Source organism: Stegodyphus dumicola, chromosome 4, assembly GCF_044657685.1.
Source record: "Stegodyphus dumicola isolate Sdum_Otavi_A_Nest chromosome 4, ASM4465768v1".
NCBI classification, from domain to species: Eukaryota; Metazoa; Arthropoda; class Arachnida; order Araneae; family Eresidae; genus Stegodyphus; species Stegodyphus dumicola.
In genome coordinates, this window is record NC_140771.1 from 47,521,785 (window position 1) to 47,593,873 (window position 72,089).

Here is a 72,089-nt window from a genome sequence, read left to right on the forward strand (position 1 = left end):
TAATGTATGTTTTAAAATGCGTAAAATTAACGGCATGTTAATATGTTCTTATATACAATGTGAACTGTTATTTTAAACGTTAAGAAATACTGTGATATGTTAAAAGTGAAAGTAATGCCAAAAATTTTAAACTTATTCGTGTGACTGTAAAAAGAGAAATTTATTCTGAATATGTGTTAAAGGTTGAATGAATGTAGTTAGGCTCTCTGACGCTACACTTCAAAGTTAGCCACTTTCAGAATAGTACCTCAGGGTTTAGAGATGAATATAAGGTGTGTTATGAGGTCTTGTTATGTTGAATTTTAGCACGTCAGTGTTTTGATTGCAGGCGGTAGTGTTGAACACTTGTACATAAACACATTCGTGTTTGGTGTTTTCTTTTACAACACATGTCAGAGAGCACGGGGAGAGATAATTAAATAAAGTCATGAATGAAATAAGAATGTTAAGAGAAATATAAATATTCATGTTACTTGCCATTTCATTGTGTAACATTTCATTACACTAGTTTTCCTTCCAGATCTCTGGAAGGAACCAGATTTGAACTAGAAACTCCTGTTTAGATGCTGTACAGATGAAAAGTAATTGTCCATGGAATTGATAATGTAAAAACGAATTTTTTTTTAAATTTCTAGTTTCTAGTGAGAAATGTTTGTAAAAGATTAGCCTCGCGTTAGATTCTAGAGCTAAAAGTTTTCAACAAGTTCGTTTTAGACCTCAGTTTCAAACTAATTAATTCTGGCGGGAAGTATGTAAGGATCTTAAGTTTTACTAACGTTTATTTTATTTTAAATCTTTACTATCACTTCTTATTTTCTACTTCCGGCCAGAATTAAAAGCTTTAACTTATTTATGCAAATTTTTCTTGCGAACGCCAAGTACTTAAGTTGTGGCTTTTTGCGAAGCAAGAGAGAGAGGAAGGAGTGATTAGGAGCGGGCCGCTTGCCATTGCAGTTTTACTCGGTTTCTGGTTGCCTTCAAGGCCAGAGGTTTAATCCTCTTGATAATTTTAAACGTATCGTAGTGTTAACACTTCTCTGTACTACATACGGCCTTTCTGTTAATATACGGCCAATCTTCAGGTAGACACTTGTTTATTAATCCAAAGCTAGTTTAGTTAGAATTTAGTTAATATTTTTATATTCTTACGTTCAGAACACAAGTGGTTGGTCTCTGTATTCCGAAGTCCGGAAATCATTGTAAAGAGAGAAAAATAAAGGGTTTCGTATACCCTTCCTGTGTATCTTGTCTACTTCCCATATTTATTGAACATAGCTTTAGTAAGCTCCCTGTTCCGAGTCAGGTCATTTAATGCTCCCAAAGCAAGTAAGGAGGAGAACTGAACCTGATAACATAATCACATTCACGAATTCGTCGTAGAAGAATAAAACATCGAAGAAAGTGAAATCGAGATACATTGTTAAAGTCAGTAATAATATTTCAACTTAATGCTTGCAGAATGCTATAAACCTTAAGAAAAGGTTGAACTAATGTTTTACGAAATGTCTGCTTGGTATATTTACTTCACCGGTATGAAAATAAATTATTATAGGAAGAAGAATGAGAACTTGTTACAAAAACTGTAGCGTCGAATCGGCGTGGGACGAAAAGTTGCCAGCAATGTTTCACACCCTTCATTCACACGTGCGAGCATAATACTGAAGATGGGAAAGAGCGCGAAGGAACTTCAAAAATGGCCTATTTACGGTTATTTTAGCCAATAGCAGTTACCACGTTGCAATGGAGACTTCATATCACGCATTACCCGCCAGTTTCAGTTGAAGGTAATAGTATGATAAAGTTTCTTTAAGGTGACCATCCATGGTTTCAAACGATTTTGAACTTTTGCGAATGGAGTTTGCCTCAAAATGTCTATTAGTGATAGTGATCATTGATTTGCGTAAACTTAGCTGAAATACAATATAACGATTTAGTAACGAAGCTACAAATTAACTATTTTGGTAAGTAATGAATAGAGTAGCAACAAAAAAATCAGAAATGAAACTTACATTTCTTTACTTACAAAACAGCATAATTTGATTCCATTCCTAATTGCAAATAATTTTTTAATGTTACATTTCTGGACAAATTCTGGATTCTAGTCTTGCCATTGCAAAAATGTTCCCCAGTATATAAAATGAAAGTAAAAGAGAAAATCTGAAGGAAGTAAAAAGAATTTTTTGTCTCATTAGATTTGAAAACATTGTTTAAATGTTTGACATATTGCAGTCCTCTCTTTTTGAACATTTAATACACCGTTTCGAATTGCAAAGAAATGCTCCTTAAAAATAATGGGAAAAGAAAAAGTTCTCCAAACATGCTTATTGCCATCCCTCTCTTTTAAAAGCATACATGTCTCTAATTTATCTCAATAAAAGCACTACTTGATGGATCTTGGAGGCAGGAAAGATAGCTGCGGGGTTGGGGAAGAATCAATGCCAGACATTTCTCGCCTTTTTTTTTTTTCACTCGAAAATAAATGGCAGATGGGAAGAAAACTTTCATCGATTCTGCGAAGGTTGAGATGAGAATGCTGCTCACGTAATCGTCAGCGCGATTCTGAAGCCGAGGCAGACGACCATTACATAGCCGATAGAGTTCCTTCTGACCCCCCCCCCCCTTTACAGACTCCAGAGAATTGCAGTGAAGCACACGTGTTTCATTTTCTATGATTCGGAATGAGGAATAAATGATTGCGATTTGAAGCTTTGTTTTATTTATCTTTATTAAACATTTGCTATTGTAATGATTAATAGCTCTAAAATATTAAAGGATCATTTTGTGCCGCTTTTCATATCTATCTGGAGAAAACTTTACATTCATCAATATTTTTAATGACAAAGTTTAGCAGAATATGAATCTGGAATGGTATTTTTATTTCTCTTGCACTCTTATTTTGCATGTTGTGCGTAATTAAAAGCAATAATACATTAAAAATAGACGGTGACGATTGCTTCATCACTCAGATGCGGCGCATTGGTGAGAGAAGTAATTTTACTCATTAAGGTGCTTCCTTATGTTTACCTACCTGGTTTAATAATAAAAGCAAGAAAATCATTTGGAAGAACTTCTATTTTACTGGCTGGGGCAGTATATCACACAGGACTATAAAAACGAATTCAGATATTAAGCCCCAGTACTACTAACGACACTAAGATATAGCGACGTATGTAGCCTTTCGTTTCGTTACAGTAATTAGCCCAAAAGGGGCTTTAGCCCAAATGGGCTTTTAGTCTCAAAACGGGATTTTGCCTTGAATCACTATAAAGGCTATATGACGTTTTGCTGTTGCCACCAAATATTATCACCCAGTATTATTTTTAAAGAAATTAATTAATGGAACATCTGTGTGAATGTATGTACATTTCTCGCATTGTGAAGATACCTACAGTCTTCAATTTTGAATAACGTAGTCTTCCACCCGAATATGTGCACAGAAAAGCCCGAATTTTGGATTTAGAACTTGTTTTATTATCTGTTTCATGTTTCGTAAAACTTTTTTGAATTTTTGATTAACCAACTCAGAGATTCGAAAGTGAGCAATTGCAATACTGCACGGAATAAAACATTTTTATCTCCAACACGGGAGACTGTCGGTCGGAAATTCTAAACGATATAAAATTTTTTAATGTTTTGCGAATTTTCTGTTGAATCAAATTTTATGTCGCGTAAATGTGAAGAACGGGATGTTTAATAAAGAATGTTAACGTACAAAACGTTAACAATAAAAACAGGAAAAAAGTTCTGCAAGCCATCTTACTCAGGAAATTAAACATTGATACGATAAACTGAGATAAGACTTAAAAAAATAAAAAATGCCCGTGCCGTTTTATTATTTATCTCTAAATAAGATTATTCGATTAAACACGAATTCAGTCATAGTAAAAGAATTAAATTCTTGAAATTTTTAACATTTAAGGTAGGTTAAGAACTAATGCGTTGTAGTAGCGTGAATCTTCGATTAATTTTGTATTCACTTTAACTGAAATACGAAGAAACATGGAAAGATTTTATCCATTCCAGTATTTTACTTCTAACTAACTGCGCATAGTACTATCCTTCTGTCTATAACTAAAACTACAGGCCATATTTTCCAGCTCTGCACAAAACTTCAGTAGAAGAGTTAATCTTATTTTCGCATAGCATTGCTAGTTTTCGAATTGAACACTGGTGATTCCACGTATCTGTCTAAATAATCTTTATGTAAAACTTACCAGCAAATATTATTCTCGAGAGTCCACCTGAGCGCTATGTGGGTTGAATTTTCACCGAGAAGGGGAACATCTGTCCGCAGTTGCCAGAAATAGCAAATCTTGTCAATCCTTCCAAGTCAGACACCTAAAGACACAGTAATACTACACAATCTAAACTAATTATCTACTTAATTAAGGACGTATGTATTTCACTGAGCTGTATTTTGGTTTGAAACAAAACGAAATTTATTTTCCACATTAGCAAATCTAATCTGAATTTCTTTATTTTTTAAATGGAGGTTTGCTTATTTTTTAAATACAACTTCAACCATCTAGAGGCTGGATGAGTTTCATTCATAAGTAACAAGTAAAGATGAGCATAGCTATTGATTAATATTTTTAAAAGCATGTAAATACTCATAAAATATATCTTGTCATATGGTAGAATGCCATATGACAAGATATCAGAAAGCTCGAACAAAGATATCATAGTTTGAAAAAGGGATATCAGAAACCACTATGGCATTCTGTCTTAGCAGTTTCTGATATCTTTTTCTGGAACAGATGCTTCTTTCTGTAGTAAATATTGTTTTGTGCTAGAGAATCATAAAGGCATCCAATAATGATTGGACTAAATATTCAAAGAAAACTTAAACCCCTATAACACTTCTTGTAGGGAAGAAAAACAGCTGAAGTAGTTCAAGTAAAATGCAGATATAAGCCTCAGTTCTCCGTAATAGAGAATATTATTGTAAACCGAAATCGGTCATAAACAAAGTCTAAAGTAATAAATCACAAAGAAGAACGCTCTACACTGTAAAAAAATATTTTAAGGATCTCAACATCACAAATTGAACAACTCATAGCTCAGAGCGCTGAAAGCTCGTACTTCTGAATTGCATTCCTGTTTCAAGTGATAAGTCCGATGTATTTACGTACCTTATCTGAAGGAAAGACTTAAAGCACATCTGAAACCTTCTAGAATTTTTCCAAGCTAGTAAGAAATCCAATGTCTCCAGTTTGGATGCTAAAATTGTTTTTAGAACCCTGTTAGAAATATTTCTGCTCATATCTGCGGTTACGATGATGGCTCCTGATTTACCGGGATAAGACAGAAAAGTGGTAGATCTGTTTAGTATGGAAAGGTAGAAAAATTACTGCCGCAAGTCGAAGAAAACAAACTTATAAACGATTTTTTACATCAGTCTGATGTGCTGTGTAAATATAGTTTTATAATACCGTTTATAACTTAGATTCTCCGTTTCTAATGAATTTTATATACTATTATTGCCATCATCTATGCTATTAATTCTATGATACGAACGCTATGTTTCATACTATTAATATAATTCTGTACTATTCATGATATGCTTCAAGCTATTATTGCATGTTATTAATTCTATACTTCTATCCTATCGATTCCATCTGCTATGCTATTTTTGAGTTCTTTTCGTTTTTAATAATGAAGTTAAATAATTTATAAACTCATTCTCTAGACTAAACTGCTTGAAAGTATAGGTAAATTATTTACAATATTTTTCTGTTAATTACAATATGGACTTTTCCTCTTTCTTGAGGTTTTAACTGGCATCGAATTTTGAATTAACCATGGACGTCAACTTTGATATTATACTGGTAAATACAGAAATGCGCATATTTTGAGTTATCCTAGAAGTTCTTATGTAGGTCGACTCGTAATGAAAAGCTTCACTAAATAATGAAAAAAATAAACACATGCACACAAATAAAGCAGTCAAATATTCAAAATTAAATAAAATACTTAAGAAACAAGCATAAAATTGCCATCCAAAGCGCAGTAAAATAAACAAATAGAAAGTATTACATAACAGTACAAAAATATATTGAAACTAAATTAAAATTCCATAACCACAGGTATTTGCGTAATTGCGTAGCTTACAATAGTATTCATTCTGAATCAGTTGTTTGTAATAGTCTCAGAAGAAGCCATAGCTTGGCAAGACGGGTTCTATTTACCATCTAGACCCGCAAAACGCTCTCTTTTACCTCTCAGGCCGATACGGCGGTGCGGTCTCGTATTTTAGGGTGCTCCCAAAATTCTTAATAATCTTGTTTTCTCTCTCAACAATAGGAAACTACGAATGGAAGGCTTTGAAGCTTATCCTAATGCCTCAAATCATATAAAGGTACTAAAACAGACTCAATCGAACTTGCCTTTATATTATCTAATTCGAATAAGTAGTATATCAGGTAATTTGACAAAGAATGTGAAATTATTAACAATTGCCATTATGTAATTTAATTTCAGGGGGAATAATATTTGTTCTTTCCACCTATTAAAAGTATATAATATTTTTAAATAAAAATTGGGAATTAATTATTTTTTCCACTCTCAGTGTAAAAAACTTTCAACTACTTTTTTAAAATATTATCTTTTTCATGCGATCGTATCAAAAACCTCTATTAAGTACAGAAAATGAATTGGATCAAAGTCTTATAGAGTTTTAACTAATTCTTTGTAGCTTTTAAACATATTTAAAGGTTTAAATTTACGATCTAAGAGCAATATTGCAACAATAAGTTTCATTTTATATGGCTTCTATATCATCTTCAGCAAAAGATATGATACCTTCATCATCTATAGTAATTAGAGCACTCAAAAGTAGTATGAGAGCATGAAAAATAAATATTCACATTTAACAATAGGTTTCGAGAGATGAGATTTCACATAGATTTAATTATATATGAAAGCTTGTGAACGCAAAAAATAAATGTACCTTATTTTACCCTCTCAGATTTCGATTTCACATCTCACGACAGACTCCGTAAACTTTTCAAAAATTCGATAAAAACGCTGTCCGCTGACTTTACCAATTTACCGTACCTTGATGGAATGTTGCAAAAATTGGATTATATCCCAGACGCCTTCATGGATCCTTTTCGCATTATAGTAAAAGGTAGCTGTCTTCCAAATCCGCGACCTTCAGTGCAATGCTGAGAAGCGCAAGCGTAAATAATTCGTTTTCGAAAATTCGATTAGAAACAGCGTGAGGCCGGAGCGCATTCATCTGGCAAAAGTCATTTAAAAGATAATTCTCATTACAGTATACGTTCGACTTTAAATGAGGTAGCGGATATTTTTTCCAGAGGCTCTAAATCAGCTTACATGGTATTGGAATTGGTTACTATGAATGTTTTTGCTTCGAAACATAAGATAGTATACTATTACCTAGAGAAAGAAATTTAGTAAAAAACCAGAAATGTATCCAAATAAGCCTCCTTTTTATTCAAAAACATAACTGTATGCATTTTTAAGAAGAGTATTTTTCACAAATATTCTTCATATAAAAATAAATATATTTACATTTTTATAAAACTCTAGTATTTTGTTTAATCGTTTTCAATCATTATACAAAACACTGTTAATTTTTAGGCCGTTTATAATTTTTTTCCAATGTTTATATGCGCAGTCTGTTATAAAACTTCTTCCACAAACATATAAGAAACCTATTGTTCAAGTAGCTTTTCTCTCACCTATTTCTATATCTCCATAGTTGAGCCAAATTTCTTCCGTTCGCTACGCTCTTGCAGTTTCTTTTATTTATCGAGTTTTAATTTATAGTTTAAGTGGTTATTCCTGCCAAAATATATTTATATAAAATTGACGCTAATATAGAATTTTGTTTTCTTTGGGTTTTGTAGTATCTGTCCTTTGTTTGCTTCTTCGCTTCGTCATCTGTTATCATGGCGGGCTGTCAAAATGAAGTAAAAAGCAGAAGATATAAGAGGTACAGAAAAAGACATAAAAATGATTTTGTATTTATTTAAGTAAATGAGAAGTACAACAATTGCGGTTAAAGCTGGGACATTCCAACTTCCAGAGAGTTCGTAAACAGTACTTTCAAAAGTTAGGAAATGTGAAAAGTCAATTTGCTGTCGCCGAGATTCGAGCCACTCTTCATCAACTGTTTATCACTTTGCTAATCACCCTGCATGAGGAATGCAATAATTCCTTACATTCTGATGAAATACATGTAGCGAAGAGTAACCGTTCACCAATTTTTTGTTTGAGCATTGCTACCGACGTTTAGGATTTTCAGCAATAAATCAACTATGTCTTCTATAGAATTTGAACATGAAATTTCCATTTGCTGTATGTAAACCATTTATGCATGGTAGAAAGCGATAATTTTCTAAACATTTATTTTCTGACTTGTAAGTGAGAACTTAGCATTGCTTATGAGAAAAAATGGCTGCAGCCAAAAATGCAAACGAAAGCAGAGGAACGTAAATGTAACTTTAAAGTCTTTTCCTTTAAAACAAGAATGTATTTTACAAACTTTGTAATTGGGCTATAATTAGTTTTTACCATAAAAAAATATTAAATGAAGTTAAAATTAAATTTAAGACATAGAGATAAGATAAATTCTCCCTGATTTTGATAGTGAAAGGTAGGCCACCATAATCTGAAGTTAAGATGCATTGATTCCATCTCAGCAGCAATGCTTAAATATTAATAAAATTTAACATCTTTTCCTAAAACTACGAAACACAAAGATTCAAACGATCTCATTTCACAAAGGAATTATCGATATAACGATAACCCATACGTTAATATGAATTCTAAATATTGTTAAATACACTGGTGTCTGAAATTATGAGAATTTCCACATTTCTTCAATTATTTCCAAAACCGTCGGACATATTTTAATGAAATTGTGTGTAGACATAGGTTATGTAATATAATAAAATATACCATGTCAAATGCCGTGGTTTACACGGCTGGATCATACATAGGGTTCGCACTGCGAAACCTAAAACAAAAGTTTTAAGATTGAATAAGAAAGGAAGGTTAATATTAGGTGGGTATACTACTCTCTAGCTGTCACAGAGCTCTCACAGCGTGCCCTCATACGAAAAATAGAGCAGCCAGTCTAACTCTTGCACCAACCGTAGGCGCAGATATATTCTTGCTATTTACGGTGTATATTTTCGGGATCTAAGGAGAAGGAATTGAAAGAAATGAGATTTTAAAACCCAGGCCCAAGAACTTGTTATTGATCATTATCAAGCTCTTCCAGTCGCCGAAGATTGCTTGCGGCTTGGCGAAAATTCGTACAAAAATATATGTATATAAAGTAAGGTTTCTCATATTTTTTACAAAATCTTCATCCCATTATTTATGTTGGGTAGAAAGTTTCGTTTTGTCTTAAACATGCCATGTAGTCTATATAAATATTTATTTATACGAATCCACTCATATAAATGCTTATTCGGACAGCTGTCATTCTTATAAGTACTTTCTCGATCAGGCAATAAAAATAATGAAACTGAAGGTAAATACATAGAATGATATTTAATCATATATCTAATGTGAATGGGTTAGAGTTCCGCAAGTCAACTTGACAAAGAAATATCTAATGTATTGTTTGGGGACATGAACAGTGAGTACTTTAGCTTTCTTGGGAAAATGGTGGGGTCTTTACGCGCCAAAGGTTCTAATAGGACAGCTATCATGCTGATATCTATTAACTGTAAAAGAAAATGACATGGAAAAAGCAGGATAGAAATAACACTTTTTAACTGATCTGTGCCTTACGAAGCTTGTGAAGTTTCTAATACTACTGCTTACAGCCATCGAACCAATGCTTGTACTTTTGGGGTACTAATTGACTGTGGACATTTTTACACAGCAAAAAGCAGATATATTTGCCACATTTATATTTCATATGTCCAGAAACATTTTTTATTTTATTAAATTTCCCAATTATGCTTGGATTTCTAAGGGTTTTATTTGGTTCTTCTTTATTTCATGATTTCTAGATTTTGAGAGTTATATAATCCTAAATGAGAGTATGTCCTTCCTTCTTTAATGAAGGTACCCCATGTGTGTCTTATAGCCGGTATTTTTTATTGCTAAGTGAATTGAAACTTCCTTGTATAACCCTAAAAATCTTTCGGCTGGATCGACTAGTACATTCGCCGAGAAACATTGTAGAGACATTAGGTATTTTTTGGAGGCCGGGGAGATGAACAATTAGCAACGCTTTCGCCGGGAATCGAACCACGGACCTCTGGAATACCGGCCCAATGTGCAGAACCACTATACAACGAAGGCACGCCAGGAAAGTGGGAGAAATACCTTCTAACATCACTATTTAAAATTCCTGGGATGTTTGAAAACCTTAGGTGTAGCATGCAATCTTCCTCTTGAGAATCGCCAGGAGTTTAGATTTACTCCTCATATAAAAATTTGAATGCTATTGGATTTACTTTGCACTGTTAGTTAATGCCCTAATGCATACATAGCCAGTTTATCATATCCCATATTAAATTATCTTTCCTGAAAAATTTGCTTCACAAAATTCTACTGTGCAGCAATTCGGCCTTAAATATATGTATATGTAAAACCAGAGCATTGGACTTACACACATCACAAGTTACATCAAAATTTCGAAGTTATTCTTCAATATTACATATCAATATACATTTTTATTTTTATACTAAGCTTTCTGACTGACAGCGCTAAAGAGAAAGAAATAAATTTTCGGTAAAACTGTAAGGATCTTAAGTTTTACTAACGTTTATTTTTATTTTAAATCTTTACTATCACTTCTTATTTTCTACTTCCGGCCAGAATTAAAAGCTTTAACTTATTTATGCAAATTTGTCTCGCGAACGCCAAGTACTTAAGTTGTGGCTTTTTGCCAAGCAAGAAAGAGAGGAAGGAGATAGTAGAAGCAGGCCGCTTGCCTTAGCAGTTTTACTCGGTTGCTGGTTGCCTTCGAGGCCAGAGGTTTAATCCCCTTGATAATTTTAAACGTATCGTAGTATTAACAGTTCTCTGCACTACATACGGCCTTTCTGTTAATATACGGCCAATCTTGGAGTAGACACTTGTTTATTAATCCAAAGTTAGTTTAGTTAGAATTTAGTTAATATTTTTTATATTCTTACGTTCAGACCACAAGTGGTTCGTCTCTGTATTCCGAAGTTCGGAAATCATTGTAAAGAGAGAAAAATAAAGGGTTTCGTATACCCTTCCTGTGTATCTTGTCTACTTCCCACATTTATTGAACATAGCTTTAGTAAGCTCCCTGTTCCGAGTCAAGTCATTTAAATGTTCCCCAAGCAAGTAAGGAGGAACACTGAACCTGATAAAACGAATATTTAAACAGTATAATCTCAGATAAAAGCATATTTTTTTATATATTGAATAAATTTATCTTCGCATGTTTTCTTAAATCGAACCTTTATCATAAGAAGATCTTAAGGCTATTTGCATATGAAACATAAGCACAAAATAAGATTTCCGTGTGCCAAAGTAAATATCTTTCTACTTTCACAAATAAAATTGTTTCAAAATTTTCCTTTTCTTTATTTTCCATATGATGATAGTGTTCTCATTGCTCTTCGTCAATAATTCTTAAAACCTTGATAACAAGAAATAAGCAAAAAGAGAGAAAAAACATCTTACTCGACTCACTTATGAGCATTACTTTTGAATTTTATCCCATAAAACAAGCATTTTTAAAACCCTTACTTCAATAATATTTCTCCTCAAAGTAAGATTGGAAGTAATGGTTGTGAAATTTTTCATCCGTTTTGTATCTAAAAGTAAAGAATATAGCTACTTAAATATATTTTCTGAAAACTGTACCAGACCACAGACATCAAGCAATTAGGCCTACATTTGTCATCAAGATTATTATTTTTTTTTAAAGCATCTCATTGCACTAACTCCGTAAAAAGAATTACAAAGCAAAATATGGCAAAAAGAGAAGAAAGGGTTGATCAAATGGATGGGGAAAAAATTCTTCCATTATGCATTAAACTAATAAAAGTTTGAAGACATAAAAACTTTCTCCGTTTATTCGCCATTTGCCTAACAACCCGTGCAAATGTTGTCTGAGGGAAGACAGTTTCTTCTTCACCCGATGATTTATATCGTGCTGATTTTCTTAATGTAACTAAGATCTAAAGAATCTTCTTTCTGTTGATGGTATGAGTCGAGCACGGGGGAACTACTAATGGTTTGGGGAGCAAGTTAAGCTGCCGAAATATCAAAGAATTCAACAAAACGGTTAAAGTCAATAAAACGTTTTTTAATGCTCTTTTTTCATAAAAGAGAGGAGAATAAGAAATGAGCGCAGTTTAATTAGAAGTCGATTTGTTGACTGTTAACAAATACAGAATATTGATGAAGATAGCTGGATATATTACACCAAAGTCTATTACAATTATAGAGATTAATTACCCTTCATAAATAATGACTGTAGCATCTTGGCGGCTTGCGGCTTCTCTATCTACTGCTCAGTCTTCATTGTGCTGTTTGGTGAGATATATTTCATATGAATAGTATAATTAACTTCTTTGCGCCCCAGACTCTTTTTAAAGATGCGTAACTATTAACTACAAAGTATTTTTATCACGACCTTTAAAGCTCGTAAGAAGTAGGCTCTTTCGGAAAGAGTCTGAATTTCTGCATTTTGGTATCGGGATTTTAAGTATTTTTCGCATCCGGAAATACGAAAAGTCAACTATGTTCTTGCTGGGATTTAAACCACTTCTTAGCACCAGGTCTAATAAGAGGCGAGATGATGAAAAAATTAAACACTGATTATTTGAACATGGAAAATCATACAAGAGCTTTTACTTTATTTTGCTTCACTGACAGAGCAGCTGGTCCTGTAACAGCTTTAAATAATATTAAAATCTTGTAGTTTAAATAATTTAACATTAAGGTATTTGTGAATGGCAATATATGAAACCAGACTCGAGTGCCTCGTGCGACTCTCGCACGAAGAATGTAATTTATTTTTAAATGTTAGAATATGTTTTCTCTTCTTGTTTGTATGTCGCCATTTTTTTAGTGTTAAATAAAAGTTATTGCTGTGTTCTATCATTGGAGTTGCTTCATACTGCCAAAGAAGTATCACAGTCATAATTATTTTGGAGGCACCGACCGAGATCGAATAATCGTGCGTATTTTTATTTTATTTGTTCATCACTGAACGTAACTTCCTGTTGATATCGAATTGTCTTATTTTATTAGTTCATCACTGAACATAATATTAGTGATACCAGGTTATTACTTCCTGTTAATATAGAATTGCCTTATTTTATTAGTTCATCACTGAACGTAATATTAGTGATATCAGGTTATTACTTCCCGTTAACACTGAACTGCCTTATTTTATTAGTTTATCACTTGAACTTAGTGATACCATTTTAATGCCGTTTCTACTAGAACTCAAAGGAAAAGAAAAATAGCTGAAGAGCAGATCCTGGAACCGATGAAAGAAGAAAATAAAGCACCCAGAGATGTCTTTGAAGAAGAAGTTAAATCATCAGAATTAAACGTGGAGGATGTTCACGAAAATTTGAAAAACGATAAAGAAATTAATATTGAGAATCATTTTGCAATGCAGCGTTATCATCTTTCGGCTTTTGATTTAATATCAAAGCCGCTACTAATAGACGAAGAAAACAATTGTCGAAAGCAAATGACAAATGAATATTATCCGAAAGGCACAGATGAACTGAGGAAAGGCTTTGCTGTGAATTATAGCCGAGGAACTGGTCCACCATGGAAGAGATCTAGGCGCCGTCAAGAAAAAAAGAAGACTAATTTGAACACTGTCCATTTTTTTCTATTTAAATGTGGTGTAAAAATATTTGTTTAAAATTTAAAATTTTCGGCCTGAAAATTTGGAAAATTATGAGAGAAAATATCTTTTCTCTTTAAGCAATTGAGCAAGCCGAGCTTATAAACTTTCGAAATTTACAGAACTTTTCCTTTCGGTAAAAGTCTCTCCGTTGGGCGAGAGGTTGTTACAGCTTTAAATAATATTAAAATCTTGTAGTTTAAATAATTTAACATTAAGGTATTTGTGAATGGCAATATATGAGACCAGACTCGAGTGCCTCGTGCGACTCTCGCACGAAGAATGTAATTTATTTTTAAATGTTAGAATATGTTTTCTCTTCTTGTTTGTATGTCGCCATTTTTTTTTTTTTTTTTTTTTTTGAGTGTTAAATAAAAGTTATTGCTGTGTTCTATCATTGGAGTTGCTTCATACTGCCAAAGAAGTATCACAGTCCGGCACAGCTTTAGTATAGCCCACCTGGAATTTTAAACAAAAAAATATCACCAAGAGCGGCGATAAATGATATGATCTGGTAACCCATACTATTCACCAAACGCAATGTAAACAAGAGGATGGAATTACGGTTACAGCTAATTTAGTAGTCAGTTACATTTATTCAGTTTCAATACAAATTACCGACATATCCGTTTACTCAAAGTTTAATGCACGTGCCTTGTATTCTTACTTTTCCGGTATAGATTTCTCTTAAAATTTGTCTCACGCTGCGTTGCAGGAGGAAATACAACATTTTAAATTAGAATTCTACTAAAATTAATATCTAAATACACAATTCGTAACACTGTTATTGGCGATTGTTTAACGCTCAGATACCGTGAATATTATTTTGTATATATATTTTTGGCTACTTGAGGTGATATTTTTGCGTTTAGTTATTGCTTGCTCTAAAACTGCTGTTAGTGATAATGTAATTAAATATCAGGAGATTATAAAGGAAAATTTAAGGTGGGAGTTTTCAAACAAGCGTAAAATTTTGGAAACAGATATTTTATGTATGAATTAACAATAGAGTATGAACGTTTTAGAGGATTTTTGATGGATTATCGATTATTGAAGGATAACGTTTTCTGTGAAAAATGTAAGATACCATGCTGGTTAGTTAGTCAGGAAAAGTCATCGAATGGTAGTATTTGCAAGAAATGTACGGCTGAAAAATCAATTAGGCTAGGATCTTGATTCGCCTGTAGTAAACTCAATTTTTCTAGAAACTTTTTTTTTTTTTTTTTTTTTTTTTTTTTTCCCCAACGCGAATCAATGGAGTTGCTTATGCGCGAATTTCTGCAATTCTCCGATTTCTTTTAAGTGAAAGCAGATTTCTTAGTATATGAGCAATGCAGAGTCTATTCAATTTCTGATTTTTAAGTAAAAAGAGATCGTTATATACATGGGCAGAGCACTACAGACCAGGCTTCCGGCCTCAGGTATAACCAATCGGAATAGTGCCTGACCTGTAGAAATTATCTACTATCTACTTCCGCCACTGCCAGGGCGAGTCCCGCAAACCAGCGGCATTTATTGAGTCTAAGTCAGAAGTTACCGATTCACAGTAATGGTTGTTACAATGGCACCTTTGCAGACGTTGTCTGCTACATGAAAAGATGTAATTTCTGTACTGACCTGAGTATTATTCATACGCGCGTGTAATTACAATTGCTCTGATTGTGTAATGTTCCATCGGCAGTAATGGGTTAAGAGCACTGCATGAAATTTAGTACATTGAGTTAGTAAGGTGTCCGGACTTCACTAGAAATTGTTATTGGTGAACTTGGCTAAATCTAAGCTGCATATCTGTCCGTGTCACATACTAAAGACATACTGTACATACATACATACATAGCATGATGATATACATAGCATGAAGGTTACATACATAGCATGAAGATTATACATAGCACTAAAAATTACACATAGCATTAAATAAATATACATAGCATCAAACATTATTACTGTTTTGCTCAAGCCAATGCAGTGCGCAATGCCGAGGTTGTGCGCGGTACCTAGTTTGTGCAATTCTAGGATGTTTTTTAAGTGGAAATAGATCGATGTGTACATGGGCAGAGCCAATGTAGTGCGCTATCCTGATGTTGTGCGCGGTGCCTAGTTTGTGCAGTTCTAGGATGTTTTCTAAGTGAAAATAGATCAATGTGTACATGGGCAGAGCCAATGTAGTGCGCAATGCCGAGGTTGTGGTGCCTAGTTTGTGCAATTCTAGGATGTTTTTTTAAGTGAAAATAGATCGATGTCTACATGGGCAGAGCACTACAGACCAGGCTTCCGGCCTCAGGTATAACCAATCGGAATAGTGACTGACCTGTAGAAATTATCTACTATCTACTTCCGCCACTGCCAGGGCGAGCCCCGCAAACCAGCGGCATTTATTGAGTCTATGTCAGAAGTTACCGATTCACAGTGATGGTTGTTACAATGGCACCTTTGCAGACGTTGTCTGCTACATGAAAAGATGTAAGTGCTGTACTGAGCTGAGTATTATTCATACGCGCGTGTAATTACAATTGCTCTAATTGTGTAATGTTCCATCGGCAGTAATGGGTTAAGAGCACTGCATGAGATTTAGTACATTGAGTTAGTAAGGTGTCCGGACTTCACTACAAATCGTTATTGGTGAACTTGGCTTAATTTATGCTGCGTATCTGTCCGTGTCACATACTAAAGACGTACTGTACATACATACATAGCATGATGATATACATAGCATGAAGATTACATACATAGCATGAAGATTATACATAGCACTAAAAATTACACATAGCACTAAAAATTACACATAGCATTAAAAAAAAAATTATACATAGCATCAAACATTATTACTGTTTTGCTCAATTAACAAATTATATAACTTACTATCCGCACAAATATTGTACTGATTAGTAGCTGTGCACACAGAATATTATAAACATTAAATAGGTCCTAGCAGCCACACGTTATTTACATATTACATAATATATGCGTTTCATAATATGCGCTTACATAATATATAGGATTATAAGATAAATAATTAAATACTCGAATGAAGAACATTGCAAATTTGAATAGGTAAGTAAATGAATGATACTGAGATACATTAATAACGATTAATAGTGAGTAACTAAAGAATAGTATTTAATACTAAAGCTCATAAGTGCATAACAAAGTTCGCAAATAGTACTATAACTTTCAAAATTTCTTAATTTAATGCAAAACATACAGCTGTGTTTCAGGAATTTTGTGCGGAAATCGAAATGATGCAACTATCTTATAACTATTAATACTAAGTAAGCGCATGATAAATTCTAGATTAGATATGCTTGCTTAGTAGTTTACACGATTTGCAATAAGGCATAATTACATAGCAGTAAAATAATAAAGAATATAGGGAAGTGACTTAAGAGATAAAAATGGCAACATACTGAGATGAATGAGTACTAAGAATGAAGTTTCTGAGTACAGTAAGCAAAGCACAGAATACCATGGTACAATGATTAAACAAGCATGAAATTTTGTACAACTGGCAACACATATTGTTGATACGCATACAGGATCTTGCTTACATTACTTATGGCAATGCTTATATATACATAATATAATACATTCTTAAGATAATTTGCTTATGATTCATACTTATAAGAGTGTCAGTTCATTACTTAATGCTGATGGGAATCCACTTACATATATATACGTTGGATTATGTATTTACTACATTGAATTTAAGTGAAAGGCATAAGATTACGATTATAATGATTAAATTAATATATTAGACACGTTAATGTGTTGACAACATATACTGTAGTTACAAAATTCAGATTAAAATGAAAGCATATGATATCAATTATAATAATTAGCTAATACTATAAACACATCGAGGATCATTATTACAGTCAAGTAAAAGTCACATAAAGTGTAGTATTTAAGGTAATACGTTAAATGCATCTAACGAATAGGATAAGAGTATGATGAAAATAATATGGACATAACAGTAGCAAACAGATATTACTTATCTGGTAGCAGGGTTATGCGCTGGGAGGTATTAGGTGACAAATGAAAAGTGTACCCTGCAGAACTTGATGATCTTGTGAAGCTTAAAGCACGCACCCCTCCGTTCTAGTAGCACTTTTGTCCATTCCCTCCAATATCTATCTGAAGGAGGACGCATGTGGTGCGCCTCTGTCAATCTGCATGTAAATGCATAATGGTCTGGCGTTCCGATTAGTCCACATTCACAGAGATCACAGTCTCTAAGTCCAAATCTGTGTAGGTAATCAGGAAACGGGCCGTGCCCAGAGAGGAACGTAGTCAATGAAGATGAGTTGGAGAAGACAAGGTCTGTAACTTTTGGGATAAATTTATACGTCCTTCGACCTGTCCGGGAAGTATCCCATCTCTGCTGCCATTCTGCGTAAAGGTCGCCGCGTGTAATCTTTTTGAGATAAGAGGAAGGCAGAGGTAGAGCATGTTCTGGCAGGAAGATACCCGAAGCCGCTTGTTTTGCCTGTTCATCCGCCAGCTCGTTGCCGACTACACCTGTGTGCGCTGGTACCCAGCTAATGATGGGACGATAATTGAGTGGGAGGTTGACTAATGCCCTTTGTATGTTGAGTACGAAGGGGTCTCGGCTGGCTGGTCTTTCTATGGCGGCTATGCTCGACAGTGAGTCACTATAGATATAGACAGTTTCTTGGTGACCATATGAGAGATCGATTGCTTTTTTAATAGCTAGCAATTCAGCTTGGTAGACTGTGTTGTTCGGATTGAGTCTACGTTTCCAGCGGTATTTGATTTCTCCATCGATCATTGTGCATAAGCCGCATCCAGTGCCATCCTTTGTTTTGGAACCATCCGTGTAGATGGCTATTGAGTTCTGCCGACAGATAAGTGTCTGCGTGTATATATTTTCCGCGAGGTTATGCTGGGCTGGGTGGCAGGGATAGTCTAAGATCTTGTGCATATACTCCGAGGTATGCAAGTTCCTGTTCCAGAGTTTATAGTCTTTCCCAAGTCGGAGAGTATTGGAGATGGCCGCCTCTCGCTCTGCCACCAAGTCTAGTGGTGGTATCCCTGTTAGGACTTGCAGTGCCGCTGTTGAAGTTGTCCTGTATCCTCTGCTTATTTGCAAAAGGTGTAGGCGTTGGAGTGAGTTAAGTAGGCGCCTCTCTTGTACCGTTAGATGTTTTGCCCAAATGCCGGATCCGTATAAAACTATGGCCTGAGTAACGGTGAGATACCAATGTTTTAGCAGTTTCGATGAAATGCCCCAGGTTCGAGCCGCTGTTCTCTGCATGTAATTTTTAAGACTGTCTGTTTTTATTTTTAGATACTGAAGATACGGAAGCCAGGATAACCTTGAGTCAATGATTAAGCCCAAGTATTTGAGTTGTTTAACTATCTTGATGGGGTTGCCATAAAGTTTGATGGATGGATTCCTTTTGAGAGGTCTTTTGCCGCCTATGAGCAAAGCTTGGGATTTTGAGGCAGAGATCGTGATCTTGTGGTCCCTTGCCCAGAAGCTAAACTTGTCGAGGTAGAATTGCGCTGTCATTTCTAATTTGGATCTTCCATGGACTATAATCAAGAAGTCGTCCCCGTAGACCAGTATGTCACACTCCTGGCAATTGTCATCAAATTCCTTGAAGATTGAGTTTGCAACTATCGACCAAAGTACTGGTCCAAGGCATGAGCCCTGGGGGCATCCTTTCTGTAGGTGATGTCTGACTATACCATCGTTCGCTGTATACTGGAGTGTGCGATCGCTGAGGTAACTATGAATTATCTCTTGTAGTTCTGCCGGGCAGTTCATCTGAGATAAAGCCTGTATAACGTCTGGCCACCACAGGGAGTCAAATGCTCCCTGGATGTCCAGACTAATGATCAAGGAGTGGTGCCCCTTGTTTCTGTTGCACTCTATCAAGTTCATTAACTTGGAGATGGCGTGTTCTGTAGAAAGTCCTCCTCGGAAGCCAAATTGCCTGGGGTCTATGGAATTGTTTCTTTGTAGGAAAAAATTTAGTCTTCCAAGTACTACCCTTTCTAGCAGCTTGCCAAACGAGGGGATGAGACATATTGGCCTGTAGGATGTGGGTTGTTGTGGATCTTTGCCCGTTTTATGGAAGAGCGCTACCTCTGCATTTTTGGTCGATTTCGGAAAGTGTCTATTCTTCCAACAGGCACCGATGTACTCTTCGACTAGGTCAGGCGCAAAAGCATAAATCATGCGTATTACGGCATTGTCTAGCCCGTCCGGGCCTGGTGCCTTCTTTGTGTTTAGGTGTTTGACGATAGCCTCTATCTCATGCCTAGTAGGAGGGGGTTCCAAAGAAGTCTGATATCTGGTGAAGTTATTGAATGAAGTTCTTACCTCTGATTGCGCAAGGTTGTCATCTGTCGGTGGGTCTTCTTTGAAGAGTGACTTAAGTATGTAGCTGATTGCTTCGGTTGCACTGGTGGCTGTTGGAGCTATTGACAGGGGGATTTGTGTTGGTATAAAGACCTTGTTGGTTGCAATCTTGAAAACCTTGTCGTATTTCTCAACGGTGCGAGAGCAGTATTCGCGCCAGGAGTCTTGCTTGGCTATAGAGATCTGTCTCTTATATTGCGCTTGTTGTATTTTGTAACGGGCGAAGAGTGTCCTGCGAACCATTGGCTCCTGTGTGGATTGAGCTTGCCGTCTCAGTTTTCTGAGTTTGCTCCGTTCCTGTGACAACTGGGGTGTCCACCATGAGGCTGATGTCCGAATTTTAATTTTTTTTGTCTTGAAAGTCTTGCGGCAGGCATCAGTGCATTGGTCAATTAATTGGTCATAGGCTTTGTCTAGAGCTGCTCTGGTCGCGCTATTCTGAAGTGCTGTTTTAATAGAGGGGATGAAGGGAGAAAGGTGTTGTTCCAGTTTTTGTGTCCCACCATATGCCGTCTTAAATCTTTGTTTAATTACAATGCTGCGTGGGGATTGCAAGTTAAACATGATAGCTTGATGGTCACTAAGAGAAGGGAAGTCTGCTACTGTCCAGGCTGCAATATGTGAGGATAGCTGTGGTGTTGCCAAAGAGAGATCAGGCCAGCCTCTGGCACGTATTGTGTCAAAGGAGGGAGGGGAGTCGCTTTTATTGAGGATGACCAATCCATGAGAACTTATGAAATCTATGAGAGGAAAGGAGCGAGGACTGTCTGTTGGTGAGCCCCAAAGGCGGTTAGCAGCGTTAAAATCCCCGCAGATCAGGATGTGGGTTAGAGGAGTATGGTGTAAGAAGTCAAGTTCAGTTAGGAGGTCGTTGATACTGAGACTAGGGGGAAAGTAGCATGAAATGACCATGAGGCTTCCCTCTATTGAGTCCAGAATGATGGCAATTGTGTGGTTTGTCGTTCTCCAGACCATGGGATTCATTGCACCGTTATAGACGATCATAGCTAGCTTGTTATGGGAAAGAAAAATTTTGTTGTCTGAAGTTGAGCCAACTGGAAGACCTTCTTTAGTAATATAAACCTCTTGAAAGATACCTAAGTCCGCCTGCTGTTGGAATTGGGCATGCAGCATGTGACTTGTGGCTACTGAGGATCTTTGTAAGTTACATTGGATGACTTTGAGAACTGGAATTCTTGATCTTTGGGTGTTATCTATTGTTGTCCTGCTGTCCGCAGGAGTTTCTGGACCGCAGTCCTGTATACAGGACATTGTCTTGAACTAGCCGCGTGGTGGCAGTCGTGATCTGTACCTTGTTGCTGATTTGCCAATGTGCAGTTTTTGCATATAGGATGCTCCTTGCAGGATCCTATGGGCATGGAATGTGGGCCTGCGCACTGCACACAAGAGGGTTGTTCTTGGCAATTCCTGCTGATGTGGCCTAGACCTTGACAGTTGAAGCAACGAGGGACACGGAGGTATCTTCTAAAAGGGCAGGAGAAGAAGCCTAAGTAGATGCGGCCGCTAGATCCAAGCCTGTTGAAGTAGTCCCTATCCAAATGGATAATCCAGTTATTCTTGGAGTTGGATTGGTGTAGGGGAGTTCTTGGGTGGATAGCCCCTACTTTGTTGGACGGGAGATGTAACTCAAATGCCGTAACGATGTCTTTTGTAGTGAATTCTTCCGGTGCACCAAAGAGGATTATCGACTCTCTTCTTGGCTTTGGCTCTCGAAGGGTGAGTGAATCTTTTAAAGATGGTACTTGTTCTATTGAACTTTTCAGCTTGAGTAATTGCTCGCGGGTGTTACCCCTGACTAAAAGCTCTTTGGATCTTGTGGTGCGAATCTGCTCTATAGGGATGCCCAATCTAGAGGGGTTTAGCTGAGAAGTAAGCTGCTTTTGGATGGCAATCGGGGAAGTGGTGAAATCTATGGGGGCTAGAAGTAGGACGTTGTCCGACAGCTTTTTCTGTGGCCGTTTCTTTTTCCGTTGAATCAAGGTGAATTGACCTCCCTCGTCTTCTTGAACTTCCTGCTGTGCCTCTGCAGTGGTGGGGAGATGAGAGGAGGTTGGAACAGAAACTGATGCTGAGGAAGGTTCGAATAATGTTAACAATTTCTGCAGGGAATCTGCTTGTCCGTTGTAGACTTCCAGTTGTGCTTGATGGGAGTTTATTATTAATTCCTGTTCAAGCACCAATTTCTGAGCCAGTTCCACAAAGTCCAATATTACTTTGAGATCCTCTTTGTTCAGTTTGCGTTTGGCGTTGTTGGCTGCCAGGAACCGGGAAATGAAGGCGATCTGAGCCAAAACGTTCGGTGTTCTTGAAAGGGATGAGTCGATAACGGGTGGACACGGTAAGCCTTCTGATGTAACGGAGGGGGTGCAGAGGGAGGGAGTGAGGAGTCTTTAGCGGCCATTAGAAAATGGTCATATGATGAAATGGCATACACAGCGATTGACAACAATATTATGACTGATAAAATGGCGAATTAATAATAAAGGTACTATACACTTATTGGTGTAAAATAACAGGTCTTAAATGCAGCTTTGCAAAATAATTAACAAGGATTTGGTGTAGGTGACAAAATGGCCGACATACAGGATTTAGAAAAAAAAATTAAACATACATATGCTAATACAAAATCAAAACACTAATTAATGCAATTAAACAAAATTAATAATATAGAATGATGCAGTAATAAATTCCAAGATAATAAATACTTCTTTAGATGGTAGAATACAACAATTCATTACTGAGAAATTGATTTACAAAAATAAAGCAATTGTTTAAGACTTAGAATCTGTCAACTGTAACTCTGGTCAACTCTTAGATACTGTCAACAGGTAATATCACATATACGCTTATTAATGTAGGCAATTAAAGAGATAATGCAGTACCAAATATAGAGATAACATAAATTAGCACTCTGGCTCAACAACGAAAATAGACTAACGAGATTAATTTATCAATGAATAAGTGATGTACTTAAGGTATAAATGCAACATTTTAAAGTAAACAATTAGATATATGAACAGTCGTTAGTAATGAAAATCATGAATGCAAGCATTTTAAATACGATTAAAACATCTGTAAAAAGCTGGGATATTAAATAGAAAACTCCCCTTAAGTTTCGGAACTGCATAAGCGGCTAGGTTTGAAGATTAATTACTAATTAATAAAAACACATTTTAGCAAGAGATCATTATAAACGACACTAAAGTATATGTAGATTAAGATTAAGAGCTTAGTAAATGTATAAGAACATTTCAAATCAGTTAAAAATTGCTTAAAAGTGACTGTAGCAGCCGAATTTACTTCAGTAAATACTCTAAGACCTGGTTATGCTGAATAGAACCAGTGTTCATAACTTTTATACATATTAATTTTTTTTTAATTAAACCAAAAGAATGATCAAAATTCTGCCTCGACAAGTTTGCCAAACTCGATCTACTATATTGATATAAAAATTTTGGTTGTTCTAAGTATATTAGAAAAATATGACACTTTATATTACAAGAGGTACATTGAAGAGATGACACGCAGACGGGAACCAGTGAATATCTTACTATTAAGATTGCTGTTGCATACAAGATATTACAAAAACATAGTTATCAAACATTTAGATGTGATATACAAAGAGAAACTTTCAGTTAAGAGTAGAATAGGCGTATTAAATGCTAATAGCTGTATTACAATTAATATAAACTATTGAGTTAAAATTGTTCAATCATAGAAACTGTGATATAAAGGAAGTGCCTGTTACTAGGCTCTATTGAGCTGTGTATGTGACCTTTGCCAAGGACGAGTTGTTGTTGCGTCCTCTTGGCAGGATGGCTGACGTAAAAAATCAGAGTCAACAGTACAAAATTACATAAGATATTACGATTTAACTAACAATGCTTTTACATGAATTATCAAAGATATTAGAAAATAGACAGCTCAATAGCAAGTTAAAAATTTCCCTACTTTGGTAATGATGAGATGAACTTGTTACAACGAGGTAATCAAAAGAAATGAATTTTACACAATTAATGCACTAATTTTGAGACTTAGAAAAAAAATCCCATACACTTATCCTGTGCTTCACAATGCTGTAAACACGCAATGAACGCTAACAATGACACAACAATAGACGAATCACAAGAACACTTATTACTTGAAAACTACTGCACGCACAAATACAAAACTTATATCGAATTGCTCCGCTAACAATTAGACAACTGATTATCAACTTTGTTTGCACTTTTAATTAGGATTTCCGCTAATTACGAAAGATAATCCAGGAACTTCAACACACACGTCTTTCCTCCTCGGCGGAGGGATGGGCTCATTCAGTGTACATGGGAAGAGCACTACAGACCAGGCTTCCGGCCTCAGGTATAACCAATCGGAATAGTGCCTGACCTGTAGAAATGATCTACTATCTACTTCCGCCACTGCCAGGGCGAGCCCCGGAAACCAGCGGCATTTATTGAGTCTAAGTCAGAAGTTACCGATTCACAGTAATGGTTGTTACAATGGCACCTTTGCAGACGTTGTCTGCTACATGAAAAGATGTAAGTGCTGTACTGAGCTGAGTATTATTCATACGCGCGTGGAATTACAATTGCTCTGATTGTGTAATGTTCCATCGGCAGTAATGGGTTAAGAGCACTGCATGAAATTTAGTATATTGAGTTAGTAAGGTGTCCGGACTTCACTACAAATCGTTATTGGTGAACTTGGCTTAATCTATGCTGCGTATCTGTCCGTGTCACATACTAAAGACATACTGTACATACATACATACATAGCATGATGATATACATAGCATGAAGATTACATACATAGTATGAAGATTATACAAAGCACTAAAATTTACACATAGCATTAAAAAAATATACATACTATCAAACATTATTACTGTTTTGCTCAATGAACAAATTATATAACTTACTATCCGCACAAATATTGTACTCATTAGTAGCTGTGCACACAGAATATTATAAACATTAAATAGGTCCTAGCAGCCACACGTTATTTACATATTACATAATATATGCGTTTCATAATATGCGCTTACATAATATATAGGATTATAAGATAAATAATTAAATACTCGAATGCAGAACATTGCAAATTTGAATAGGTAAGTAAATGAATGATACTGAGATATATTAATAACAATTAATAGTGAGTAACTAAAGAATAGTATTTAATACTAAAGCTAGTGTACATGGGCAGAGCACTACAGACCAGGCTTCCGGCCTCAGGTATAACCAATCGGAATAGTGCCTGACCTGTAGAAATTATCTACTATCTACTTCCGCCACTGCCAGGGCGAGCCCCGCAAACCAGCGGCATTTATTGAGTATAAGTCAGAAGTTACCGATTCACAGTAATGGTTGTTACAATGGCACCTTTGCAGACGTTGTCTGCTACATGAAAAGATGTAATTTCTGTACTGACCTGAGTATTATTCATACGCGCGTGTAATTACAATTGCTCTGATTGTGTAATGTTCCATCGGCAGTAATGGGTTAAGAGCACTGCATGAAATTTAGTACATTGAGTTAGTAAGGTGTCCGGACTTCACTACAAATCGCTATTGGTGAACTTGGCTTAATCTATGCTGCGTATCTGTCCGTGTCACATACTAAAGACATACTGTACATACATACATACATAGCATGATGATATACATAGCATGAAGATTACATACATAGCATGAAGATTATACATAGCACTAAAAATTACACATAGCATTAAATAAATATACATAGCATCAAACATTATTACTGTTTTGCTCAAGCCAATGCAGTGCGCAATGCCGAGGTTGTGCGCGGTACCTAGTTTGTGCAATTCTAGGATGTTTTTTTAAGTGGAAATAGATCGATGTGTACATGGGCAGAGCCAATGTAGTGCGCTATCCTGATGTTGTGCGCGGTGCCTAGTTTGTGCAGTTCTAGGATGTTTTCTAAGTGAAAATAGATCAATGTGTACATGGGCAGAGCCAATGTAGTGCGCAATGCCGAGGTTGTGGTGCCTAGTTTGTGCAATTCAAGGATGTTTTTTTAAGTGAAAATAGATCGATGTCTACATGGGCAGAGCACTACAGACCAGGCTTCCGGCCTCAGGTATAACCAATCGGAATAGTGCCTGACCTCTAGAAATTATCTACTATCTACTTCCGCCACTGCCAGGGCGAGTCCCGCAAACCAGCGGCATTTATTGAGTCTAAGTCAGAAGTTACCGATTCACAGTGATGGTTGTTACAATGGCACCTTTGCAGACGTTGTCTGCTACATGAAAAGATGTAAGTGCTGTACTGAGCTGAGTATTATTCATACGCGCGTGGAATTACAATTGCTCTGATTGTGTAATGTTCCATCGGCAGTAATGGCTTAAGAGCACTGCATGAGATTTAGTACATTGAAATAGTAAGGTGTCCGGACTTCACTACAAATCGTTATTGGTGAACTTGGCTTAATCTATCCTGCGTATCTGTCCGTGTCAGATACTAAAGACATACTGTACATACATACATAGCATGATGATATACATAGCATGAAGATTACATACATAGCATGAAGATTATACATAGCACTAAAAATTACACATAGCACTAAAAATTACACATAGCATTAAAAAAAAATTATACATAGCATCAAACATTATTACTGTTTTGCTCAATTAACAAATTATATAACTTACTATCCGCACAAATATTGTACTGATTAGTAGCTGTGCACACAGAATATTATAAACATTAAATAGGTCCTAGCAGCCACACGTTATTTACATATTACATAATATATGCGTTTCATAATATGCGCTTACATAATATATAGGATTATAAGATAAATAATTAAATACTCGAATGCAGAACATTGTAAATTTGAATAGGTAAGTAAATGAATGATACTGAGATACATTAATAACGATTAATAGTGAGTAACTAAAGAATAGTATTTAATACTAAAGCTCATAAGTGCATAACGAAGTTCGCAAATAGTACTATAAGTTTCAAAATTTCTTAATTTAATGCAAAACATACAGCTGTGTTTCAGGAATTTTGTGCGGAAATCGAAATGATGCAACTATCTTATAACTATTAATACTAAGTAAGCGCATGATAAATTCTAGATTAGATATGCTTGCTTAGTAGTTTACACGATTTGCAATAAGGCATAATTACATAGCAGTAAAATAATAAAGAATATAGGGAAGTGACTTAAGAGATAAAAATGGCAACATACTGAGATGAATGAGTACTAAGAATGAAGTTTCTGAGTACAGTAAGCAAAGCACAGAATACCATGGTACAATGATTAAACAAGCATGAAATTTTGTACAACTGGCAACACATATTGTTGATACGCATACAGGATCTTGCTTACATTACTTATGGCAATGCTTATATATACATACTATAATACATTCTTAAGATAATTTGCTTATGATTCATACTTATAAGAGTGTCAGTTCATTACTTAATGCTGATGGGAATCCACTTACATATATATACTTTGGATTATGTATTTACTACATTCAATTTAAGTGAAAGGCATAAGATTACGATTATAATGATTAAATTAATATATTAGACACGTTAATGTGTTGACAACATATACTGTAGTTACAAAATTCAGATTAAAATGAAAGCATATGATATCAATTATAATAATTAGCTAATACTATAAACACATCGAGGATCATTATTACAGTCAAGTAAAAGTCACATAAAGTGTAGTATTTAAGGTAATACGTTAAATGCATCTAACGAATAGGATAAGAGTATGATGAAAATAATATGGACATAACAGTAGCAAACAGATATTACTTATCTGGTAGCAGGGTTATGCGCTGGGAGGTATTAGGTGACAAATGAAAAGTGTACCCTGCAGAACGTGATGATCTTGTGAAGCTTAAAGCACGCACCCCTCCGTTCTAGTAGCACTTTTGTCCATTCCCTCCAATATCTATCTAAAGGAGGACGCATGTGGTGCGCCTCTGTCAATCTGCATGTAAATGCATAATGGTCTGGCGTTCCGATTAGTCCACATTCACAGAGATCACAGTCTCTAAGTCCAAATCTGTGTAGGTAATCAGGAAACGGGCCGTGCCCAGAGAGGAACGTAGTCAATGAAGATGAGTTGGAGAAGACAAGGTCTGTAACTTTTGGGATAAATTTATACGTCCTTCGACCTGTCCGGGAAGTATCCCATCTCTGCCGCCATTCTGCGTAAAGGTCGCCGCGTGTAATCTTTTTGAGATAAGAGGAAGGCAGAGGTAGAGCATGTTCTGGCAGGAAGATACCCGAAGCCGCTTGTTTTGCCTGTTCATCCGCCAGCTCGTTGCCGACTACACCTGTGTGCGCTGGTACCCAGCTAATGATGGGAAGATAATTGAGTGGGAGGTTGACTAATGCCCTTTGTATGTTGAGTACGAAGGGGTCTCGGCTGGCTGGTCTTTCTATGGCGGCTATGCTCGACAGTGAGTCACTATAGATATAGACAGTTTCTTGGTGACCATATGAGAGATCGATTGCTTTTTTAATAGCTAGCAATTCAGCTTGGTAGACTGTGTTGTTCGGATTGAGTCTACGTTTCCAGCGGTATTTGATTTCTCCATCGATCATTGTGCATAAGCCGCATCCAGTGCCATCCTTTGTTTTGGAACCATCCGTGTAGATGGCTATTGAGTTCTGCCGACAGAGAAGTGTCTGCGTGTATATATTTTCCGCGAGGTTATGCTGGGCTGGGTGGCAGGGATAGTCTAAGATCTTGTGCATATACTCCGAGGTATGCAAGTTCCTGTTCCAGAGTTTATAGTCTTTCCCAAGTCGGAGAGTATTGGAGATGGCCGCCTCTCGCTCTGCCACCAAGTCTAGTGGTGGTATCCCTGTTAGGACTTGCAGTGCCGCCGTTGAAGTTGTCCTGTATCCTCTGCTTATTTGCAAAAGGTGTGGGCTTTGGAGTGAGTTAAGTAGGCGCCTCTCTTGTACCGTTAGATGTTTTGCCCAAATGCCGGATCCGTATAAAACTATGGCCTGAGTAACGGTGAGATACCAATGTTTTAGCAGTTTCGATGAAATGCCCCAGGTTCGAGCCGCTGTTCTCTGCATGTAATTTTTAAGACTGTCTGTTTTTATTTTTAGATACTGAAGATACGGAAGCCAGGATAACCTTGAGTCAATGATTAAGCCCAAGTATTTGAGTTGTTTAACTATCTTGATGGGGTTGCCATAAAGTTTGATGGATGGATTCCTTTTGAGAGGTCTTTTGCCGCCTATGAGCAAAGCTTGGGATTTTGAGGCAGAGATCGTGATATTGTGGTCCCTTGCCCAGAAGCTAAACTTGTCGAGGTAGAATTGCGCTGTCATTTCTAATTTGGATCTTCCATGGACTATAATCAAGAAGTCGTCCGCGTAGGCCAGTATGTCACAGTCCTGGCAATTGTCATCAAATTGCTTGAAGATTGAGTTGGCAACTATCGACCAAAGTACTGGTCCAAGGCATGAGTCCTGGGGGCATCCTTTCTGTAGGTGATGTCTGACTATACCATCGTTCGCTGTATACTGGAGTGTGCGATCGCTGAGGTAACTATGAATTAGCTCTTGTAGTTCTCCCGGGCAGTTCATCTGAGATAAAGTTTGTATAACGTCTGGCCACCACAGGGAGTCAAATGCTCCCTGGATGTCCAGACTAATGATAAAGGAGTGGTGCCCCTTGTTTCTGTTGCACTCTATCAAGTTCATTAACTTGGAGATGGCGTGTTCTGTAGAAAGTCCTCCTCGGAAACCAAATTGCCTGGGGTCTATGGAATTGTTTCTTTGTAGGAAAAAATTTAGTCTTCCAAGTACTACCTTTCTAGCAGCTTGCCAAACGAGGGGATGAGACATATTGGCCTGTAGGATGTGGGTTGTTGTGGATCTTTGCCCGTTTTATGGAAGAGCGCTACCTCTGCATTTTTGGTCGATTTCGGAAAGTGTCTATTCTTCCAACAGGCACCGATGTACTCTTCGACTAGGTCAGGCGCAAAAGCATAAATCATGCGTATTACGGCATTGTCTAGCCCGTCCGGGCCTGGTGCCTTCTTTGTGTTTAGGTGTTTGACGATAGCCTCTATCTCATGCCTAGTAGGAGGGGGTTCCAAACAAATCTGATATCTGGTGAAGTTATTGAATGAAGTTCTTACCTCTGATTGCGCAAGGTTGTCATCTGTCGGTGGGTCTTCTTTGAAGAGTGACTTAAGTATGTAGCTGATTGCTTCGGTTGCACTGGTGGCTGTTGGAGCTATTGACAGGGGGATTTGTGTTGGTATAAAGACCTTGTTGGTTGCAATCTTGAAAACCTTGTCGTATTTCACAACGGTGCGAGAGCAGTATTCGCGCCAGGAGTCTTGCCTGGCTATAGAGATCTGTCTCTTATATTGCGCTTGTTGTATTTTGTAACGGGCGAAGAGTGTCCTGCGAACCATTGGCTCCTGTGTGGATTGAGCTTGCCGTCTCAGTTTTCTGAGTTTGCTCCGTTCCTGTGACAACTGGGGTGTCCACCATGAGGCTGATGTCCGAATTTTCATTTTTTTTGTCTTGAAAGTCTTGCGGCAGACATCAGTGCATTGGTCAATTAATTGGTCATAGGCTTTGTCTAGAGCTGCTCTAGTCGCGCTATTCTGAAGTGCTGTTTTAATAGAGGGGATGAAGGGAGAAAGGTGTTGTTCCAGTTTTTGTGTCCCACCATATGCCGTCTTAAATCTTTGTTTAATTACAATGCTGCTTGGGGATTGCAAGTTAAACATGATAGCTTGATGGTCACTAAGAGAAGGGAAGTCTGCTACTGTCCAGGCTGCAATATGTGAGGATAGCTGTGGTGTTGCCAAAGAGAGATCAGGCCAGCCTCTGGCACGTATTGTGTCAAAGGAGGGAGGGGAGTCGCTTTTATTGAGGATGACCAATCCATGAGAACTTATGAAATCTATGAGAGGAAAGGAGCGAGGACTGTCTGTTGGTGAGCCCCAAAGGCGGTTAGCAGCGTTAAAATCCCCGCAGATCAGGATGTGGGTTAGAGGAGTATGGTGTAAGAAGTCAAGTTCAGTTAGGAGGTCGTTGATACTGAGACTAGGGGGAAAGTAGCATGAAATGACCATGAGGCTTCCCTCTATTGAGTCCAGAATGATGGCAATTGTGTGGTTTGTCGTTCTCCAGACCATGGGATTCATTGCACCGTTATAGACGATCATAGCTAGCTTGTTATGGGAAAGAAAAATTTTGTTGTGTGAAGTTGAGCCAACTGGAAGACCTTCTTTAGTAATATAAACTTCTTGAAAGATACCTAAGTCCGCCTGCTGTTGGAATTGGGCATGCAGCATGTGACTTGTGGCTACTGAGGATCTTTGTAAGTTACATTGGATGACTTTGAGAACTGGAATTCTTGATCTTTGGGTGTTATCTATTGTTGTCCTGCTGTCCGCAGGAGTTTCTGGACCGCAGTCCTGTATACAGGACATTGTCTTGAACTAGCCGCGTGGTGGCAGTCGTGATCTGTACCTTGTTGCTGATTTGCCAATGTGCAGTTTTTGCATATAGGATGCTCCTTGCAGGATCCTATGGGCATGGAATGTGGGCCTGCGCACTGCACACAAGAGGGTTGTTCTTGGCAATTCCTGCTGATGTGGCCTAGACCTTGACAGTTGAAGCAACGAGGGACACGGAGGTATCTTCTAAAAGGGCAGGAGAAGAAGCCTAAGTAGATGCGGCCGCTAGATCCAAGCCTGTTGAAGTAGTCCCTATCCAAATGGATAATCCAGTTATTCTTGGAGTTGGATTGGTGTAGGGGAGTTCTTGGGTGGATAGCCCCTACTTTGTTCGACGGGAGATGTAACTCAAATGCCGTAACGATGTCTTTTGTAGTGAATTCTTCCGGTGCACCAAAGAGGATTATCGACTCTCTTCTTGGCTTTGGCTCTCGAAGGGTGAGTGAATCTTTTAAAGATGGTACTTGTTCTATTGAACTTTTCAGCTTGAGTAATTGCTCGCGGGTGTTACCCCTGACTAAAAGCTCTTTGGATCTTGTGGTGCGAATCTGCTCTATAGGGATGCCCAATCTAGAGGGGTTTAGCTGAGAAGTAAGCTGCTTTTGGATGGCAATCGGGGAAGTGGTGGAATCTATGGGGGCTAGAAGTAGGACGTTGTCCGACAGCTTTTTCTGTGGCCGTTTCTTTTTCCGTTGAATCAAGGTGAATTGACCTCCCTCGTCTTCTTGAACTTCCTGCTGTGCCTTTGCAGTGGTGGGGAGATGAGAGGAGGTTGGAACAGAAACTGATGCTGAGGAAGGTTCGAATAATGTTAACAATTTCTGCAGGGAATCTGCTTGTCCGTTGTAGACTTCCAGTTGTGCTTGATGGGAGTTTATTATTAATTCCTGTTAAAACACCAATTTCTGAGCCAGGTCCACAAAGTCCAATATTATTTTGAGATCCTCTTTGTTCAGTTTGCGTTTGGCGTTGTTGGCTGCCAGGAACCGGGAAATGAAGGCGATCTGAGCCAAAAAGTTCTGTGTTCTTGAAAGGGATGAGTCGATAACGGGTGGACACGGTAAGCCTTCTGATGTAACGGAGGGGGTGCAGAGGGAGGGAGTGAGGAGTCTTTAGCGGCCATTAGAAAATGGTCATATGATGAAATGGCATACACAGCGATTGACAACAGTATTATGACTGATAAAATGGCGAATTAATAATAAAGGTACTATACACTTATTGGTGTAAAGTAACAGGTCTTAAATGCAGCTTTGCAAAATAATTAACAAGGATTTGGTGTAGGTGACAAAATGGCCGACATACAGGATTTAGAAAAAATAATTAAACATACATATGCTAATACAAAATCAAAACACTAATTAATGCAATTAAACAAAATTAATAATATAGAATGATGCAGTAATAAATTCCAAGATAATAAATACTTCTTTAGATGGTAAAATACAACAATTCATTACTGAGAAATTGATTTACAAAAATAAAGCAGTTGTTTAAGACTTAGAATCTGTCAACTGTAACTCTGGTCAACTCTTAGATACTGTCAACAGGTAATATCACATATACGCTTATTAATGTAGGCAATTAAAGAGATAATGCAGTACCAAATATAGAGATAACATAAATTAGCACTCTGGCTCAACAACGAAAATAGCCTAACGAGATTAATTTAACAATGAATAAGTGATGTACTTAAGGTATAAATGCAACATTTTAAAGTAAACAATTAGATATATGAACAGTCGTTAGTAATGAAAATCATGAATGCAAGCATTTTAAATACGATTAAAACATCTGTAAAAAGTTGGGATATTAAATAGAAAACTCCCCTTAAGTTTCTGAACTGCCTAAGCGGCTAGGTTTGAAGATTAATTACTAATTAATAAAAACACATTTTAGCAAGAGATCATTATAAACCACACTAAAGTATATGTAGATTAAGATTAAGAGCTTAGTAAATGTATAAGAACATTTCAAATCAGTTAAAAATTGCTTAAAAGTGTCTGTAGCAGCCGAATTTACTTCAGTAAATACTCTAAGACCTGGTTATGCTGAATAAAACCAGTGTTCATAACTTTTATACATATTAATTTTTTTTTAATTAAACAAAATGAATGATCAAAATTCTGCCTCGACAAGTTTGCCAAACTCGATCTACTATATTGATATAAAAATTTTGGTTGTTCTAAGTATATTAGAAAAATATGACACTTTATATTACAAGAGGTACATTGAAGAGATGACACGCAGACGGGAACCAGTGAACATCTTACTATTAAGATTGCTGTTGCATACAAGATATTACAAAAACATAGTTATCAAACATTTAGATGTGATATACAAAGAGAAACTTTCAGTTAAGAGTAGAATAGGCGTATTAAATGCTAATAGCTGTATTACAATTAATATAAACTATTGAGTTAAAATTGTTCAATCATAGAAACTGTGATATAAAGGAAGTGCTTGTTACTAGGCTCTATTGAGCTGTGTATGTGACCTTTGCCAAGGACGAGTTGTTGTTGCGTCCTCTTGGCAGGATGGCTGACGTAAAAAATCAGAGTCAACAGTACAAAATTACATAAGATATTACGATTTAACTAACAATGCTTTTACATGAATTATCAAAGATATTAGGAAAATACACAGCTCAATAGCAAGTTAAAAATTTCCCTACTTTGGTAATGATGAGATGAACTTGTTACAACGAGGTAATCAAAAGAAATGAATTTTACACAATTAATGCACTAATTTTGAGACTTAGAAAAAAAATCCCATACACTTATCCTGTGCTTCACAATGCTGTAAACACGCAATGAACGCTAACAATGACACAACAATAGACGAATCACAAGAACACTTATTACTTGAAAACTACTGCACGCACAAATACAAAACTTATATCGAATTGCTCCGCTAACAATTAGACAACTGATTATCAACTTTGTTTGCACTTTTAATTAGGATTTCCGCTAATTACGAAAGATAATCCAGGAACTTCAACACACACGTCTTTCCTCCTCGGCGGAGGGATGGGCTCATTCAGTGTACATGGGAAGAGCACTACAGACCAGGCTTCCGGCCTCAGGTATAACCAATCGGAATAGTGCCTGACCTGTAGAAATGATCTACTATCTACTTCCGCCACTGCCAGGGCGAGCCCCGGAAACCAGCGGCATTTATTGAGTCTAAGTCAGAAGTTACCGATTCACAGTAATGGTTGTTACAATGGCACCTTTGCAGACGTTGTCTGCTACATGAAAAGATGTAAGTGCTGTACTGAGCTGAGTATTATTCATACGCGCGTGGAATTACAATTGCTCTGATTGTGTAATGTTCCATCGGCAGTAATGGGTTAAGAGCACTGCATGAAATTTAGTACATTGAGTTAGTAAGGTGTCCGGACTTCACTACAAATCGTTATTGGTGAACTTGGCTTAATCTATGCTGCGTATCTGTCCGTGTCACATACTAAAGACATACTGTACATACATACATACATAGCATGATGATATACATAGCATGAAGATTACATACATAGTATGAAGATTATACAAAGCACTAAAATTTACACATAGCATTAAAAAAATATACATAGTATCAAACATTATTACTGTTTTGCTCAATGAACAAATTATATAACTTACTATCCGCACAATTATTGTACTCATTAGTAGCTGTGCACACAGAATATTATAAACATTAAATAGGTCCTAGCAGACACACGTTATTTACATATTACATAATATATGCGTTTCATAATATGCGCTTACATAATATATAGGATTATAAGATAAATAATTAAATACTCGAATGCAGAGCATTGCAAATTTGAATAGGTAAGTAAATAAATGATACTGAGATATATTAATAACAATTAATAGTGAGTAACTAAAGAATAGTATTTAATACTAAAGCTAGTGTACATGGGCAGAGCACTACAGACCAGGCTTCCGGCCTCAGGTATAACCAATCGGAATAGTGCCTGACCTGTAGAAATTATCTACTATCTACTTCCGCCACTGCCAGGGCGAGCCCCGCAAACCAGCGGCATTTATTGAGTATAAGTCAGAAGTTACCGATTCACAGTAATGGTTGTTACAATGGCACCTTTGCAGACGTTGTCTGCTACATGAAAAGATGTAATTTCTGTACTGACCTGAGTATTATTCATACGCGCGTGTAATTACAATTGCTCTGATTTTGTAATGTTCCATCGGCAGTAATGGGTTAAGAGCACTGCATGAAATTTAGTACATTGAGTTAGTAAGGTGTCCGGACTTCACTACAAATCGTTATTGGTGAACTTGGCTTAATCTATGCTGCGTATCTGTCCGTGTCACATACTAAAGACATACTGTACATACATACATACATAGCATGATGATATACATAGCATGAAGATTACATACATAGCATGAAGATTATACATAGCACTAAAAATTACACATAGCATTAAATAAATATACATAGCATCAAACATTATTACTGTTTTGCTCAAGCCAATGCAGTGCGCAATGCCGAGGTTGTGCGCGGTACCTAGTTTGTGCAATTCTAGGATGTATTTTTAAGTGGAAATAGATCGATGTGTACATGGGCAGAGCCAATGTAGTGCGCTACCCTGATGTTGTGCGCGGTGCCTAGTTTGTGCAGTTCTAGGATGTTTTCTAAGTGAAAATAGATCAATGTGTACATGGGCAGAGCCAATGTAGTGCGCAATGCCGAGGTTGTGGTGCCTAGTTTGTGCAATTCTAGGATGTTTTTTTAAGTGAAAATAGATCGATGTCTACATGGGCAGAGCACTACAGACCAGGCTTCCGGCCTCAGGTATAACCAATCGGAATAGTGCCTGACCTGTAGAAATTATCTACTATCTACTTCCGCCACTGCCAGGGCGAGTCCCGCAAACCAGCGGCATTTATTGAGTCTAAGTCAGAAGTTACCGATTCACAGTGATGGTTGTTACAATGGCACCTTTGCAGACGTTGTCTGCTACATGAAAAGATGTAAGTGCTGTACTCAGCTGAGTATTATTCATACGCGCGTGTAATTACAATTGCTCTGATTGTGTAATGTTCCATCGGCAGTAATGGCTTAAGAGCACTGCATGAGATTTAGTACATTGAAATAGTAAGGTGTCCGGACTTCACTACAAATCGTTATTGGTGAACTTGGCTTAATCTATGCTGCGTATCTGTCCGTGTCACATACTAAAGACATACTGTACATACATACATAGCATGATGATATACATAGCATGAAGATTACATACATAGCATGAAGATTATACATAGCACTAAAAATTACACATAGCACTAAAAATTACACATAGCATTAAAAAAAAATTATACATAGCATCAAACATTATTACTGTTTTGCTCAATTAACAAATTATATAACTTACTATCCGCACCAATATTGTACTCATTAGTAGCTGTGCACGCAGAATATTATAAACATTAAATAGGTCCTAGCAGCCACACGTTATTTACATATTACATAATATATGCGTTTCATAATATGCGCTTACATAATATATAGGATTATAAGATAAATAATTAAATACTCGAATGCAGAACATTGCAAATTTGAATAGGTAAGTAAATGAATGATACTGAGGTACATTAATAACGATTAATAGTGAGTAACTAAAGAATAGTATTTAATACTAAAGCTCATAAGTGCATAACAAAGTTCGCAAATTGTACTATAAGTTTCAAAATTTCTTAATTTAATGCAAAACATACAGCTGTGTTTCAGGAATTTTGTGCGGAAATCGAAATGATGCAACTATCTTATAACTATTAATACTAAGTAAGCGCATGATAAATTCTAGATTAGATATGCTTGCTTAGTAGGTTACACGATTTGCAATAAGGCATAATTACATAGCAGTAAAATAATAAAGAATATAGGGAAGTGACTTAAGAGATAAAAATGGCAACATACTGAGATGAATGAGTACTAAGAATGAAGTTTCTGAGTACAGTAAGCAAAGCACAGAATACCATGGTACAATGATTAAACAAGCATGAAATTTTGTACAACTGGCAACACATATTGTTGATACGCATACAGGATCTTGCTTACATTACTTATGGCAATGCTTATATATACATAATATAATACATTCTTAAGATAATTTGCTTATGATTCATACTTATAAGAGTGTCAGTTCATTACTTAATGCTGATGGGAATCCACTTACATATATATACGTTGGATTATGTATTTACTACATTGAATTTAAGTGAAAGGCATAAGATTACGATTATAATGATTAAATTAATATATTAGACACGTTAATGTGTTGACAACATATACTGTAGTTACAAAATTCAGATTAAAATGAAAGCATATGATATCAATTATAATAATTAGCTAATACTATAAACACATCGAGGATCATTATTACAGTCAAGTAAAAGTCACATAAAGTGTAGTATTTAAGGTAATACGTTAAATGCATCTAACGAATAGGATAAGAGTATGATGAAAATAATATGGACATAACAGTAGCAAACAGATATTACTTATCTGGTAGCAGGGTTATGCGCTGGGAGGTATTAGGTGACAAATGAAAAGTGTACCCTGCAGAACTTGATGATCTTGTGAAGCTTAAAGCACGCACCCCTCCGTTCTAGTAGCACTTTTGTCCATTCCCTCCAATATCTATCTGAAGGAGGACGCATGTGGTGCGCCTCTGTCAATCTGCATGTAAATGCATAATGGTCTGGCGTTCCGATTAGTCCACATTCACAGAGATCACAGTCTCTAAGTCCAAATCTGTGTAGGTAATCAGGAAACGGGCCGTGCCCAGAGAGGAACGTAGTCAATGAAGATGAGTTGGAGAAGACAAGGTCTGTAACTTTTGGGATAAATTTATACGTCCTTCGACCTGTCCGGGAAGTATCCCATCTCTGCCGCCATTCTGCGTAAAGGTCGCCGCGTGTAATCTTTTTGAGATAAGAGGAAGGCAGAGGTAGAGCATGTTCTGGCAGGAAGATACCCGAAGCTGCTTGTTTTGCCTGTTCATCCGCCAGCTCGTTGCCGACTACACCTGTGTGCGCTGGTACCCAGCTAATGATGGGACGATAATTGAGTGGGAGGTTGACTAATGCCCTTTGTATGTTGAGTACGAAGGGGTCTCGGCTGGCTGGTCTTTCTATGGCGGCTATGCTCGACAGTGAGTCACTATAGATATAGACAGTTTCTTGGTGACCATATGAGAGATCGATTGCTTTTTGAATAGCTAGCAATTCAGCTTGGTAGACTGTGTTGTTCGGATTGAGTCTACGTTTCCAGCGGTATTTGATTTCTCCATCGATCATTGTGCATAAGCCGCATCCAGTGCCATCCTTTGTTTTGGAACCATCCGTGTAGATGGCTATTGAGTTCTGCCGACAGAGAAGTGTCTGCGTGTATATATTGTCCGCGAGGTTATGCTGGGCTGGGTGGCAGGGATAGTCTAAGATCTTGTGCATATAATCCGAGGTATGCAAGTTCCTGTTCCAGAGTTTATAGTCTTTCCCAAGTCGGAGAGTATTGGAGACGGCCGCCTCTCGCTCTGCCACCAAGTCTAGTGGTGGTATCCCTGTTAGGACTTGCAGTGCCGCTGTTGAAGTTGTCCTGTATCCTCTGCTTATTTGCAAAAGGTGTGGGCGTTGGAGTGAGTTAAGTAGGCGCCTCTCTTGTACCGTTAGATGTTTTGCCCAAATGCCGGATCCGTATAAAACTATGGCCTGAGTAACGGTGAGATACCAATGTTTTAGCAGTTTCGATGAAATGCCCCAGGTTCGAGCCGCTGTTCTCTGCATGTAATTTTTAAGACTGTCTGTTTTTATTTTTAGATACTGAAGATACGGAAGCCAGGATAACCTTGAGTCAATGATTAAGCCCAAGTATTTGAGTTGTTTAACTATCTTGATGGGGTTGCCATAAAGTTTGATGGATGGATTCCTTTTGAGAGGTCTTTTGCCGCCTATGAGCAAAGCTTGGGATTTTGAGGCAGAGATCGTGATCTTGTGGTCCCTTGCCCAGAAGCTAAACTTGTCGAGGTAGAATTGCGCTGTCATTTCTAATTTGGATCTTCCATGGACTATAATCAAGAAGTCGTCCGCGTAGACCAGTATGTCACACTCCTGGCAATTGTCATCAAATTCCTTGAAGATTGAGTTTGCAACTATCGACCAAAGTACTGGTCCAAGGCATGAGCCCTGGGGGCATCCTTTCTGTAGGTGATGTCTGACTATACCATCGTTCGCTGTATACTGGAGTGTGCGATCGCTGAGGTAACTATGAATTAGCTCTTGTAGTTCTCCCGGGCAGTTCATCTGAGATAAAGTTTGTATAACGTCTGGCCACCACAGGGAGTCAAATGCTCCCTGGATGTCCAGACTAATGATAAAGGAGTGGTGCCCCTTGTTTCTGTTGCACTCTATCAAGTTCATTAACTTGGAGATGGCGTGTTCTGTAGAAAGTCCTCCTCGGAAGCCAAATTGCCTGGGGTCTATGGAATTGTTTCTTTGTAGGAAAAAATTTAGTCTTCCAAGTACTACCCTTTCTAGCAGCTTGCCAAACGAGGGGATGAGACATATTGGCCTGTAGGATGTGGGTTGTTGTGGATCTTTGCCCGTTTTATGGAAGAGCGCTACCTCTGCATTTTTGGTCGATTTCGGAAAGTGTCTATTCTTCCAACAGGCACCGATGTACTCTTCGACTAGGTCAGGCGCAAAAGCATAAATCATGCGTATTACGGCATTGTCTAGCCCGTCCGGGCCTGGTGCCTTCTTTGTGTTTAGGTGTTTGACGATAGCCTCTATCTCATGCCTAGTAGGAGGGGGTTCCAAAGAAGTCTGATATCTGGTGAAGTTATTGAATGAAGTTCTTACCTCTGATTGCGCAAGGTTGTCATCTGTCGGTGGGTCTTCTTTGAAGAGTGACTTAAGTATGTAGCTGATTGCTTCGGTTGCACTGGTGGCTGTTGGAGCTATTAACAGGGGGATTTGTGTTGGTATAAAGACCTTGTTGGTTGCAATCTTGAAAACCTTGTCGTATTTCTCAACGGTGCGAGAGCAGTATTCGCGCCAGGAGTCTTGCTTGGCTATAGAGATCTGTCTCTTATATTGCGCTTGTTGTATTTTGTAACGGGCGAAGAGTGTCCTGCGAACCATTGGCTCCTGTGTGGATTGAGCTTGCTGTCTCAGTTTTCTGAGTTTGCTCCGTTCCTGTGACAACTGGGGTGTCCACCATGAGGCTGATGTCCGAATTTTAATTTTTTTTGTCTTGAAAGTCTTGCGGCAGGCATCAGTGCATTGGTCAATTAATTGGTCATAGGCTTTGTCTACAGCTGCTCTGGTCGCGCTATTCTGAAGTGCTGTTTTAATAGAGGGGATGAAGGGAGAAAGGTGTTGTTCCAGTTTTTGTGTCCCACCATATGCCGTCTTAAATCTTTGTTTAATTACAATGCTGCGTGGGGATTGCAAGTTAAACATGATAGCTTGATGGTCACTAAGAGAAGGGAAGTCTGCTACTTTCCAGGCTGCAATATGTGAGGATAGCTGTGGTGTTGCCAAAGAGAGATCAGGCCAGCCTCTGGCACGTATTGTGTCAAAGGAGGGAGGGGAGTCGCTTTTATTGAGGATGACCAATCCATGAGAACTTATGAAATCTATGACAGGAAAGGAGCGAGGACTGTCTGTTGGTGAGCCCCAAAGGCGGTTAGCAGCGTTAAAATCCCCGCAGATCAGGATGTGGGTTAGAGGAGTATGGTGTAAGAAGTCAAGTTCAGTTAGGAGGTCGTTGATACTGAGATTAGGGGGAAAGTAGCATGAAATGACCATGAGGCTTCCCTCTATTGAATCCAGAATGATAACAATTGTGTGGTTTGTCGTTCTCCAGACCATGGGATTCATTGCACCGTTATAGACGATCATAGCTAGCTTGTTATGGGAAAGAAAAATTTTGTTGTCTGAAGTTGAGCCAACTGGAAGACCTTCTTTAGTAATATAAACCTCTTGAAAGATACCTAAGTCCGCCTGCTGTTGGAATTGGGCATGCAGCATGTGACTTGTGGCTACTGAGGATCTTTGTAAGTTACATTGGATTACTTTGAGAACTGGAATTCTTGATCTTTGGGTGTTATCTATTGTTGTCCTGCTGTCCGCAGGAGTTTCTGGACCGCAGTCCTGTATACAGCACATTGTCTTGAACTAGCCGCGTGGTGGCAGTCGTGATCTGTACCTTGTTGCTGATTTGCCAATGTGCAGTTTTTGCATATAGGATGCTCCTTGCAGGATCCTATGGGCATGGAATGTGGGCCTGCGCACTGCACACAAGAGGGTTGTTCTTGGCAATTCCTGCTGATGTGGCCTAGACCTTGACAGTTGAAGCAACGAGGGACACGGAGGTATCTTCTAAAAGGGCAGGAGAAGAAGCCTAAGTAGATGCGGCCGCTAGATCCAAGCCTGTTGAAGTAGTCCCTATCCAATTGGATAATCCAGTTATTCTTGGAGTTGGATTGGTGTAGGGGAGTTCTTGGGTGGATAGCCCCTACTTTGTTGGACGGGAGATGTAACTCAAATGCCGTAACGATGTCTTTTGTAGTGAATTCTTCCGGTGCACCAAAGAGGATTATCGACTCTCTTCTTGGCTTTGGCTCTCGAAAGGTTAGTGAATCTTTTAAAGATGGTACTTGTTCTATTGAACTTTTCAGCTTGAGTAATTGCTCGCGGGTGTTACCCCTGACTAAAAGCTCTTTGGATCTTATGGTGCGAATCTGCTCTATAGGGATGCCCAATCTAGAGGGGTTTAGCTGAGAAGTAAGCTGCTTTTGGATGGCAATCGGGGAAGTGGTGGAATCTATGGGGGCTAGAAGTAGGACGTTGTCCGACAGCTTTTTCTGTGGCCGTTTCTTTTTCCGTTGAATCAAGGTGAATTGACCTCCCTCGTCTTCTTGAACTTCCTGCTGTGCCTCTGCAGTGGTGGGGAGATGAGAGGAGGTTGGAACAGAAACTGATGCTGAGGAAGGTTCGAATAATGTTAACAATTTCTGCAGGGAATCTGCTTGTCCGTTGTAGACTTCCAGTTGTGCTTGATGGGAGTTTATTATTAATTCCTCTTCAAGCACCAATTTCTGAGCCAGGTCCACAAAGTCCAATATTATTTTGAGATCCTCTTTGTTCAGTTTGCGTTTGGCGTTGTTGGCTGCCAGGAACCGGGAAATGAAGGCGATCTGAGCCAAAAAGTTCTGTGTTCTTGAAATTGATGAGTCGATAACGGGTGGACACGGTAAGCCTTCTGATGTAACGGAGGGGGTGCAGAGGGAGGGAGTGAGGAGTCTTTAGCGGCCATTAGAAAATGGTCATATGATGAAATGGCATACACAGCGATTGACAACAGTATTATGACTGATAAAATGGCGAATTAATAATAAAGGTACTATACACTTATTGGTGTAAAGTAACAGGTCTTAAATGCAGCTTTGCAAAATAATTAACAAGGATTTGGTGTAGGTGACAAAATGGCCGACATACAGGATTTAGAAAAAAAAATTAAACATACATATGCTAATACAAAATCAAAACACTAATTAATGCAATTAAACAAAATTAATAATATAGAATGATGCAGTAATAAATTCCAAGATAATAAATACTTCTTTAGATGGTAAAATACAACAATTCATTACTGAGAAATTGATTTACAAAAATAAAGCAGTTGTTTAAGACTTAGAATCTGTCAACTGTAACTCTGGTCAACTCTTAGATACTGTCAACAGGTAATATCACATATACGCTTATTAATGTAGGCAATTAAAGAGATAATGCAGTACCAAATATAGAGATAACATAAATTAGCACTCTGGCTCAACAACGAAAATAGCCTAACGAGATTAATTTAACAATGAATAAGTGATGTACTTAAGGTATAAATGCAACATTTTAAAGTAAACAATTAGATATATGAACAGTCGTTAGTAATGAAAATCATGAATGCAAGCATTTTAAATAGATTAAAACATCTGTAAAAAGCTGGGATATTAAATAGAAAACTCCCCTTAAGTTTCTGAACTGCCTAAGCGGCTAGGTTTGAAGATTAATTACTAATTAATAAAAACACATTTTAGCAAGACATCATTATAAACCACACTAAAGTATATGTAGATTAAGATTAAGAGCTTAGTAAATGTATAAGAACATTTCAAATCAGTTAAAAATTGCTTAAAAGTGTCTGTAGCAGCCGAATTTACTTCAGTAAATACTCTAAGACCTGGTTATGCTGAATAGAACCAGTGTTCATAACTTTTATACATATTAATTTTTTTTTAATTAAACCAAAAGAATGATCAAAATTCTGCCTCGACAAGTTTGCCAAACTCGATCTACTATATTGATATAAAAATTTTGGTTGTTCTAAGTATATTAGAAAAATATGACACTTTATATTACAAGAGGTACATTGAAGAGATGACACGCAGACGGGAACCAGTGAATATCTTACTATTAAGATTGCTGTTGCATACAAGATATTACAAAAACATAGTTATCAAACATTTAGATGTGATATACAAAGAGAAACTTTAAGTTAAGAGTAGAATAGGCGTATTAAATGCTAATAGCTGTATTACAATTAATATAAACTATTGAGTTAAAATTGTTCAATCATAGAAACTGTGATATAAAGGAAGTGCCTGTTACTAGGCTCTATTGAGCTGTGTATGTGACCTTTGCCAAGGACGAGTTGTTATTGCGTCCTCTTGGCAGGATGGCTGACGTAAAAAATCAGAGTCAACAGTACAAAATTACATAAGATATTACGATTTAACTAACAATGCTTTTACATGAATTATCAAAGATATTAGAAAATACACAGCTCAATAGCAAGTTAAAAATTTCCCTACTTTGGTAATGATGAGATGAACTTGTTACAACGAGGTAATCAAAAGAAATGAATTTTACACTATTAATGCACTAATTTTGAGACTTAGAAAAAAAAATCCCATACACTTATCCTGTGCTTCACAATGCTGTAAACACGCAATGAACGCTAACAATGACACAACAATAGACGAATCACAAGAACACTTATTACTTGAAAACTACTGCACGCACAAATACAAAACTTATATCGAATTGCTCCGCTAACAATTAGACAACTGATTATCAACTTTGTTTGCACTTTTATTTAGGATTTCCGCTAATTACGAAAGATAATCCAGGAACTTCAACACACACGTCTTTCCTCCTCGGCGGAGGGATGGGCTCATTCAGTGTACATGGGAAGAGCACTACAGACCAGGCTTCCGGCCTCAGGTATAACCAATCGGAATAGTGCCTGACCTGTAGAAATGATCTACTATCTACTTCCGCCACTGCCAGGGCGAGCCCCGGAAACCAGCGGCATTTATTGAGTCTAAGTCAGAAGTTACCGATTCACAGTAATGGTTGTTACAATGGCACCTTTGCAGACGTTGTCTGCTACATGAAAAGATGTAAGTGCTGTACTGAGCTGAGTATTATTCATACGCGCGTGGAATTACAATTGCTCTGATTGTGTAATGTTCCATCGGCAGTAATGGGTTAAGAGCACTGCATGAAATTTAGTACATTGAGTTAGTAAGGTGTCCGGACTTCACTACAAATCGTTATTGGTGAACTTGGCTTAATCTATGCTGCGTATCTGTCCGTGTCACATACTAAAGACATACTGTACATACATACATAGATAGCATGATGATATACATAGCATGAAGATTACATACATAGTATGAAGATTATACAAAGCACTAAAAATTACACATAGCATTAAAAAAATATACATAGTATCAAACATTATTACTGTTTTGCTCAATGAACAAATTTTATAACTTACTATCCGCACAAATATTGTACTCATTAGTAGCTGTGCACACAGAATATTATAAACATTATATAGGTCCTAGCAGACACACGTTATTTACATATTACATAATATATGCGTTTCATAATATGCGCTTACATAATATATAGGATTATAAGATAAATAATTAAATACTCGAATGCAGAACATTGCAAATTTGAATAGGTAAGTAAATAAATGATACTGAGATATATTAATAACAATTAATAGTGAGTAACTAAAGAATAGTATTTAATACTAAAGCTAGTGTACATGGGCAGAGCACTACAGACCAGGCTTCCGGCCTCAGGTATAACCAATCGGAATAGTGCCTGACCTGTAGATATTATGTACTATCTACTTCCGCCACTGCCTGGGGGAGCCCCGCAAACCAGCGGCATTTATTGAGTCTAAGTCAGAAGTTACCGATTCACAGTAATGGTTGTTACAATGGCACTTTTGCAGACGTTGTCTGCTACATGAAAAGATGTAAGTGCTGTACTGAGCTGAGTATTATTCATACGCGCGTGTAATTACAATTGCTCTAATTGTGTAATGTTCCATCGGCAGTAATGGGTTAAGAGCACTGCATGAGATTTAGTGCATTGAGTTAGTAAGGTGTCCGGACTTCACTACAAATCGTTATTGGTGAACTTGGCTTAGTCTATGCTGCGTATCTGTCCGTGTCACATACTAAAGACATACTGTACATACATACATACATATCATGATGATATACATAGCATGAAGATTACATACATAGCATGAAGATTATACATAGCACTAAAAATTACACATAGCACTAAAAATTACACATAGCATTAAAAAAAAATTATACATAGCATCAAACATTATTACTGTTTTGCTCAATGAACAAATTTTATAACTTACTATCCGCACAAATATTGTACTCATTAGTAGCTGGGCACACAGAATATTATAAACATTAAATAGGTCCTAGCAGCCACACGTTATTTACATATTACATGATATATGCGTTTCATAATATGCGCTTACATAATATATAGGATTATAAGATAAATAATTAAATACTCGAATGCAGAACATTGCAAATTTGAATAGGTAAGTAAATGAATGATACTGAGATACATTAATAACGATTAATAGTGAGTAACTAAAGAATAGTATTTAATACTAAAGCTCATAAGTGCATAACGAAGTTCGCAAATAGTACTATAAGTTTCAAAATTTCTTAATTTAATGCAAAACATACAGCTGTGTTTCAGGAATTTTGTGCGGAAATCGAAATGATGCAACTATCTTATAACTATTAATACTAAGTAAGCGCATGATAAATTCTAGATTAGATATGCTTGCTTAGTAGGTTACACGATTTGCAATAAGGCATAATTACATAGCAGTAAAATAATAAAGAATATAGGGAAGTGCTATGGCTGACATGACTTAGTGCGCATTTTGATTACATGACACTTCTTGGTAATATGCAATAAAAACATAAGAGATAAAAATGGCAACATACTGAGATGAATGAGTACTAAGAAAGAAGTTTCTGAAGTTTTCTGTGTACATGGGCAGAGCCAATATAGTGCGCAATGCCGAGGTTGTGCGCGGTGCCTAGTTTGCGCAATTCTATGGTGTTTTTTTAAGTGATAAAAGATCGATGTGTACATGAGCAAAGCCAACGTAGTGCGCAATGCCGAGGTTGTGCGCGGTGCCTAGTTTATGCAATTCTAGGATGTTTTTTTAAGTGAAAATAGATCGATGTGTACATGGGCAAAGCCAATATTGTGCGCGGTGCCTAGTTTGGGCAATTCTAGGATATTTTTAAGTAAAAATAGATCGATTTGTACATGGGCAAAGCCAATGTAGTTCGCAATGCCGAGGTTGTGCGCGGTGCCTAGTTTGTGCAATTCTAGGATGTTTTTAAGTCAAAATAGATCGATGTGTACATAGGCAAAGCGAATGTAGTGCGCAATGCCGAGGTTGTGCGAAATGCCTAGTTTGGGCAATTCTAGGATGTTTTTTAAGTGAAAAAAGATCGATGTGTACATGGGCAAAGCCAATGTAGTGCGCGGTACCTAGTTTGTGCAATTTTAGGATTTTTTTAAGTGAAAATAGTGCCCAATGTAGTTCGCAATACCGAGGTTGTGCGCGGTGCCTAGTTTGTGCAATTATAGGATGTTTTTTTAAGTGAAAATAGATCGATGTGTACATGGGCAAAGCCAATGTAGTGCGCGGTGCCTAGTTCGTGCAATTCTAGGATGTTTTTAAGTGAAAATACATCGATGTGTACATGGGCAAAGCGAATGTATTGCGCAATGCCGAGGTTGTGCGTGTTGCCTAGTTTGTGCAATTATAGGATGTTTTTTAAGTCAAAATAGATCGATGTGTACATGGGCAGAGCACTACACACCAGGCTTCCGGCCTCAGGTATAACCAATCGGAATAGTGCCTGACCTGCAGAAATTATCTACTATCTACTTCCGCCACTGCCAGGGCGAGCCCCGCAAACCAGCGGCATTTATTGAGTCTAAGTCAGAAGTTACCGATTCACAGTAATGGTTGTTACAATGGCACCGTTGCAGACGTTGTCTGCTACATGAAAAGATGTAAGTGCTGAGTGTACATGGGCAAAGCCAATGTAGTGCGCAATGCCGAGGTTGTGCGCGGTGCCTAGTTTGTGCAGTTTTAGGATTTTTTTAAGTGAAAATAGGTCGATGTGTACATGGGCAGAGCCAATGTAGTGCGCAATGCCGAAGTTGTGCTCGGTGCCTAGTTTGCGCAATTCTAGGATGTTTTTTAAATGAAAATAAATCGATGTGTACATGGGCAAAGCCAATGTACTGCGCAATGCCGAGGTTGTGCGCGGTGCCTAGTTTGTGCAATTCTAGGATGTTTTTTAAGTGAAAATAGATCGATGTGTACATGGGCAGAGCACTACAGACCAGACTTCCGGCCTCAGGTATAACCAATCGGAATAGTGCCTGACCTGTAGAAATTATCTACTATCTACTTCCGCCACTGCCAGGGCGAGTCCCGCAAACCAGCGGCATTTATTGAGTCTAAGTCAGAAGTTACCGATTCACAGTAATGGTTGTTACAATGGCACCTTTGCAGACGTTGTCTGCTACATGAAAAGATGTAAGTGCTGTACTGAGCTGAGTATTATTCATACGCGCGTGTAATTACAATTGCTCTGATTGTGTAATGTTCCATCGGCAGTAATGGGTTAAGAGCACTGCATGAAATTTAGTACATTGAGTTAGTAAGGTGTCCGTACTTCACTAGAAATTGTTATTGGTGAACTTGGCTAAATCTAAGCTGCATATCTGTCCGTGTCACATACTAAAGACATACTGTACATACGTACATACATAGCATGTTGATATACATAGCATGAAAATTATACATAGCACTAAAAATTACACATAGCATTAAAAATATATACATAGCATCAAACATTATTACTGTTTTGCTCAATGAAAAATTATATAACTTACTATCCGCACAAATATTGTACTCATTAGTAGCTGGGCACACAGAATATTATAAACATTAAATAGGTCCTAGCAGCCACACGTTATTTACATATTACATGATATATGCGTTTCATAATATGCGCTTACATAATATATAGGATTATAAGATAAATAATTAAATACTCGAATGCAGAACATTGCAAATTTGAATAGGTAAGTAAATGAATGATACTGAGATACATTAATAACGATTAATAGTGAGTAACTAAAGAATAGTATTTAATACTAAAGCTCATAAGTGCATAACGAAGTTCGCAAATAGTACTATAAGTTTCAAAATTTCTTAATTTAATGCAAAACATACAGCTGTGTTTCAGGAATTTTGTGCGGAAATCGAAATGATGCAACTATCTTATAACTATTAATACTAAGTAAGCGCATGATAAATTCTAGATTAGATATGCTTGCTTAGTAGGTTACACGATTTGCAATAAGGCATAATTACATAGCAGTAAAATAATAAAGAATATAGGGAAGTGCTATGGCTGACATGACTTAGTGCGCATTTTGATTACATGACACTTCTTGGTAATATGCAATAAAAACATAAGAGATAAAAATGGCAACATACTGAGATGAATGAGTACTAAGAAAGAAGTTTCTGAAGTTTTCTGTGTACATGGGCAGAGCCAATATAGTGCGCAATGCCGAGGTTGTGCGCGGTGCCTAGTTTGCGCAATTCTATGGTGTTTTTTTAAGTGATAAAAGATCGATGTGTACATGAGCAAAGCCAACGTAGTGCGCAATGCCGAGGTTGTGCGCGGTGCCTAGTTTATGCAATTCTAGGATGTTTTTTTAAGTGAAAATAGATCGATGTGTACATGGGCAAAGCCAATATTGTGCGCGGTGCCTAGTTTGGGCAATTCTAGGATATTTTTAAGTAAAAATAGATCGATTTGTACATGGGCAAAGCCAATGTAGTTCGCAATGCCGAGGTTGTGCGCGGTGCCTAGTTTGTGCAATTCTAGGATGTTTTTAAGTCAAAATAGATCGATGTGTACATAGGCAAAGCGAATGTAGTGCGCAATGCCGAGGTTGTGCGAAATGCCTAGTTTGGGCAATTCTAGGATGTTTTTTAAGTGAAAAAAGATCGATGTGTACATGGGCAAAGCCAATGTAGTGCGCGGTACCTAGTTTGTGCAATTTTAGGATTTTTTTAAGTGAAAATAGTGCCCAATGTAGTTCGCAATACCGAGGTTGTGCGCGGTGCCTAGTTTGTGCAATTATAGGATGTTTTTTTAAGTGAAAATAGATCGATGTGTACATGGGCAAAGCCAATGTAGTGCGCGGTGCCTAGTTCGTGCAATTCTAGGATGTTTTTAAGTGAAAATACATCGATGTGTACATGGGCAAAGCGAATGTATTGCGCAATGCCGAGGTTGTGCGTGTTGCCTAGTTTGTGCAATTATAGGATGTTTTTTAAGTCAAAATAGATCGATGTGTACATGGGCAGAGCACTACACACCAGGCTTCCGGCCTCAGGTATAACCAATCGGAATAGTGCCTGACCTGCAGAAATTATCTACTATCTACTTCCGCCACTGCCAGGGCGAGCCCCGCAAACCAGCGGCATTTATTGAGTCTAAGTCAGAAGTTACCGATTCACAGTAATGGTTGTTACAATGGCACCGTTGCAGACGTTGTCTGCTACATGAAAAGATGTAAGTGCTGAGTGTACATGGGCAAAGCCAATGTAGTGCGCAATGCCGAGGTTGTGCGCGGTGCCTAGTTTGTGCAGTTTTAGGATTTTTTTAAGTGAAAATAGGTCGATGTGTACATGGGCAGAGCCAATGTAGTGCGCAATGCCGAAGTTGTGCTCGGTGCCTAGTTTGCGCAATTCTAGGATGTTTTTTAAGTGAAAATAAATCGATGTGTACATGGGCAAAGCCAATGTACTGCGCAATGCCGAGGTTGTGCGCGGTGCCTAGTTTGTGCAATTCTAGGATGTTTTTTAAGTGAAAATAGATCGATGTGTACATGGGCAGAGCACTACAGACCAGACTTCCGGCCTCAGGTATAACCAATCGGAATAGTGCCTGACCTGTAGAAATTATCTACTATCTACTTCCGCCACTGCCAGGGCGAGTCCCGCAAACCAGCGGCATTTATTGAGTCTAAGTCAGAAGTTACCGATTCACAGTAATGGTTGTTACAATGGCACCTTTGCAGACGTTGTCTGCTACATGAAAAGATGTAAGTGCTGTACTGAGCTGAGTATTATTCATACGCGCGTGTAATTACAATTGCTCTGATTGTGTAATGTTCCATCGGCAGTAATGGGTTAAGAGCACTGCATGAAATTTAGTACATTGAGTTAGTAAGGTGTCCGTACTTCACTAGAAATTGTTATTGGTGAACTTGGCTAAATCTAAGCTGCATATCTGTCCGTGTCACATACTAAAGACATACTGTACATACGTACATACATAGCATGTTGATATACATAGCATGAAAATTATACATAGCACTAAAAATTACACATAGCATTAAAAATATATACATAGCATCAAACATTATTACTGTTTTGCTCAATGAAAAATTATATAACTTACTATCCGCACAAATATTGTACTCATTAGCAGCTGTGCACACAGAATATTATAAACATTAAATAGGTCCTAGCAGCTACACGTTATTTACATATTACATAATATATGCGTTTCATAATATGCGCTTACATAATATATAGGATTATAAGATAAATAATTAAATACTCGAATGCAGAACATTGCAAATTTGAATAGGTAAGTAAATGAATGATACTGAGATACATTAATAACGATTAATAGTGAGTAACTAAAGAATAGTATTTAATACTAAAGCTCATAAGTGCATAACGAAGTTCGCAAATAGTACTATAAGTTTCAAAATTTCTTAATTTAATGCAAAACATACAGCTGTGTTTCAGGAATTTTGTGCGGAAATCGAAATGATGCAACTATCTTATAACTATTAATACAAAGTAAGCGCATGATAAATTCTAGATTAGATATGCTTGCTTAGTAGGTTACACGATTTGCAATAAGGCACAATTACATAGCAGTAAAATAATAAAGAATATAGGGAAGTGCTATGGCTGACATGACTTAGTGCGCATTTTGATTACATGACACTTCTTGGTAATATGCAATAAAAACATAAGAGATGAAAATGGCAACATACTGAGATGAATGAGTACTAAGAATGAAGTTTCTGAGTACACTAAGCAAAGCACAGAATACCATGGTACAATGATTAAACAAGCATGAAATTTTGTACAACTGGCAACACATATTGTTGATACGCATACAGGATCTTGCTTACATTACTTATGGCAATGCTTAAATATACATAATATAATACATTCTTAAGATAATTTGCTTATGAAACATACTTATAAGAGTGTCAGTTCATTACTTAATGCTGATGGGAATCCACTTACATATATATACGTTGGATTATGTATTTACTACATTCAATTTAAGTGGAAGGCATAAGATTACGATTAAAATGATTAAATTAATATATTAGACACGTTAATGTGTTGACAACATATACTGTAGTTAGAAAATTCAGATTAAAATGAAAGCATATGATATCAATTATAATAATTAAGTTAATACTATAAACACATCGAGGATGATTATTACAGTCAAGTAAAAGTCACATAAAGTGTAGTATTTAAGGTAAGACGTTAAATGCATCTAACGAATAGGATAAGAGTATGATGAAAATAATATGGACATAACAGTAGCAAACAGATATTGCTTATCTGGTAGCAGGGTTATGCGCTGGGAGTTATTAGGTGACAAATGAAAAGTGTACCCTGCAGAACTTGATGAACTTGTGAAGCTTAAAGCACGCACCCCTCCGTTCTAGTAGCACTTTTGCCCATTCCCTCCAATATCTATCTGAAGGAGGACGCATGTGGTGCGCCTCTGTCAATCTGCATGTAAATGCATAATGGTCTGGCGTTCCGATTAGTCCACATTCACAGAGATCACAGTCTCTAAGTCCAAATCTGTGTAGGTAATCAGGAAACGGGCCGTGCCCAGAGAGGAACGTAGTCAATGAAGATGAGTTGGAGAAGACAAGGTCTGTAACTTTTGGGATAAATTTATCCGTCCTTCGACCTGTCCGGGAAGTATCCCATCTCTGTTGCCATTCTGCGTAAATGTCGCCGCGTGTAATCTTTTTGAGATAAGAGGAAGGCAGAGGTAGAGCATGTTCTGGCAGGAAGATACCCGAAGCCGCTTGTTTTGCCTGTTCATCCGCCAGCTCGTTGCCGACTACACCTGTGTGCACTGGTACCCAGCTAATCATGGGACGATAATTGAGTGGGAGGTTGACTAATGCCCTTTGTATGTTGAGTACGAAGGGGTCTCGGCTGGCTGGTCTTTCTATGGCGGCTATGCACGACAGTGAGTCACTATAGATATAGACAGTTTCTTGGTGACCATATGAGAGATCGATTGCTTTTTTAATAGCTAGCAATTCAGCTTGGTAGACTGTGTTGTTCGGATTGAGTCTACGTTTCCAGCGGTATTTGATTTCTCCATCGATCATTGTGCATAAGCCGCATCCAGTGCCATCCTTTGTTTTGGAACCATCCGTGTAGATGGCTATTGAGTTCTGCCGACAGAGAAGTGTCTGCGTGTATATATTTTCCGCAAGGTTATGCTGGGCTGGGTGGCAGGGATAGTCAAAGATCTTGTGCATATATTCCGAGGTATGCAAGTTCCTGTTCCAGAGTTTATAGTCTTTCCCAAGTCGGAGAGTATTGGAGATGGCCGCCTCTCGCTCTGCCACCAAGTCTAGTGGTGGTATCCCTGTTAGGACTTGCAGTGCCGCTGTTGAAGTTGTCCTGTATCCTCTGCTTATTTGCAAAAGGTGTGGGCGTTGGAGTGAGTTAAGTAGGCGCCTCTCTTGTACCGTTAGATGTTTTGCCCAAATGCCGGATCCGTATAAAACTATGGCCTGAGTAACGGTGAGATACCAATGTTTTAGCAGTTTCGATGAAATGCCGCAGGTTGGAGCCGCTGTTCTCTGCATGTAATTTTTAAGACTGTCTGTTTTTATTTTTAGATACTGAAGATACGGAAGCCAGGATAACCTTGAGTCAATGATTAAGCCCAAGTATTTGAGTTGTTTAACTATCTTGATGGGGTTGCCATAAAGTTTGATGGATGGATTCCTTTTGAGAGGTCTTTTGGCGCCTATGAGCAAAGCTTGGGATTTTGAGGCAGAGATCGTGATCTTGTGGTCCCTTGCGCAGAAGCTAAACTTGTCGAGGTAGAATTGCGCTGTCATTTCTAATTTGGATCTTCCATGGACTATAATCAAGAAGTCGTCCGCGTAGGCCAGTATGTCACAGTCCTGGCAATTGTCATCAAATTCCTTGAAGATTGAGTTGGCAACTATCGACCAAAGTACTGGTCCAAGGCATGAGCCCTGGGGGCATCCTTTCTGTAGGTGATGTCTGACTATACCATCGTTCGCTGTATACTGGAGTGTGCGATCGCTGAGGTAACTATGAATTAGCTCTTGTAGTTCTGCCGGGCAGTTCATCTGAGATAAAGCCTGTATAACGTCTGGCCACCACAGGGAGTCAAATGCTCCCTGGATGTCCAGCCTAATGATCAAGGAGTGGTGCCCCGTGTTTCTGTTGCACTCTATCAAGTTCATTAACTTGGAGATAGCGTGTTCTGTAGAAAGTCCTCCTCGGAAGCCAAATTGCCTGGGGTCTATGGAATTGTTTCTTTGTAGAAAAAAATTTAGCCAATGTAGTGCGCAATGCCGAGGTTGTGCGCTGTGCCTAGTTTGTGCAATTCTGGGATTTTTTTTAAGTGAAAATCGATCGATGTGTACATGGGCAAAGCCAATGTAGTGCGCAATGCCGAGGTTGTGCGCGGTGCCTAGTTTGTGCAATTCTAGGATGTTTTTTTAAGTGAAAATAGATCGATGTGTACATGGGGAAAGCCAATGTAGTGCGCGGTGCCTAGTTTGTGCAATTCTAGGATGTTTTTTTAAGTGGAAATAGATCGATGTGTACATGGGCAAAGCCAATGTAGTGCGCTATGCCGAGGTTGTGCGCGGTGCCTAATTTGTGCAATTCTAGGATGTTTTTTTAAGTGAAAATAGATCGATGTGTACATGGGCAAAGCCAATGTAGTGCGCAATGCCGAGGTTGTGCGCGGCGCCTAGTTTGTGCAATTATAAGATTTTTTTTAAGTGAAAATAGATCGATGTGTACATGGGCAGAGCCAATGTAATGCGCAATGCCGAGGTTGTGCAATTCTCTGATATTTTTAAGGTGGAAATAGATGGATGTGTACATGGACACCGAGCTTTGATGTTTTTCGGGCGAATTTCGTTGTGTACAAAGGAAAACGAGAAAATGTGTGATGACGAGCTGTAATGTAATGTATTTTATATGCAATGTTTAACATATCGTTTGTGTATTTTAAATTTGTATTGTTGTTTTAATTGTGAATTATATTTAAGACATCATTTTTCATTTAAATTGTATTTTAATGTTTTGGTTTTGATATGTTTATAATGCTTTCCGACTTACGATATATATCGATAGCCCGACGATCTACTCAACAGTAGCAAAACTGTAAACTTTGACCCTATAAGTAACTTTTACCTCATTATTATAATACGTAGTGTTTGCAAACGTAATTGCACTTGATAATATGAGTTCTTTGATAATACAGTGTCTCACAAAAGTGATGGGACACTTGTGCTTTACAAAAGGAAACTGTAATAAAATAAATTAAAAAAACATGTACAAATTTTTTGTGGGTGTGTTTCATGCTTAAATTTAGTAACAATTATTACATCACATACATTTTCTCAAAATATTAATTTAATAAAAATACAGTTGTTTAGAACGGAGCAAAAAATGGTTCACATAAGTGATGGGACACCATTAGATACTACTACGTACTATGCAACAAAAATCGTCTGAAGTAAGCAATAAAAATATTTTGGGGGGTTTTTATTTTTACTCAAAGCAATTGGCAATAATTTATTGCAATCGTCTGCAGTATTTCTCTCCAGTCTGTTTTGGAATATTTGTGTTTTTTATCTCTGTGCAGCCATGAATGCTAAACGAAAAGAATCTTTGCCTGAAATTCGAAAATTAGTTATTAAGTTGCATATTGAACGTGGAAATTCTATTAGAGAAACTGCTAAAACAGTTAACCTGAGTCATTCAACAGTTTTTAATATCATTAAACGATATAAAAAGTATCATATGATTCAGGATAAAGAAGACCTGGCCGACCATCAAAGCTATCCAATGGACTAAAGCGAATTATCGTTCGAAATATTAAAAAAAATCCAAGAATGAGAGCTCCCAAAGTTGCTGCTGATTTACAAGCATTATATGGAGTAATTGTTAATCCTGAGACTATTAGAAGAGTAATTCGATTTGCTGGATATCACGGTAGAGCAGCCAGGAAAACATTCTTCGTGAGTGAAAAGAATAGAAACCTCAGACTGGCTTTCGCAAAATCCAACATAAATAAGAATTCTGATTACTGGAATGAAGTTATATTTGCTGATGAGAGTAAATTTAATATATTTGATTCTGACGGTAAAATCTTGGTGTGGAGAAAACCCAGGAAAGAATTTCGCAAACACAACATTTCTTCAAAACAACAATTAAAATCGGTACTTCAAGAAGAATGGGGTAAAATCACTCCAGAAATCGCAAAAAAATTAGTCGAATCCATCCCAAGAAGATTAAATCATGTTTTAAAAGTAAAAGGAAATCCAACAAAATATTAAAAACTTTTATAAAGTAAAATTTTTGGATAAATATTTGATGGAAAAGTAAGTGTCCCATCACTTATGTGAGCCATTTTTTGTAATTTGTATTAAATTGATATTTCTAAACAATTGTATTTTTATTAAATTGACCTCGGCATTGCGCACTGCATTGGCTTTTGTAAAGCACAAAAGTCCCATCACTTTTGTGAGATACTGTATGTATGTGTGTATGTGAAGCATTGCTTAGTGTTCCTAATTTGTAGTATTTATTTCCTTATAATATTTTCTTTCATTGCGAGAAATTAAATTTTTTATTTATTTATGTGTAGAATTCTAGTATGCCTGCCTACAAAGAATATAATGTGATTTAGAAATTTAAGAACCTGTTTTTCATTAATGTGAAGTTTTAAATTTTTAGAAAATAATGAAAATTGTCTACTTACTGGTATATAAGGGATTATGTTGTTACGTAGCAAAACGTTAATTTGTAAATATGATAAAACTGATATGTTCCAGAGTATTAATTAAAAAAAACTTTTTTTTTTTTTTTGTATAAATGCTAAAGCTTAAAAATCTTTGAAAATATGGAAGCTGTATGAAATACAAGTATGAGAGACTGCGACGTTCTTTATCGTTGTAATAACTGGTAGAATTCGCTTACTGTATCATGATAATTTTAAATATAAACAATTTATTATACTTATTTTCAGTTACTCCTAAGCTCAGAAATGTAAATTTAAAGAATTTGATGTTAATTTACAATAATAAACAATTCATTATTTTTTTTAAAGAGAAAATACAATTTACTCGTAGCATTGAGAATACATTGTGACGTCACACCAAATTATTTATTAAAGGTGAAATAGCTAAAGGTTTCCGGTATTGTTTTTAAAATTACATCCTTTTAACCTTAATCATTTTTATTAATCATTTCTTAATATTTCTTTCTCTTAAAAACGTGTATAATAGTCATAAACTTATTTCTATTATCCACGATTTCTGGTGAAATCAAGATGGCCACCATTTTTTTAAACACGGAGTTTCGTCGAAAATCTGGATGGCAACCATTTTTCAAAACAACGTATTTCATGTGCTTTGGCGCCAAACCAAATTCGCCAAACTTTGAAGGTGGGCTATACTAAAGCTGTTCCCACAGTCCACTTGCGAATAGTGCTTATTACCCTGTTTAAGGCCTGCCAGTGATTCTAATTTCGGAAGACAAGTCTCCCGGGAGCTGTCTTTGTAAAAACAGGCAACAATAATATGCACTAGAAGGGATGAAGTCAGCCATGCGGCTATCTGCCTGAAAAGAGGGATTCCTCCGCGGAGTACTTTCTAAAGGAAACTGGCTCGCATTCAGGCTACATATGGGAAACCATTGAATACTGCTAGTTTCTATTGGAGTTTGATTCCAATGACGGATTGAGATATTCCATGTAATTCCACATATCTGTTATTGGAGTTACAACTTATAGTTACTGTGTTCTTCACAAGAAAGAGGCCTGACAGGTGTAATGAGAAGTATTCCATCTCAAAATCTTAAATGAAAATTTATAAACAGGCGCACAAACTAGCTAAAATTTTAAATCAGATTCGAATCTAAATAAACAAAAATTTATCGCCAGTCTGTCGTTTGGTTAAAATCTGAAATAGTATAAACGGAAAAATTGTTATTTGATCAGCTGTCAATACTAAAAATATTTTCCAATAAACACCTGCAAATATTTAATTAAACGTTTGAAAGTCATGTCCGCAAATGGCCGAACACTCGCATTTTGAATGATCAAAAATAATTAGACTATCAAAATAAGTAGCATCGGTAGTTTGAATTTTTATGCTTATTCGTCTATTGAATGAGCTGACATTGCTTTTATTTTCATTTTGCCTAACCTAATTGCGAACTAGTTTTCTTTAGGAAGTCCCGAAAGAAAATCATTTTTTCTTTTAGCCATAGTTTTCACACGTTTTCCAATAACCATCCAATCCGAAAACAGTGGTTCCCTGTCAATTTGCTTTAGAAGATGCTTCATGAAGATATTCTTACTTTAAGCAAATAATCATAGAATGCTTAGCTGTATGTATTTAATCAGTTAAGGCGAAAAAGAACTTCTGTGCGCCCCTCACTCTTATCGTCCTATCCGTATTTTAAATTAGACTCATTCCTCGATAGTTAAAACCAATTACTAGATGTTAAACAGCAGTGTGAAAAGACAAAACACCAGCAGCTTTCGAATATACGATAAGCTCAAGGCTTCGTTTAAATTAAGTCGAGTAGTCCTGTTTACTTCAGTGATTCAATGCTTAAACTTCATTTCTGATATTTCTGAAGTAAATTAATAAAGTAACCAAAGATGTACAGTATAGAAAACCCAAAGTATACATCTTACGAAAATCATCAAATGTTACGTATTTACTCTAGTAACAAGCTCTAGAAAAGTTTTGTGGAGCTTAGGTCTTGTTTTAGCGATCGTGAATATTACAAACTTCTAAAGCTCAGATTAAACTATAATCCTTTTGCTCAACAAGAACCCGATAACAGGAGTATATTTAGAAAAGATGCAGGTAATATATATATAATTTAAGTTTAACACTTAAATTTAATAGTATCGTGATAGAAATAATTCGACTTAAACAGGTTGAATCTGAAAAGTGGGCAAAACTTTACGGGGTGACAGAACGCAGCCATACGAGCAATATTCGTCATAGAATGTATGGTCAGAAATCAAGCGGTGAGAACTTAAAAGGTAGTTTGTCACTTTCGCATTTAAAGTATTAACAAAAGAATGAGAGGAAAAACTTCAGGAAACATTTTATTAACAGAAATGCAATTGATGTACATGCTCAAAGAAACTGCTCGAAAGACCTTCCGCCAACTGTAACCTGCGGTTTCAGACCTGCGAGAAAGGGGCTAACGCACATTTGCGAAGACACCAGGCATTTCCCAAGTATCGCAGCAACAATGGGAATTCTAGCGCCTAGATTTATATTGGTTTCAACGGGGTACTCGTAGATTAGGCTTTTCATAAGGCCCCAGAGGAAAAGGTCCAAACACGAGAGATTTGCTTGTAGAGACATTAGATTATTTCGAAGCAGGAGATGTGAAAAATGTGCAATACCCTCGCTGGGACTCGAATCTGGACTTCTCGAATATGAGGCAAGTATGCTGACCATCACACCACAAAGGCATGCTAATAAGGCGGGAGAAATACACCCCATTTTAAAGGGCGACTGGAGATTAAGGCACCCAATCGCCAAATCCTGGTGGCGAAGAATTTTCATCCACCACCTTTTTTATTTCGGATGCCACTGTAGTCACAATAATGTTTTGAAGTAGGAGATTTGAAAAATGTGCCGAGACTCGAACCTCGGACCTCTCGAATACGCGCCAAGTGTGCTAACCATTACACCACGAAGAAGTCTAAGGAGGCAGGAGAAATAAATACTTTATACGCTGATCATGATGACCAAGTTATTCGACAAATCCATCTCTTTTCAAACTTTTTATCTAAAGTGTTTCGCACATCCAAGCTGAAGGATGCAGGCACACAGTCGTGCTGAAACCACATTCTCGACTTGAGGGGGTTGTAATCAGACGCAACAGCTGCAGCAACATCTCTTGTAGGAATGTGTGATAAGTCTGGACTATGAGGCAGGGCGTACGAGCCAACCAAATGATCGTAGAGGATGCAAAAGTTCGAATATTTTCCTATATGTAGTGCGTCTCATCGGAAACCGGTCCCGAAAACGTCTCTGCGCCTCACTCGCACTCCCGTTCGCCGCTTCGCGCAATCCACGTTACAAAATGCGGAAGATCGCAGACCATCATTTGTAGTCTTTTTCAGTGTAAGTTTCGATAATCCATTTAGAAGCATGAAAGAGAAAAAAAATGTCCGCTTTGGCAAAACCAAATGGTACATGTAGATAAAAGAGGATGTGAGTAGGCCCGAAATGGGGATAACTGTAGCTTACTGTCGTAACCACTGGGCTACGGTGACGCTTGTTTGAAATTGTGATATTTCTGTCAGATTCTGAAAATTCTGTCAACATTTGTACTTCTTGTAATCCTACAATAAGTTTCAAGAAGGTGGTTTTGATATTCTAAAGTTTGTTTACGATAAGCATAATAATATCTTGAAGGAATTGAAGAATATTTGAGTATGGATGTTTAAAATCGGTAGCATTTCTTTAGGCATTTCTTTGGTATATCTTTCAGTTGAGTACAGTTTTTTCTTTAGAATTTCGCTGTAGATAGAGGTATTTGAGTTTTCAGTCTATTTTCTGGATATTTTCGGAAATGTTTTATGGATGAAACCTGGGATGGAAGTTTTCTTTTCTGACTTTACTTTTAGCTCTGCTAAACGTTTTTCGTACTCCGGATATCCGGTGAATGAACTGACGTAGTTTTGATTGCATGCTACGCACATTAGCTGTTTTCCATCATAAATTTTACATTCTTTGCTCCTATTATCTTTCCCGCATTTACAGTATCTTTGAGGGTAAAAGCATCTCTGTGGAGTATGCCCTAACCGCTGGCATCGAAATCACTGGGTTGGGCGTTTAACTGTGCGTCTATAGGGTTCTATTCTGACGTTAAAACTAAACATTTTGTTTATTTAAATATGGAACGACCTGCTGTGGGGTTTTCAAGTTCAATGAAGCAAGTCGGCAACTTAATAATGGTATCTTCTGTTTTTCTAGTAAATTGCTTGACCTTTAAAACGGGAAATTTCCTATTTGTCAGATCTTTAAAAGTTGCTTCTTCTGAAACTGATTTGGAAATAGCCTTAAGTATGTCTTTAAGAGTTTTATCAGATTCTAACTGATAGGTGTAAAAATTCATTTGAGTCAATAACTTGGTTGTGGTCTTCCCATGATTTTGTAAATAAAAAGATAAATTTGCCTTCAATTTGTGCTTCATAATGATTTTTACAGATTTGGCTAAGAGCTTTGTCAACTGACATCCAATTTGTGACGTCTTGTTCAAAAACTACTGGGGAGATTTTCTCAGTTATCTCTTCATGATCTGCTTCAGAAGATACATTTTCGGATAATTTTTCAAATTTGTTTTCGGTAGTGATGTCCTTTTCTCTTTGTGGAGTCAGGTGTTTACAAGTTTTAGCTGGGGTTATCCAGTTTTATCTTTATTATTTGGTGTCGATTCTGTTTCAAAGACTTCCATTTAATTTTCCAGAGTCTCATTTTCCTTTTTCTCAGCAATTTCTCTTTGTAATTCTACATAGAGGAAAGAAACTGGATTATCATCAATTTTACCTTCTTCCTGAATTTTTAATGCTCAATTTAAATTTTACTCAAATACTGCATAACGTTCCTCTAGATATGAATAAATCTGAATCAGTGTTAGGGGAGAGATCATATTTTACGACTACGTTCATTTTTCTATTTCTTCTTGATTAGCGATTAATTTAGGAAAATACCCTTAAATTTTCCCAAAAGACTGCCAGAGTCCAGAGTTTCTTTATGTAAGGTCTGGGAAGAATTAAGCTTAAGTTTTTTTTTTATTATTTTTTAGAGCTTCTATTGCTCTAATTATCTATTAAGTCAAAATTTGTCTGGAGGTTTCCTACTGGCCGCCGGTATAAATGCCACTGGAACCCAACTTTACTATACCATTTGCAATGCTACCTAGCGGCTCGCCATTTGCATTCCGCCCAAACTTGCTATGATTAATATTGCTTGTATAGCTGCGTTCTATCACCACGTAAAGTTTCACCCAGTTTTTTAGATTTACCTTGCATTAAATAAAATACTAATTATTTCAGTAACCAAATATAAAATAATTGAAATTAAATTTAAAGGAAAACTTGATTGCAAATGATATTACAACTTATCTCAGTGATTTCAAACAGGAGGCTATCCCATAAGGCCCCGAACCAATTACATGCGGCCCTCGAATACATTTTAGTTATGCGTTTGAAAAGAAAGAGGCTTTTCATTATTTATTCGCACGTTTCGTCCCACTTCGAAAATTTTCTTATAACGTGTTTATTTTTAGTTTAAGTAAGTTATTTAATAGTTCAATATATTAGAATTATTTGAAGTAAATATCAGTTTGAAAAATTAACATTTAGCTTTCAATACGTTTGAATTGCGAAGTGTGGCCAAGAGAAATTTCTTGCAGGTACAAAAACTGAGATTTCAGATTAAAAATAAATATAAATTTGAATTTTTTTACTTCACATTTATACATTAATATTGTTGTGACATACGTATATCTGTGAGGTATTAAGCATCTAAAGGAGATACCAAAAAAAAAAGCACTTAGCCGAAAGAAAGAATTTCGTAATAAGAAGGAGAAAAGAATTATAAATTTGAGAAATAAAAATTAAGTTTACAGAAAAACATTGTCAAAAATTCAATTCAATATTATTGAAATAAATGTTAATTTAGTTACGTTCAAAACAAATTAAATTTTGAGTATATACATTCCAAACATATTATTAGCTTACAATAAAAACACTGCATACACAGATCACACATAACGTCAGGTCATAATGGGGTTATATTCATATATTATTTGTAGATACGGCGTATTTTGTTAACAAAACTAATCGAACTTTCAGCTGCATTCAGATCGAATTTGACATCGTTGGCTTATCTAAAAAATTTGTATAATAAATTCATTGACTCCTCGGCCCTGGGGTGATGCCTTGTGTTACGACATCCACTGCCCGCCGAAAGAGGGCGCTGTATCATATTTCTTGTTTCTATTATATATGTATAATGAGTAGGAATAAAAGTATTCTCCGAAATGGCGCTGTTAATTTTTACTAAGTGTAGATTTCAATTTCCGCCCCCCCCCGTAAATGAACCGTTGCCATCTCGACAAAATCTTGCCAAATTACTCATTTACTCAATATTAAATAGACTTACCCCAGTGTTCTTAATTTTTCTGCATAGCTTTTCTCTCAAGATTTTTCCCGTTACATTACGTTGAAAAATACAATCATTTCACATATAACTGTACTAAAATCGTCTATCTACGTATAAAATTCGTAACAGTATGTAGCCCTGTCACACTTAGATGTAAAGCTTCGCCGCAGTTTAAATGGAGAACTCCCTGAAAGACAGTTCGAAGATGTACCACTCATCTGTCCCTTCCACTAAGCCACCCGAGAGAACTTTCATTTCTCCCTGTATTTTAGCGAATTAAATAATTAATTTTAGTGAAATAATTGAGAAATAGCAAATTTAAAAAGAGGACAGTCTTCATCGGTTCGAGGGCCGACAGCTGCCTGTGAATGGTTTAAAATTACCCGGGATGAGTTAGTATTTTATATAAACGAATGAAGCATATGTTGTAGGCCTTTCATTTAACACCAAGCTGATATAAAACCCGTGACTCACAGAACCTCAGACGTTTCAGATCCTGTAGATATCTCGCAGCTGTTTTAAATCTAAACATTTTCCTTTCTGCAGCTAAACGAGCTTTAGAATACTCTCCCTACACTGAGATCATTATTAACTCTTACTCGATTAATTATACTAATAATTCTTGATTTATTTTTAGGTCAATTTTCTGTTATCTGTTTCTAGAATGAGGGAGTGAAACGAGTTCTAGCAGAGAGTAAGGGTGATAGAGCTTATTATTTTAATAAAGTTGAAATAATAAGCTTTAAACTTTCAAATTTCCAACGGGTCAGAATCATGATTATCAGAATTATCAGAATAAAATTTTAAAACTCTACTAAGACTACTCTACTAGCTTAGATATATATTTGTGTGGCCATGCGATCTCTTAGGAACTTGTTGAAACTATGTGAAAGAAATGGAGAACTTTTTTACAGTTCATTTTGACAGAATGCTATTTGCCAGATTGAGAAAATTCAGGAGCTTCGGAAAGGAATTTAGAAAGAAATCTGTAGATTGAAGATTAGAGAACATTATATATTGAAAGGTTCTCTATAAACTTAAATATATATATATATGATCGGGTGCGATGAGTTTAAATATTTTGTTTACGTATATGTAGAATGTTTTACCACCCACATTGCCGTGGAATATTTTACTTAACAGATTCCATGCTAAATTAAGTTTGTAGACTATCCATGTATTTTTATTACCCAGTTATTATATGTAAATTAGCTTTGCTGACTTTCTGGCTTTCCCTTTTATTTCCAGAATGCTAATTTCTAATTCGTGCATATTCAAATGAGGTAGAAAAGAGAATATTTTAAAGGGTACTCGGTACCTTTTGGAGGATTTTGTTTAATTAAAAAATTTTTATGAATATTATTATAAGAGAAAATGATTTCAAGTTGAATTTGTTTGGCTGTAACCTTTTTTAAATTTAAATTTTCTTCAAAAAATTTAACAGACAAAATGCCGTTCTAAAATTTTCAATGTTTTCCTCCAGTTTTTTTTATTTAAAGCGTTGCTAATAACTTTAGGGATCGATTTTAAAATTAATGAATTAGTTTCTGTGAAAAAAAGTAAAAAACAACTTTTATGTAAAAACTTTGAAAAAATATCATCTCAATCATATTTTCACTTCCAATAATTTTCCTTTCCGCTATTTGCAAAACCCGTCTTAGTTTTTAGTAAGTATATAACCTTAAACAAGCAGTAAAACTATTAAATAATTTAGTCTATATCTGTTTTAGGACTTTAAATAAAAGGATTTATCAAAAAAAAATCAAACTGAGAAAACGCAATTTAAAGAATGTAAAGTGTCTGAATTGTCATTAAATCATTTCAGATTTCTTAACAATTTTTATTACTGAATTTCAATACATATGTATATAAAATAAAACCCAATACTATTCAATTGGTGGCCCACAAGCTGCCGAGCAGTAAAGTCGCTGAACACTGGTAATTTGGTCCGAGGTTTGAATTCCTCGAACGGGCTGGCTGCGTGGACGTTTTCTTGATTTTCCCCATGTGGAACGTGTATACGAAGCAGTTTCCCTTGGAAAGTCCTCTACAAAGGCATCCCTCTCCTTAGCCCTCGAGGCTTTGTTATAATCACAAACACACACACACACTATTCAATTGGTTCATATAAACATAAACTAAGCTTTTCCTTAAAACCTAATCTGGCCAGAAATATTGCCCAAAAAAATCATAAAATGCAAGTAGAATTTTTCTTTACCACTTTCTGTTTTTTAAGACACGTTCAAAACAATCTGAAACCATGAATCAATTGTAATATATTTTCTAAAACATTTATAATCAGTATTAACCATATAAATTTGTGTTTTTTTTTTACATTTTTTCAAAAAGCAAAATTTGAAAAATCAGTTTATACATATAAACAAAGACATAACAAAAAGTCGCTTAAGAGGGAGTTCTCTTGCTTTTTTGTGCACTCAGTGCTTTATAGTAAATGCTCAATATCATAGCCATAATTAGTGACATAATGCTGTATAGCAGTTAAGACGTATGTACAGCAGAACAGACATACGTACAACATAGCCTTCAGGATACAACGGGGAAGACAGCTTCACGGCAGAACACTAAATGCAACTCCCGACTCGGTCGATCGCTCTCGGAGCTCAACACACTTCAAGATAAAAATCACGATATGCTCGACGATGCGATGACAATACATTGTTACTTCGCGTACAGGCATTTGGCCTGCCTTCGAGAACATTCCGGGCAAAGCAGGTGAAAATTTACTCTAAAAAGTTCTACATCCGTCTATAACATATCGCCTATTTCGTGGCCAAATGGGCGATCCCACGCCAAATCTGGCAACCATGCCTTCCGTTATCATTTTCTGGCAACCCCAACCTTACTTTGCGGGGAGGCTATCTTGTCTTATGTAGCTGGACATTCCGTAACAGTATTAATATCCAGTACTATGAAACAGCAGTTTCCTATTAATGTTTAATAAACAGTACTATAAAACACCTTTTGTTTCAGATTATTTAATAGACAATAGTGTGAAACAGCCTTTCTTTGGAAATGTTTAATATCCAATAGTATGAAGAAGCATTTATTTAAGAATATTTACCATAGATTTGTACGATATAGTATTTGTTGGAGAATGTTTAAAATACTGTTTTCCATCATTTACTGATAGAATATTCATACAATATACACAATGTTCACAAAAGTTTTCACCCGCCTATATTTTGGCAAACGTATTCCTGAGATATCCATTTAAAATTACCAAAATGTTTAAATATTTTAAATGACGCAAAAATCCATGTTTCTATTCTTTGCATTAAAAAAAAAAAAAAAGAATTTTGCATAAAATACGAAATCTAACTTTTTATACTTTCCTCCGGTCCCTATACTAGTACTCTGCATTTGGAATTTTTGGGAATTTTCTACTCGTTATAAAATATAAAACACAGAAATCCTGACTCCGGTACGACAAATTTGAAGAGATATTTAGCATCGCAGCATATTAGCAAGTCGCCGATCACAGTTAAGGCCGTTCACAAATGGAAAAGCGAAGTGTATTTACATATATACATAACTAGAAATAAAATACTGGCTTAGAAAAATGTTTCTGATATAAAGAGATTAATTTATGAGCATTTATTTCTATACAGTTAATTGTGAAAAGTAATGAGCAAGAAAATTATTTTCCAAAATGGAGATCTTATTCAAAGATTCTTATTAAATATTGGCACGTTGCCAACTCGGAATATTATTAGCATTTATTGAAAGTAAAATATATTTCTACGTTAAGTAATTAATTTTACGACTAAACGATTGTGATTCTAAAGTAATAAAACTTCCAGAGAATATTAATAACTTATTTTTAGACTGAAAAACCGATAAATAGTGCAAACATACCTCGGGATACGGGATATAATAAAATTAATCAAAGACACTAGTAAATCATAAAACAGTATCATTGAATGGAATTTAACCGGAAAACTTTAACACCAGATTATTCTAATTTATTTAGTAGCCGAATCCTCAATGCAAGTTGAATATGATGTCAAAAATCGCTGGTTTTAATCTAAACGTTCTAGGCCAATTGTTTTCGCACAGGAGTTAAACTTTTTGTATTTTATTTTTTTATAACGAATACAAAACTTTCCTAAATATTGCAAAGACAGAAAGAAAATTGCAAAAGTGAGATTTCGTAATTTTTACAAAATTCATATCTTTAAAAATGTCAAAACATGAATGTACATCATTTCAAGCATTATTATAATTGGAAGAATATGTCTAAGACGAATGAATTAATAATTAAAGCACATTTTAATTTGAGGGTTTCTAGACCTATCATGAAGGATCAGCATCACATATTAAGTATTAATAAATAGCTCAAATTTCAGTCCCTATTATCCCACCCCCCATCTCCCAAAAAAAAAAGAAGAAAAAAAGTCTTAAAATGTTTGCATTCTGTTACAACAAGAAATAATCTCTTTTTGTAACAGAATGTTTTCTTTCATTCTGCTGCATTATTTGTGGGCATTTCGTTATACGAAACGAAGGGAACAAGTACGTTGGGCCTCAAGTGCTCATTTTCAATGGGAAAAAGATCCTTGAAGTGCTCTTTCAGGGTTAGTAACGGACTAGTTGCTTTAATATTAAAAAAACTACAATATATGCTAAAATGAATAATAAATGAAATAAGCTGAAAATATTTCATTAGCTAAACAATGCACTAAAAGTTCAGAGTCATTTTAATAGTGACAAAGAAATATGAGGGAAAATAATATTTTTTTCTGAATCAGCCAGAAGCTTTCGTATTTCATTATTTCTCTAAGTTTAATACAATTACATATATACATTTGATTACAATGATATTCACTTTAATTTGAAGATATACAGAGATACTTCAAAATTTGCGTTTCAATGTTTTAAATTTATTTATACGTTTTAGATTGCTATATTATAATTACTAAAATGTGTGTTTGGTTATTGCTCCGCAATTATTACGGATTAAAAAAATCTTGCTATTTTAGTTTGATTGTTATTATGCTCCTGTATTTAACAATTTTTAGGAGTAGTTTTATGCGTTTAACTGAGTTATTTCTTTTATGCTATTTTATTTATATTATTTTATCAACAGAAAATTTATTTATTTCATAATTTGAAGGTAGTTTTGCATTATGTGCTTATTATGTTTTGTCATACGTAAGAGTTGAACCGCATTAATGAACAAGTAGCTACTTTCATGTAAATTTTATGACTTAATTTCACTTTTTTTTTTTTTTTTTTTTTTTTTTTTGCTTTATTGCATTTATCATTGTGTATTTTAGAAACAAGACCATCTTATTACATTATCTGGTGACACCAATCTCCTGAGGACATGTTACAAAAAAGTCTGTTTTTTTTTCCTTGAAATATTTCTTATTCTTCTTTCCTAGTTATATTGTTACGAAATATACAGGCGCGGTAAGATGGCTTCCTCGCAAAGTAGTTTTAGGGTTGCCACATTCGGCGAGAAATCGCCCTTTTGGTGCCATGTACGGATGGATGGACGGACGGATGGTGCAATGGACGGACTCCCATTTGGTGCCATGCGATATGCCATGGACGGATGGAGAACCTTCTGGAACGAATTCTTACCGGTTTAGCCCAGAATGTTCTCGAACACAAGCCGAAAGCTATATAAACCCTACTGGTTCGCAGTCAGTTAGTGTGTGTGTCTTGTCGAGGGGGCGAGTTAGAGAGTGCCTCGTCTAGAGTGGGAGATAGTTAGTCTCGAGTTAGTCAGTCCGTGCGGAGCCGATCGAGTTGACAGCCGACCGACGAGTGCCGAGTGGGTCGTCGTGTGCACCGAAAGAGTCTCTTCGTATATCGCGGTTAGTGCATCCTAGAGAAAGCGTGTTAAGCTTCGGGAATGACTAAACCGAAGAGTCGAGAGCTGTGCTCTGTGTGTCGTCGAGTGCATCGCGAGTTGTAGCGTGGAGAGTCTCGAGAGTACGTGGAGTTCCGAGAACGGCCAAGCTGAGTCGGGAGCTGTACTCTTGTGCTTTGCAGTGAAGCTGTCTTCACCGTGATAGCTTGATAGCCTGGAGACTGTGTCGCTGATCGTGTCAGCGTGTTTATAGTAGTTCATCGACGACTGTAAACGTGTTTTGGAGCTGTCCTGGCAATACTAGCAAATAAAGTGTGTTTTGATATTTCATAAAGTGTCGTCGTTATTCACTCCAAATCTAGGAACCCCGTACGAACGTGAAGGAAGGCCCACCAGCGGCCGAGCGGTAAAGTCGCTGAACACTGGTAATTCGGTCCGAGGCTCGAATCCCGCGAACGGGCTGGCTGCATGGGTGTTTTCGTGGTTTTCCCCATGTGTAACGTGTATACGGGGCAGTTTCCCTTTGAAAGTCCTCCACGAAAGCATCCCTCCCCTTAGGCAGATAACCCTAGTGTGCTTTGCCATAATTAAATACACACATATATACACAAACACGTGAAGGAAGAAAATAATGTAACAATATTTTAGTGTTTCGAGTTCCGGCGGATCCGAAAAAATTTGCTATTCGACTTTTATTAAAACCAAGATATAGCTATTTCAGATAGATGTCCTTAAAAATGTTCAACCCTAAGTTATGAAGAAAACCTAAATTCTTTAATTAAAAATAAAAACTGAACTCTCGCATATCTGAATACCGTTCACGTATCCTGGTAACAGCCGACCATGTTACTTTAACCTCCAGCTCCTGTTTACTCACAAGAGCAAAAGGACTCTGTTGAGTTAATCATTAACAATCGAATGAAGTAAGAACATGACACGAGGTGCTTGGAATGAATAAAATGGCTAGGATGCAAACAATCAGTTCGTCTGTTGAATCCCACAGGAATCCTTCTTTTATCCGATTACTCTGAGGTAGGGGAAAGTTTGTTTAATTAAGAATATCGAATCAACTTGGAAGAGGAAAAGAATTCCAAACTGATCTTCAACGATGCTATTGAAGAACTGCGACTGAGGTTTAGCGTCCGTTTGTTTGCCGAACACCAATGAGGGATTTCGAGTTTTCGAATGTCAGGTTTCGTGGATTTATTCTCCTTGATGATAAGAAGAGACGTGAAAAGAGCTTGTCCCATACTCAAGTAATCTTTTTATCGAGTTGGTTTTTTGGCAAGTCATTGAATTTCGTTGGTAAATAAAAGATGCTTCAGTGTTCAAACATATGAATCTTAACGACAATTTCATACTTCTTTTATTTAATATGATATTTAGATGTAAAAGCAAATTTGTTAAATTAATTATTTATAAGATAACGTTAAGAGAAACGTTGGATGATTACCTTACCATGGTTTTTATGCTGTAAATTTACACCTTTAAAAGATTGTCCTGTCTCTAGTTCACAGAATGTGATAACTTTTAATCAAAAATAAGAAAATATGCTTTAATAAACTGAAGGTTTCAGTTTCTGAAACAGGATCATGTATCTCTGTATAAAATTATATTCTTTTCATTGGAGATATTTCTTCTCGATCAAAAATTAAAAAAATAGATTTAAGTATTTCAGTGAGTATTTATTTATACAGTATAACTTAAAATAAACAATGATCATTGTAATTTTTATTTGTTACGGATGATTGGACAGGTCAGCTACTAACTGAATCTGTTATTCGAATCTGGATGAGGAACAGTTGGTTTTTCAGACTTCTCACTTAATTTTTTTTTTAAATTCTTTATAACTTTAGTATTTAAGCTCTCTCCGTAGGAATTAGTACTGTTAAGGATGAATTACTTATGAGCCTCCTGTACAAGAGAGCATACGGGATGCATGTTTATTCATTTATTCATTATGATTTTGATTTAGTTTATAATAATAAAGCACACTAGGGTTATCTGGCTAAGGGGAGGGAAGCCATCGTGAAGGACTTTCTAAGGGAAACTGACTCGTATACACGTTACACATGGTGAAAACCACGAAAACGTCCATGCAGGCTGGATTCGAAATCAGGGAGGAACTCACAGTGTTCAACAATTTTACCGCTCGGCCACTGGTGTGCTGTAATATATATGACACATATACATTAACTTATTTTACTATAACACATATATTGCATTATGCATACAACTCTTTTCTATTGTTTGTCGTTTTTTATTTACGTAACGCATTAATTGAAATTCATAAAATTATTTTTATGCATTTCAGTTAAAAGTTTAGCAATGTCTTCTTATAGCATGCAATTTTTCTTTGTAAAGCAGATAATCTTGTAATGCGTATTTAATGTTAGCCCCGTCCATTGCCCTATAATGCGAAAGGCCTTGTACAGTTTTCACGATTTGAATTGA